The 72,089-nt window shown below is 38.0% G+C and overlaps 2 protein-coding genes and 2 non-coding genes across 4 annotated transcripts; 1 reads left to right on the top strand and 3 right to left on the bottom strand.

Moving 5' to 3' along the window:
- Window positions 1-37,988: 37,988 nt before the first annotated feature.
- On the bottom strand, window positions 37,989-38,105 carry Trnal-caa. Its single transcript has 2 exons — window positions 38,068-38,105; window positions 37,989-38,034 (listed from the first exon to the last, which is right to left on the bottom strand). It is a non-coding gene; the product is annotated as a tRNA-Leu (tRNA).
- A 2,707-nt stretch (window positions 38,106-40,812) lies between these two features.
- Window positions 40,813-40,929, bottom strand: Trnal-caa. Its single transcript has 2 exons — window positions 40,892-40,929; window positions 40,813-40,858 (listed from the first exon to the last, which is right to left on the bottom strand). It is a non-coding gene; the product is annotated as a tRNA-Leu (tRNA).
- Window positions 40,930-49,170: 8,241 nt separating this feature from the next.
- LOC117319173 (WD repeat-containing protein 38-like) lies at window positions 49,171-61,199 on the top strand. The gene is made up of 8 exons (XM_033874014.1): window positions 49,171-50,005; window positions 53,697-53,817; window positions 54,928-55,044; window positions 55,663-55,760; window positions 57,952-58,032; window positions 58,853-58,984; window positions 59,455-59,652; window positions 60,466-61,199. The coding sequence occupies exons 1-8, from the start codon at window positions 49,940-49,942 to the stop codon at window positions 60,556-60,558; spliced, it is 906 nt and encodes a 301-aa protein (XP_033729905.1). The 5' UTR covers window positions 49,171-49,939; the 3' UTR covers window positions 60,559-61,199.
- A 3,359-nt stretch (window positions 61,200-64,558) lies between these two features.
- LOC117319162 (PR domain zinc finger protein 12-like) lies at window positions 64,559-71,338 on the bottom strand. Its single transcript, XM_033874003.1, has 6 exons — window positions 70,370-71,338; window positions 68,176-68,357; window positions 67,456-67,611; window positions 66,953-67,067; window positions 66,497-66,709; window positions 64,559-66,227 (listed from the first exon to the last, which is right to left on the bottom strand). Exons 1-6 carry the CDS (start codon window positions 70,467-70,469, stop codon window positions 66,124-66,126), a joined length of 870 nt encoding a protein of 289 aa, XP_033729894.1. The 5' UTR covers window positions 70,470-71,338; the 3' UTR covers window positions 64,559-66,123.
- Window positions 71,339-72,089: the final 751 nt, after the last annotated feature.

The following is a 72,089-nucleotide window of genomic DNA, read 5'->3' as shown; positions in this document are numbered from 1 at the left end:
CTAACCACGGTGTTTAGATGTCCCCTCTCCTAACCACGGTGTTTAGATGTCCTCTCTCCTAACCACGGTGTTTAGATGTCCCCCTCTCCTAACCACGGTGTTTAGATGTCCTCTCTCCTAACCACGGTGTTTAGATGTCCCCCTCTCCTAACCACGGTGTTTAGATGTCCCCTCTCCTAACTACGGTGTTAAGATGTCCCCTCTCCTAACCATGGTGTTTAGATGTCCCCTCTCCTAACTACGGTGTTTAGATGTCCCCTCTCCTAACCATGGTGTTTAGATGTCCCCTCTCCTAACTACGGTGTTTAGATGTCCCCCTCTCCTAACCACGGTGTTTAGATGTCCTCTCTCCTAACCATGGTGTTTAGATGTCCTCTCTCCTAACCACGGTGTTTAGATGTCCTCTCTCCTAACCACGGTGTTAAGATGTCCCCTCTCCTAACCACGGTGTTTAGATGTCCCCTCTCCTAACCATGGTGTTTAGATGTCCCCTCTCCTAACTACGGTGTTTAGATGTCCCCTCTCTCCTAACCATGGTGTTTAGATGTCCCCTCTCCTAACTACGGTGTTTAGATGTCCCCTCTCCTAACCATGGTGTTTAGATGTCCCCTCTCCTAACCACGGTGTTTAGATGTCCCCTCTCCTAACCACGGTGTTAAGATGTCCCCTCTCCTAACTACGGTGTTTAGATGTCCCCTCTCTCCTAACCACGGTGTTAAGATGTCCCCTCTCCTAACCATGGTGTTTAGATGTCCCCTCTCTCCTAACCACGGTGTTAAGATGTCCCCTCTCCTAACCATGGTGTTTAGATGTCCCCTCTCCTAACCACGGTGTTTAGATGTCCCCTCTCCTAACCACGGTGTTTAGATGTCCCCTCTCCTAACCATGGTGTTTAGATGTCCCCTCTCCTAACCATGGTGTTTAGATGTCCCCTCTCCTAACCACGGTGTTTAGATGTCCTCTCTCCTAACCACGGTGTTAAGATGTCCCCTCTCCTAACCATGGTGTTTAGATGTCCCCTCTCCTAACCACGGTGTTTAGATGTCCCCCTCTCTCCTAACCACGGTGTTAAGATGTCCCCCTCTCCTAACCACGGTGTTAAGATGTCCCCTCTCTTAACCACGGTGTTTAGATGTCCTCTCTCCTAACCACGGTGTTTAGATGTCCCCTCTCCTAACCACGGTGTTAAGATGTCCCCTCTCTCCTAACCACGGTGTTAAGATGTCCCCTCTCTTAACCACGGTGTTTAGATGTCCTCTCTCCTAACCACGGTGTTTAGATGTCCCCTCTCCTAACCACGGTGTTTAGATGTCCCCTCTCTCCTAACCACGGTGTTTAGATGTCCCCCTCTCCTAACCACGGTGTTTAGATGTCCCCTCTCCTAACCACGGTGTTTAGATGTCCCCTCTCCTAACCACGGTGTTAAGATGTCCCCTCTCCTAACTACGGTGTTTAGATGTCCCCTCTCTCCTAACCACGGTGTTAAGATGTCCCCTCTCCTAACCATGGTGTTTAGATGTCCCCTCTCCTAACCACGGTGTTTAGATGTCCCCTCTCCTAACCACGGTGTTTAGATGTCCCCCTCTCCTAACCACGGTGTTTAGATGTCCCCCTCTCCTAACCACGGTGTTTAGATGTCCCCTCTCCTAACCACGGTGTTAAGATGTCCCCTCTCCTAACCACGGTGTTTAGATGTCCCCTCTCCTAACCACGGTGTTTAGATGTCCCCTCTCCTAACTACGGTGTTTAGATGTCCCCTCTCTCCTAACCATGGTGTTTAGATGTCCCCTCTCCTAACTACGGTGTTTAGATGTCCCCTCTCTCCTAACCACGGTGTTTAGATGTCCCCCTCTCCTAACCACGGTGTTTAGATGTCCCCTCTCTCCTAACCATGGTGTTTAGATGTCCTCTCTCCTAACCACGGTGTTTAGATGTCCCCTCTCCTAACCACGGTGTTTAGATGTCCCCCTCTCCTAACCACGGTGTTAAATGTCCTCTCTCCTAACCACGGTGTTAAGATGTCCCCTCTCTCCTAACCACGGTGTTAAGATGTCCCCTCTCCTAACCACGGTGTTTAGATGTCCTCTCTCCTAACCACGGTGTTTAGATGTCCTCTCTCCTAACCACGGTGTTTAGATGTCCCCCTCTCCTAACCACGGTGTTTAGATGTCCCCTCTCCTAACCACGGTGTTTAGATGTCCCCTCTCCTAACCACGGTGTTTAGATGTCCCCCTCTCCTAACTACGGTGTTTAGATGTCCCCTCTCCTAACCACGGTGTTTAGATGTCCCCCTCTCCTAACCACGGTGTTTAGATGTCCCCCTCTCCTAACCACGGTGTTTAGATGTCCCCTCTCCTAACCACGGTGTTTAGATGTCCCCCTCTCCTAACCACGGTGTTTAGATGTCCCCCTCTCCTAACCACGGTGTTTAGATGTCCCCCTCTCCTAACCACGGTGTTAAGATGTCCCCTCTCCTAACCACGGTGTTTAGATGTCCCCCTCTCCTAACCACGGTGTTTAGATGTCCCCCTCTCCTAACCACGGTGTTTAGATGTCCCCCTCTCCTAACCACGGTGTTAAATGTCCTCTCTCCTAACCACGGTGTTAAGATGTCCCCTCTCTCCTAACCACGGTGTTTAGATGTCCCCCTCTCCTAACCACGGTGTTTAGATGTCCCCTCTCCTAACCACGGTGTTTAGATGTCCTCTCTCCTAACCACGGTGTTTAGATGTCCCCCTCTCCTAACCACGGTGTTAAGATGTCCCCTCTCCTAACTACGGTGTTAAGATGTCCCCTCTCCTAACCACGGTGTTAAGATGTCCCCTCTCCTAACCACGGTGTTTAGATGTCCCCCTCTCCTAACCACGGTGTTTAGATGTCCCCCTCTCCTAACCACGGTGTTAAGATGTCCCCTCTCCTAACCACGGTGTTTAGATGTCCTCTCTCCTAACCACGGTGTTAAGATGTCCCCTCTCCTAACCACGGTGTTTAGATGTCCCCCTCTCCTAACCACGGTGTTTAGATGTCCCCCTCTCCTAACCACGGTGTTTAGATGTCCTCTCTCCTAATCACGGTGTTAAGATGTCCCCTCTCCTAACCACGGTGTTTAGATGTCCCCTCTCCTAACCACGGTGTTTAGATGTCCCGCTTTATTCAATATTCAAGGGCATGTTCCCATTATCACAATTTTCTTGACACATGCCGACTACTGAAGGAAAAAGTAACAGTGCAATGTTGATAAAAAAACCAGAGACAACTTTTATAGGCGACATTTTGATCACGTATGGAAATATTTTCTTTTCCCTATGATATGAAGTTAATATAATTCTGTATCCATTTTGCAATTGTTCCTTTCCTGTTGAAAACGCATTTCATTACTTTTTCGAGTGTAATCAATTTAATAACCAACGTGCAATTCTTTTGAGAAAATTATCAGTACACAATGTTAACATTGATTTGAAGTTGATACTTAATGGATCTGATGACCTAAGCGAAAAAGAAAATGAAAATATACGTTTAATAGTCCAAGAATACATAAAAAATACTGAACGTTTTCTGTAGTGGTTTAATTTCATGACTTATAGTACAGTGTATTTATATCTTCAGCTACATAATTATAGTATATATCTTATAATATGTATACAAAACGCCATGTAATGGAAAGCTTACTTTCTATATAGATTATTGGTACTGGTATGTCAAGTGTATTATTTCTTGTCACCTATAATAATTAATGTTGTGTTTCTTTTATATATACGTATATATGTCATCATCATTCATTATAATTGCTGCCATTGTATATATCATCTCATACTTGTATATGGAAAAGGACGATATATAAGTTGAATAACTTGTGTCCAATTCCTATTGAATTTTTCAATAAAAATATGTTTAAACTATGAAGTAAGGTATGTTAACTTTGATGCTTGTTGATATACCTAGTGGTAACTATCATTTGAGGTTGTGACTTCCTGGGTTTGACCTCAATTTGTATGGAGGGTGTCGCCGTGACCTAGGTTTGTATGGAGGGTGTCGCCGTGACCTAGATTTGTATCGATTGTGTCGCCGTGACCTAGATTTGTATAGAGGGTATCGCCGTGACCTAGATTTGTATAGAGGGTATCGCCGTGACCTAGATTTGTATAGAGGGTGTCGCCGTGACCTAGATTTGTATAGATTGTGTCGCCGTGACCTAGATTTGTATAGAGGGTGTCGCCGTGACCTAGATTTGTATGGAGGGTGACGCCGGGACCTAGATTTGTATGGAGGGTGTCGCCGTGACCTAGATTTTTATGGAAGGTGTCGCCGTGACCTAGATTTGTATGGAGGGTGTCGCCGTGACCTAGATTTGTATGGAAGGTGTCGCCGTGACCTACATTATGTGTGACGGGTGTCGTCGACGAAGCAGAAGACGCTTACTCTTTCTGTAACACCTGGTCTGATTCTCATTGTACTTTTCCATCCGAATTAAAAAAAAATTATCACCGTTTAATCGATTTTAAGTTTAAATCATAATTTCGTTATTATGTCAATAATTGTTGTTTTTGTCTGACCTCTGACCTATGACGTTCTTTTTGGCGGTGTCCTCATTACTGCAGTTTTGTTTTAGATGTCCCTACAGCGGGACGTGGACTTATTTACTGACGTACCACCGGACCACAGAGGAAACAAGATGGTGTGTACGTGGATGACAGAACCTTTAAAATAAGATCTTTGAACTAATTTGACGCCATGATTTAAAATCGCATTTAAGAAAAAAATGAATGGTGTATAGTAATGATGATAAACGGACACAAAAAAAAATAATAATAATAATAAAAAAATAAAAACTACAAAAAAAAAAACAACAACAAACTATGGCTGAAGGATGGAGAAAAACGGACATGAGCAGGTCATGTGGTCGACATTTCCATACAAGTTTGATGTAAACTCAGAAGGCTTTGGATAACAGAAGTAGGCTGGTATATTTGTGGGTGGGTGGGTGGGTAGGTAGGTAGGTAGGTAGCTAGTATATTCGTGGGTGGGTAGGTAGGTAGGTAGGTAGGTAGCTGGTATATTTGTGGGTGGGTGGGTGGGTGGGTAGGTAGGTAGGTAGCTGGTATATTTGTGGGTGGGTGGGTGGGTAGGTAGGTAGGTAGGTAGGTAGGTAGCTGGTATATTCGTGGGTGGGTGGGTGGGTGGGTGGGTAGGTAGGTAGGTAGCTGGTATATTTGTGGGTGGGTGGGTGGGTAGTTAGGTAGGTAGGTAGGTAGGTAGCTGGTATATTCGTGGGTGGGTGGGTAGGTAGGTAGGTAGGTAGCTGGTATATTCGTGGGTGGGTGGGTGGGTAGGTAGGTAGCTGGTATATTTGTGGGTGGGTGGGTGGGTAGGTAGGTAGGTAGGTAGCTGGTATATTCGTGGGTGGGTAGGTAGGTAAGTAAATACAAAGGTAGATACACTCAAACCTGTCTATAAAGGACACCAAAGGGACAGATCAAAAGTGTCCTTTATAGACAGGTGTACTTTATACAGAGGTTAATTGGATAGTAAATTGGAAGGGGTGGGTCTGATGAGTATGTCCTTTATAGAGAAGATGTGCCCTTTATATAGAGGTGTCCTTTACAACGGATTAACTGAAGGTACAAAGGGTTAATTCACACTCCGCGGGCGATCTTCAAACCTCCTCGGCTTTTAAGTTTTAAACTAAGCGTATTATAATTCAACACGGATATTTGTTCTCTGGTTTGCCAGAATGGTTACATTGTTGTAACATAATTAGCACAATATATTGATTTCGTCATGTTCTTGTAATATGATAGGGGATCGGCCCTCCCACAGAGACTAATATCAACCCCCAACAATAGGTTTTGCAATAGGACACATAATATTATTCGAATATGTAAATACGTTGTGCATTGTTCGGTATCTGGTGATTTGTTTAACACATATTTGTTTATTACATAACTCGAAAATCCTGAACTTCTCACATCGGCGGATTTTAATTCAAACGGTGTTTAGAACCAAACGAAACATATCGAGACATCATGTCACAAGGCACCTATCTATTGTCAATGCGTTACATGTAAAGCTTATCTTTCTTCCAACGTTCGGTGGAAATAAAGAGCTATCTAAAACTGTTTGCAGTATCTTAATGACATTTCTGATAGTCGAACCACACACTACAACTGTTTAGGTGAAGACATGTGTTATTGGTTCTACTTATTTTGTTTCATGCCTACAGAACGGGATGCTAAAAAGAATTCTAGTTGATTATTTGTTAGATGTATTACAGATATATAATCGGTAGTGGCGACATGGAACATCGTCATCATCATCACAATGTAAATACATGTAATTATCCAAGGTTAAATTATTAAACAGACCAACATTAAACAAATAGAATATCAGTATTTAAAATTCATTATAACATTGTTCTCGGTTTGTTTTCCTCTATAACGTATTTTCCTGTTTTATTCAATTCTATTATATAATTTGTAATCAGTAAATCTTATACTCTGGAAACAGATTGCTTATACCATTAATGTTTGTTAATAATTTTCTTCCTCAAATCTGAATGTCTAGAACATGTAAATAGAAATGAAATCAATTCCCAATCTTATTTAGTAACAGTTTTTACAATATATATAACTACGGGTAATAGTTCTGTTTATACCGATTTCCATATCAAGATTGCTGGTAAAGACAGTTTAGTAATTGAATTGAATTGATCGTCAATCCAACAGTCTTCAAAATGAACCAGTTTGCGCACGCGCACATGACATATTTTCCCGCGGCTCATTTACAAATAGCGAGTGACGCACCCCGCATTGCAGACTCCCCGTTATCAGTGAGTGATTTCCTGGTTTTAATTTCCAATTATGAAGAGCTATTGATTTTGCATTATATCATCATTAGGGTATATACTCTATAGTTCAAGATATTTATTCATTGATTCTATTTTATGTATTTATTTTATTTTTTTATTTATCTATTTTTTTGTATTTTTTTTTCATAATCTATATGTTTCGAAAACTTAGAAAGACTTAAAGTGAAAACTAAGGATACTCCAGGTAAAGGATAGCTTAAAGGTAGTGCCTTCATCTTCACTAACCATTCATTTAGTATAATCTCAATGTATAAGAAATGAACCCTTGGATAGCGAAGATGTCTCGTGTTAGGATTGATGTCTTTTCTGAAGACCGACACGATATCAAACCAACTATTGGCGATATTTCCTGGATGACGCTTAATTCCTTAGATCCGAAATCAAACAACATATACAAAACAACACTTGTGTTTTGGAAAGTTTTCTTTAAAGTATAACTTCGTTGACTGGATCAATAATGGCTGTTTGAATATCAAACTGTCGGTTTTTCAACATCCACGTCAGTAACACGAGTCGCGATATACACATGGAGTTGCATGCACAACTAAAGAAAAAGCTTTCAGTTGGGAAAATCATTAAATGTCTGCAGAGAAAAATGGAAGACCTCAGATCTACCAACAATCATTTCTTCCACCATGCTTAGCAACACATTTCCACCCTAACCATGCTTAGCAACACATTTCCACCCTAACTAGCATTTACATTGTACATGTTAATGACAATATATTTAAAATCATACCGCTCTTCCATGTGGGACCCCTATAACACAAACCAAATCCAACAGATTGAAAAAAAAACACACAACGCAGAGCCACACGATATGTCAACAACAAATACCGTAACACTAGTCCAGTCACATACATGATATACAAATTTCAATGGCCAACACTACAAACACGACGGCTACAATCCAGACTAATGCTATTCTACAAAATAATACACCAAATAGTAGCCGTCGACTACACATCAATTCTCATCCCAGTAGACACCAGAACTAGACATACACTCACTCATTCAGACATATCTCTGCTACGAATGACATATCCCCTACGTACCCCTTGAAGTTCTCTCTCCAACACACTAAATAAACGAATCTTTAAAATTTTATCGTATCTGCACTAATACATATATACATGTATATAAATCATTATATATAACCCTCCTCACGTCCTTTCGCCAATAGATTGCCAATGTAATCGTCATTTTTGATGGAATTGGAAAACGTTGAAAAAAAAAAAAAAAAAAAAATCCGTCAACAGTCCTTAAGGATTTTATGAATGGCATGTGAATTACCTAAAGTCTATCAATTGGGCGTTTCGTCTTTATAGATCAGAGCAATTCAGTTGGTAGACTCGTTCCGTGCGGCTTTGTATAAGTGTGGCCTTGGTTTTTTTTTTTCAAATTTAAGAAATATATCATTGAAAAGGGTATTATGTTAGAAATACCAGTGTGTACAAATTGGTAGAATTATTTTCTACGAACAGCTCCAAAAAATAACACGTTTGGGTGAATATGTCTTTACACGTAATAAAAAGGCTAGAATTATTACGTCGATGAAACAGTTCATGTGTGCACATATTTTTTATGACGTAGTTTAAGATTGTTGTGTATTAGCGATTCATGACTGAACCTAGATACTTGTTTATGAGGCTAGATCAGTGGGAATAATATTGATGAGAGAGTGCAGTCTAGTACTGGCTTACCTGTGTACAGAGATACCTTCTATATCGGTCTGATAATAGGGTGTGATATTAGACGTTTGACTATGGTTTGATGATGTATGCATGTCATTTAGTGGTCAATCACTAATGCTCTACAGTCAAAATGGAAATTTTTCTTTTTACACTGCGCAAGAGAGCCAGATCAAGTGACAGAACATTTCCGTTTGACGACTTCAAAATGCTTAGTTCTCGGAATGTAATCAAACATTGCCTTAAAAGGTTGATACGCCTAGCAGGTTATTGGGAATAGTTTGTCAATAGATAGCTTGTAACACGATACTGACACCCAAAGCCAAATCAGTGCCTCACACGCACGGGTATAGGCCTATCATTCATCAGAATACAATACTAATCCTTTATGTACAATGCACAGCATTCTGTAAAAATCATAACTGTACATAGCACACCGGCCGGCTGTAGATTTAGGTCAACGTTGTAGGAGAATGTGCTGACGTCATATGGCAACGGTATCATTTTAACACTCAGGCCTGACGTAGTCATGGCGTAACAATCAGTGCTGACGTCACATATTGACTGTAACATATATGACTGCTGTCACATAAGGAAATTGCTTTAGAAAACGACGGAAGTCCTTGTACATATGTTGGCGTTATAACTTTCATGGCTGTTGTTGTCATTAATTATAACTGACGTTTTGATTCAAATTCTAACGTCATATCATCAATTTCATTACTTTCTTGACCCACAAAAATTAACGGGCGACTCTTTTATATCCAGAAACTGAAAGTCACTTATATGTTATATATATATTAGATCTAGCAGGGAAAAGGAAACGGATGTTCGGTTTTTCTTATATATCTTTAGACACATAGTCTATATTCAATTATATTTTACACCGAGCTACCTCCGTGCACTTGACGGACGGACGGACAAATAGTTGACGGTGACCCCGCTCGACACTGCATACTTTCAGCAGATTTTTCAAGAAAACATGCATCTGGGTACTCTTGCACCATATGTGCTAGAAAATCATCACAAGTCGAACATTTTAACAGTGCAGATCGGTCAGTGTGTCCAAGAACGGTTAGGGATGGGTTGCGAGAGTTTCATGGTTATGACGTCCCTATGTAGGTCCGCCGTTGGTCCGCCACTTACGCTTAGGCGACGCCAACGTCAAATGCAGTGTCTGCTTGCACATGCACCTTAAAAGGTTTCGTTTGGCCTACTGGAGACGCGTGTTGGTCTGATGGACGACGATGAATGATGATGAAAGAAATGAGAAACACACACCATGAATATCAAAGAATCATGAAATAATAACTACCGAATTCCCTTTTGCGTTATGTACTTGATTGATATCATAAGTGAAAACTTACATGTACTACCTCGCTTCAAATTATTTCCAAAAAAAGTTCAATTTATAATACAGTTACATTGTAATACTAATGAAAAGATAGCAACAAGCAAAATAAAGAGCAGGTCCTAGTCCCGAAACGGCGGGCACAATAATGTCTTCTTCAGCCGGTCCTCGTCCCGAAACGGCGGACACAATAATGTCTTCTTCAGCCGATCCTAGTCCCGAAACGGCGGACACAATAATGTCTTCTTCAGCCGGTCCTAGTCCCGAAACGGCGGCCACAATAATGTCTTCTTCAGCCGGTTATTATCGAGAAGCGACGGACACAGGACGACGTACGTCGACGGACAACAAAAAAATACATATGGTCACCACGTGACACGCGCAGATTTTGTTGAGAGATGAAATGCAAGGACGTTATAACTTATAAAGGCCGACACTACGACGTTAACGCGTAGAGCGGACGACATGTATTGACATTTTAACATGACATATGGCTACGTCATACGGAAGACAGGAACAATATACCGATACAACACATAGGACTAAAGTCACATATCGACACAATTACAAGCTGAGTAACACCAGTAGTGTCTATCATGTTATTATGTTAACTTTTTTAGAGTTATGTCAGCAATACAGCATTGTATTTCGACCTGTATTCCGACCGTACGTACGTGTTTGTTGGGTTTATCACCCCGTGAGCAGCAAGGGTCGTAATAATGAGGAGTCTATGAATGCAAGTAAATATTTCTATCTGTATACGAAATATCAAAACATATAAAAACCTACTCACCAGATATAATGATCTCTCGTGGATTCTTCATAGTTTCTGATTTTGGAGTACCGAAGTCTATATCTAGTATACTAATATGAAAAAATGTAGTTTGTTTCATCTCAAATTACAACATGCACTGAAGTATTGCATTCCGTGTATTGTTTTCGTGGAATAGGAGGTTTCCTTACCTGACCAAACACGTCCTGATATGTATAGTTCCTACCTCCAGCCGCCGCCGGTACATGTCGAGAAACTCTCCACACGGCGTTAACTTTGACTTTGGCCAAAGTCAAACTGGCAACATGGCACCGAGAAATGTGTGGAGGTTTATACTTGTCCTGTTGTATATCGTCCACGTTACTGGTAAGTGTTTACTATTTTATCAATATCACATGCTGAGATTAATTGATATATGTGGTATCAACAGCTGTTGATTATGATAAATGTCCTCTATTGCTAGAAGTACTTGGCATTAGAAAGTCACAAGAGGAACCAGAGAAGCGGTGGATTTTGAGAAACTAATGAAAATGATTTATGTAGTAACGGTTATGAGCAAGCCCTTTTTGTTTTGTGTTTGTTTGTTTTTTGTTTGTTTTTTGTTTCGTTTTTGCTTTTTGTTTTTTTTGTTTTTTGTTTTGGTCTTTTGACTGGCACACAGACAAAATGCCACTAACTCAAAGTTTTCCGTCAATGTGTCCTCATAGAATTAAGCCAAATTACACATTAATTTGTGTTGAAAAACATACATCCTGAATGTAGCCGAAAAGAAAAAAATGTGTTTTCTTCCGATGGGGTCAACAATGAACACACTAACGACGTACATTGTATCTAAAGACGTTAAAGACAGCCGTTTCTACAAGTATAACCTTACAGTTTTCTATAACTATTTGTCCGGTGTATCTGAGATACTTCGATTGTGTTTAGTCTAAATTGGTTTTGTTCCCTTTTTCCGGGAGTGTCCTCAAAGTTTATGGTGACATTTCGACATCTCTTTGGATTGCGATAACATGTTTTTTTTGTGTCGAGAAGAAGAAAACATATAAAAAAGGAATATATCGAAAAGGAATAAAGTCGGAAAAAATGCAATGATATACCTATACAATTTTCTGAATCAATTTTGAAGTTGAAACAACCCCATTTTAATAAATATCTGATCTAAATGCATTTTCCAATTTAAAAGTTTGAGATTGTCACCCATAGTAACACGTGACCTTACCTGTCAAAGCTGTCGTTGCGCTATTAGACAATTACATAATCCTAATGAATAGGATCACGTTTCAGAATCCCGGTGTGTACAGCTGATTTGGCTAACCCGAACCGTATATAGTTCTCTCGTCGTTACGAATCCCCTCGACTGTGACTATCTTCAGTAATGTACTTTGCTTATTTTAAAAATATCAATGTAGTATATTTTCTTTTAATATTCATTTGCTTAAAAATGTATGTACAGTATATTTATTTCTTATTGATATCGTCATTGACAAGAAAGAAAGAAACAAGAGGCACTATGGGCATGAATCGCTCACCTACTTCTAAAGCAACTTTGCAGCTGATGTAGGTCATTTGTGTGTAGATACAATGTACTAACTAATGCTGATTACCACTTTATTAAATTATCAGAGAAGGCTAGCTAGGTTTATTCATGCAGGTAAATTTTGTAATTCAAGCTTATTATTGGCACAGTATTGGGTCTGGGGAGTCTCTTAGCTATAAAAAAAATCACAGTTTAAAATTGTAACATATTTAACCCCTGTGACCTTCAACGTATGTTAAGGTCATTTATACTGACCAGGGCAGTACAGGAACTTTGCAACACTTCAACGCTTCAGACTTAAACGCTGTTCAAAAGGCCTCATCTTTTAAACTCCACCATACAATGATTACCTGATCCCCATGTTTGAGGTGTGATTACCTGATCCCCAGGTTTGAGGTGTGATTACCTGATCCCCAGGTTTGAGGTGTGATTACCTGATCCCCAGGTTTGAGGTATGATTACCTGATCCCAAGGTTTGAGGTGTGATTACCTGATCCCCAGGTTTGAGGTGTGATTACCTGATCCCCAGGTTTGAGGTATGATTACCTGATCCCCAGGTTTGAGGTGTGATTACCTGATCCCCAGGTTTGAGATATGATTACCTGATCCCCAGGTTTGAGGTATGATTACCTGATCCCCAGGTTTGAGGTATGATTACATGATCCCCAGGTTTGAGGCGTGATTACCTGATCCCCAGGTTTGAGGTGTGATTACCTGATCCCCAGGTTTGAGGTATGATTACCTGATCCCCAGGTTTGAGGCGTGATTACCTGATCCCCAGGTTTGAGGCGTGATTACCTGATCCCAAGGTTTGAGGTGTGATTACCTGATCCCCAGGTTTGAGATGTGATTACCTGATCCTCCGGTTTGAGGTGTGATTACCTGATCCCCCGGTTTGAGGCGTGATAACCTGATCCCCAGGTTTGAGGTATGATTACCTGATCCCCAGGTTTGAGGTATGATTACATGATCCCCAGGATTGAGGCGTGATTACCTGATCCCCAGGTTTGAGGTGTGATTACCTGATCCCCAGGTTTGAGGTATGATTACCTGATCCCCAGGTTTGAGGCGTGATTACCTGATCCCCAGGTTTGAGGCGTGATTACCTGATCCCAAGGTTTGAGGTGTGATTACCTGATCCCCAGGTTTGAGATGTGATTACCTGATCCCCCGGTTTGAGGTGTGATTACCTGATCCCCCGGTTTGAGGCGTGATTACCTGATCCCCAGGTTTGAGGTATGATTACCTGATCCCCAGGTTTGAGGTATGATTACCTGATCCCCAGGTTTGAGGTATGATTACCTGATCCCCAGGTTTGAGGTGTGATTACCTGATCCCCAGGTTTGAGGTGTGATTACCTGATCCCCAGGTTTGAGGCGTGATTACCTGATCCCCAGGTTTGAGGCGTGATTACCTGATCCCCAGGTTTGAGGCGTGATTACCTGATCCCCAGGTTTGAGGTGTGATTACCTGATCCCCAGGTTTGAGGTGTGATTACCTGATCCCCAGGTTTGAGGTGTGATTACCTGATCCCCAGGTTTGAGGTGTGATTACCTGATCCCCAGGTTTGAGGTGTGATTACCTGATCCCCAGGTTTGAGGTGTGATTACCTGATCCCCAGGTTTGAGGTGTGATTACCTGATCCCCAGGTTTGAGGTGTGATTACCTGATCCCCCGGTTTGAGGTGTGATTACCTGATCCACAGGTTTGAGTTGTGATTACCTGATCCCAAGGTTTGAGTTGTGATTACCTGATCCCCAGGTTTGAGGCGTGATTACCTGATTCCCAGGTTTGAGGCGTGATTACCTGATCCCCCGGTTTGAGGTGTGATTACCTGATCCCCTGGTTTGAGGTGTGATTACCTGATCCCCAGGTTTGAGGTGTGATTACCTGATCCCCAGGTTTGAGGTATGATTACCTGATCCCCAGGTTTGAGGTGTGATTACCTGATCCCCAGGTTTGAGGTATGATTACCTGATCCCCAGGTTTGAGATGTGATTACCTGATCCCCAGGTTTGAGGTGTGATTACCTGATCCACAGGTTTGAGGTGTGATTACCTGATCCCCAGGTTTGAGGTGTGATTACCTGATCCAAAGGTTTGACGTATGATTACCTGAACCCCAGGTTTGTGATGTGATTACCTGATCCCCAGGTATGACGTATGATTTGAATACAATGACCAAATGATAGTCGGGTATTTTGTCTCCGTATACAAACAGACACGGATAAGTCGAACCATCGGATAAGTCGAATATTTGGCTTGGTCCCGTCGACTTCGACTTATCCGAGTTTTACTGTACATAAAAAATATAACCAATAGAAAATATGTCCCATTTTGTTCTTTGCACTTCATTTACAGTCTTAATCACCATTGTCATTCATCACTCTTACCTTCATAATCCCCATTGTCATTCATCACTCTTACCTTCATAATCCCCATTGTCATTCATCACTCTTACCTTCATAATCCCCATTGTCATTCATCACTCTTACCTTCATAATCACCATTGTCATTCATCACTCTTACCTTCATAATCACCATTGTCATTTATCATCCTCACCATCATAATCACCGTTTTCATTTCCAAACACCATTACATCTCGAAGGTAAGCTTCTTACCGTTTCGTAATTTTCGCAAAATCAAAACACATTCTTTAGGCCTCAAACTTTACGTAAAACTACGAATATCAATAAACAATTCGGGATCGTTTACATTGCTATCAAACTGGTTTCTAGATAATGCAATTATAAAAGAGGTCAATATGACTCTGACGGGATTCATTTACTCCTATGATCTAGTTAGTATTTATTACTTTTTTATAGAAAGTGTTGAAAATATTCGACTTTCGGGAGGGTCAAATGACTATGAAGGTCGAGTGGAGGTCAAAGTGGATGGAGTATGGGGCACAGTCTGCACAGATAGTTTCGGGGACGAGGACGCGAGGGTCATCTGCCGCCAACTAAATTTCACGTAAGTATATTAAGTTTAAATATCCAAAAACAAAATAGATGAGAATCGTGGTGCTTGCCTTTCGCACTTAACTGTGCTATGCTGACTTTCAGGACATGACATGGCGTCATTATTGTAGTGTAGAGGGAATAAAATTAAATCAAACTTACCTTGATCAGACAAGGGGGTATGGCGGACGATGACATCAACCTAAACAGGAATCAGACGAGGGGTATGGCGGACGATGACATCAACTTAAACAGGAATCAGACAAGGGGTATGGCGCACGATGACATCAACCTAAACAGGAATCAGACGAGGGGTATGGCGGACGATGACATCAACTTAAACAGGAATCAGACAAGGGGTATGGCGCACGATGACATCAACCTTAACAGGAATCAGACGAGGGGTATGGCGGACGATGACATCAACTTAAACAGGAATCAGACAAGGGGTATGGCGCACGATGACATCAACCTAAACAGGAATCAGACGAGGGGTATGGCGGACGATGACATCAACTTAAACAGGAATCAGACAAGGGGTATGGCGCACGATGACATCAACCTTAACAGGAATCAGACGAGGGGTATGGCGGACGATGACATCAACTTAAACAGGAATCAGACGAGGGGTATGGCGGACGATGACATCGACCTAAACAGGAATCAGACGAGGGGTATGGCGGACGATGACATCAACTTAAACAGGAATCAGACGAGGGGTATGGCGGACGATGACATCGACCTAAACAGGAATCAGACGAGGGGTATGGCGGACGATGACATCAACTTAAACAGGAATCAGACAAGGGGTATGGCGCACGATGACATAGACCTAAACAGGAATCAGACGAGGGGTATGGCGGACGATGACATCGACTTAAACAGGAATCAGACGAGGGGTATGGCGCACGATGACATCAACCTAAACAGGAATCAGACGAGGGGTATGGCGGACGATGACATCGACCTAAACAGGAATCAGACGAGGGGTATGGCGGACGATGACATCAACTTAAACAGGAATCAGACAAGGGGTATGGCGCACGATGACATCAACCTAAACAGGAATCAGACGAGGGGTATGGCGGACGATGACATCAACTTAAACAGGAATCAGACGAGGGGTATGGCGCACGATGACATCAACCTAAACAGGAATCAGACGAGGGGTATGGCGCACGATGACATCAACCTAAACAGGAATCAGACCAGGGGTATGGCGGACGATGACATCGACCTAAACAGGAATCAGACGAGGGGTATGGCGCACGATGACATCAACCTTAACAGGAATCAGACGAGGGGTATGGCGCACGATGACATCGACCTAAACAGGAATCAGACAAGGGGCATGGCGGACGATGACATCAACTTAAACAGGAATCAGACGAGGGATATGGCGCACGATGACATCGACCTAAACAGGAATCAGACGAGGGGTATGGCGGACGATGACATCAACCTAAACAGGAATCAGACAAGGGGTATGGCGCACGATGACATCGACCTAAACAGGAATCAGACGAGGGGTATGGCGCACGATGACATCAACCTAAACAGGAATCAGACGAGGGGTATGGCGCACGATGACATCAACCTAAACAGGACAGGGAATAAACACATTTTGTATTTTGGCAAATATAGCAACCTTATCAAATCAAGGAATTGACAATCTCCATATTAATGAAATATGGAAATGTGATGTTACATACACAATTTTAATGTTAATAGCATTCTTGTACCATATTACGTATAAACTCGATCTTTCATAGTCGAAGAAACTACGAAGTTTAGATATGCGCACATCATGGAATTTCATACTATAATCAAAATCAAGGAATAACATATTGTCATCAAATTCAAACCAAGTGGTTATAGGGAATGTTTGTTGTTCGCAAGAAAGATGACCGCATCCGAGTTGTTAGAGCAAAAACAAAACTCTACAAAGTCACTCTTTGACAGGTAACCTGCAACAATCACAGGTAATAAAGCATATACTGCCCTGTTTTAGTTCTCCTTAACAGTAACAATAATACATACAGACTTGAAAATTTCATTTTCCACAAAATGCAAAGTTTAGATAAAAAAATTAAACATTTTTAAACAGAAAAAATCTGAAGAGGAAATCTACGTATCACTCGTGACCGTAATAAGAATATAGAAATGACTGTAACAACTACGACTAAGGACTCATCACCTAGGAGCTGAAGTGGGTACTGCAAAAAAAAAAAAAAAAAAAACCAGCTGTTCTACAAGAGCAGTTTTTTCTTGAAAATATATAGAATAAACCTAGAACCGACTAGCTGTAATAACTATATGCTGTCTGATAATGCCCCCCAACTTTTGTTTTACATGTGACTATTGATCAAACTTTCAGATTTAAGAGATTAATCGTACAAGTAACTAATATTTTATGTGATTTTCAATAAAGCGGCGGAGAAGCAGAAACTGATGGAAAGTTTGGACCAGGCGTAGGCCCCATTTGGTTTGATAATCTGCGATGTGATGGCAGTGAAAACTCCCTGACTCTTTGTCAGGCCAACAACCTCGGTGTGCACAACTGTGATCATACTAGTGATGCTGGAGTCAAGTGCGACCAACCGACGGCACAGACGCAGGCGACATCTATTTCTAGAGCACCCGGTGTACCACAGCCCAACATATGTAAGCATCACACATATTCGGGATTTTGTTGTTATTTTCTGATCTGTTTGCAGATACTTTACATTTATGACCGAAATATTAATTTGTTAAGCACCAGATTAAAGTTTTACATTGATACGGCAGTACTTGTGACTCACACAACTGTACAATTCAAAAATATATAACTGTCATAGTCTTGCTTGTAACAGGCATTTTCATTGGCTAAAAATGACGCCGCCGTTTGTAACGTCGCCTTTGATTTGCTGATACAGTGCCGTAATAATTCCTAAGAGAAAAAAGTTCATCAATAAAATTGAATTTCCACAGGGGTTATGTACATAGTAAATTTCTTTTATAAGGATTGACTTCAATACTATTTGCTATGTCAAAAAAAAAAAATCAAAAAACCACCGCGTACTCTGTTTTTGTTTAAATCAATTTTATTGCATAATGGCAAATGGATTGGACAAAAGTTATGCAACTTACCAACGTCCTTTCCGTAACAAATGTGTATATACAATGTTTCACGTGACATAATTATTAAACTTTTTTTAAACAAAAGGTTGGAAAATGTAAAGCAGCGAAATAGATTGTGAACACCAAGTATGATATAATGTTTATCGTTTATACATGCAAGAGGTTTCAGTGGCCCTGACGGCGCAAGTAAAACACTACTGTTCATACACTCCGATCCTTCTACTTTCTAAGAGTTCGTCACATCCTGTGCTTAGAAGCTTTCTCCAGTCTGACGTTGTCCATCTTTGATCACTCCATGGAATACCTAATTACTTAACCTTACTTCGCCGGCAGGACCACTGAAACACGATGCAGTCTATATATGTAATTTCATGATAAAATAATATGATTTAAATGATACTTTAGGATACTTATGATATACTTATGGTGTTCGAAAAAGAGGTTTAGATTTATTAAAAAAAAAAAAAAATTGGAAAGGGAGAAAACAGTAAGGAGAAAAAAGAAAGGAAGAAACATAAGAATAGCACTAACAACCCGGCTTTTGATACAAATGGTAGATATCTTATTAGTAGAAACAAGCAAGTAGATACTATATGTTGAATCTTTTGGAATCTAGAATAAACGTTTGTACAGACCTACAGATAAGAATATTATGGTTAGTGTCTAGATTTGGGTCCCCAGACAAAAGATGTTCTACGGTGATTCTGTTATACCAGTTCAAGGAATCAATCATTTTGTTACGGGACTGTTCATGGTTTTTACAGTGTAGGAAGAAGTGGGAAGAATTTTCGCAATAGTGTCCACAGTCACAGATAGCGTTTTCTGAAAGATGGGCTTTATGAAGGTCGTGCTTTAAAGGACTACAGCGATTACGTAATTGACAATGTAAAATATTGGCTTTTCTTGAACCATATTCAAGGAATTGTTGAATTTGTGGTGGATTAGTATCTTGGTGAGTTAGAAAGGTCTTAAATTGTCTGATGGATTGCGATGATTTTGCTTCAGTTGGTAGGTTGTTCCAAGAATTAGTTGTGTTTGGGATAAAAGATGATTTTGTAATTTGCAGTCTATAGTAAGGATTTTGATAGTCATCTCTGTTTCTTAGGTTGTAGTTAGTATAGTTAGACACTGTGTGTGGGAGTAGGGACTTTAGGAAAGAAGGAGAGTTATCATTACGAATATTATAAAACATACACAATTTTCTATTTTTCCGTCTATCAGCTAATGACTGCCACCCTAGTTCACTATATATAAACTCTTTCTTAGTAAAGATAGGTAAATCGGTTATGATTCGACCAGCTTCGAACTGCATATTCTCAAGTTTGTTAGTTAAAGTGGCATTACAGTTGTCCCATACTTCAGAGGCATACTCAAAAAGTGGTCTAATAAAAACAAGGTATATTTTTTCTAAATTTTTCCTTTTTAAAATGTATTTTAATTTTCGTAAAGTTGCTATGTATTTTATGGTTCTGTTTATAATGTCTTCGATATGGGTATTCCATGTACCGTCACTGTTAAGGACTACACCTAGATGTTTGTGACTGGTTACAATAGGGATCGGCGTGTTATCGAAAAGAAATTTAGGGTTTGAAGGAATTGCGGTATTAGAAATCATGATTATTTCCGTTTTAGTGGGATTGAAAGTCATTAACCATTTTTTCGACCAGAGATTCATTTGTTCCATGTCAAAGTTTATTACCTGTTCAACATCGAGTAAATTTTTGGAAGAGTGTGTTAGTGCGGTGTCGTCGGCAAATAGTCTTGTAACAGAAAGTAGTGTGTTGGAGATATCATTAATATAAACCAGGAAGAGAAGTGGCCCTAATACTGATCCCTGAGGAACTCCAACTTTTATGGATAATTGTGAAGAAATAGAATTTTGCAGTACAACTGATTGACGCCTGTTTGTTAAGTAATTTTTTATCCAATCCAGAAGTTTGTCTTTTATCCCATATTTTTCTAGTTTTATTAAGAGACCCTTATGCCAAACTCTGTCGAAAGCTTTAGAAAAGTCACAAAAAACAATAGCAGTATATTCATGATTCTCCAGGGCAAGAAGTATGTTGTGATATAATTCGATTAGTTGGTGAGTAGTAGAGTGGTTAGGTAGGAAGCCAGACTGTAAGTTATAGATAAGTTCATTACTAAAAAGATAGTTGTAGATGTGCTTGTGGACAATGCGTTCAAATAGTTTTCCAAGACAGCTAAGAAGTGAGATGGGTCTATAGTTATTAGCAAGTTCAGGTTCACCTTTTTTGAAAATGGGAGTGACATAGGCAAGCTTCCATGATTCGGGAAATACAGAAATACGAAGAGATTCGTTGAATATAAGAGTAAGCGGCGCAACTATTTCCGGGGTAAGTATTTTTAACATCTTATGGCTAATACCGTCGGGACCAGCGGCTTTGTTAGTATCTAGAGTATTGATAGTATCAGACACTTCTTGTTCAGTTATAATTATTTCGGAAAGGGATGTGTCAGTCTGGGTTTCAAAGTAGGGTGTATCATCATCACCGCGTACTCTCATCTCCAATACACTTATATATATATATATATATATATATATATGCATACCATAACATAACAAATTGTATTTCAGTATATCACACATTTTATATTTCAAGATTTATAGTCCATCGTTGCTATTTTGATAGGTCCAGGAAGTAGTGACCCACAGATACGACTGGTCGGCCCAAACAACACGGTAGGTGTAGGATTCGTGGAAGTAAAGAGTAACGGCCAGTGGGGCGCAGTATGTGATGACCATTGGGATATCGCCGCTGCCAGGGTTGTGTGTGGTTCCCTTTGCTTCAAGTAAGTTATTATCTAATTACAACAGAATCTCGCGTTTGATATTCATTTCTGTTTCCAAAACATAGTCTGGGAAATATTTGATTTTAACAGACAGATGAAACATAATGTTTTTTTAGTTTTTTGTTTTGTTTTGTTTTTTGTTTTGTTTTGTTTTATTTTCTTTTGTTTGTTTTTGTTTTTGTTAAGTTTTTGTTTTGTTTTTGCAATAAATAAGAAACGTCGTTTTAAATATCAAGTTTTTAGGACCGCAGCTCTAACAAAACTCTGTTTTTTCTCTTCTAGCGTGAACGTTCATCAAATCTTTATAGAAAAATAGCATTCTTCTTACAGACGTTTTGATACGTTCATGTATAACAGCTCGTGCGATTGTAACGTAATTAATGATGTACGATTTTGACATATTTGTCTACCCTGGATTATAATGCTGAATGTTCCATCTGTTTTAGTAAGTCCCTTGCCCTGACTGGAACCACTCACGACATCGATTACGTAAAAGATAACGTCAGTAGCACGTTCTTCCTGGATGATGTTCAGTGTGGCGGTAATGAGTTGGACCTCTTTTCGTGTAATCATGGTGGCATTGGGGTCCACGACTGTGTCCCGGGGGAGTACGCCAGTGTCACGTGTACACCAATCCAACACATCACAGAAACTCGTAGGTTTCCCCAGGAAACGTAGAATCTTGTAATCGCTTTGATTCCTTTTTATTATTGCCTCTATAGATTTTACCTTGTCCTTAAGATTGTTCTGTTTCGGGATTTATGAATAAGCGAAATGGTAAAAAAAGGTTCTTAATGGACTGTAAGCTGCAACCAATATCGGCTCTTATATAATTTAATATGTATACATAATACATGCGGTCAAGGTATTCGTGTATTCACATCGAAATGCCTCTTTGGAGCCAATGGACTTGGAACAGTGGTTTAGGTTAAGGTTTAATTTGTCTGGACGATTAGATGTAGATCGGTAGTTCAAATTCTGGCCACGAGTCGTTAAATTATTTCTCTTGGTCCTTTGTTTTACGATGGTAAATCTGTGTTATCATGTCAGACATTTAAGTATGGACAACTCTCTAAACTTTCTAAACTCCATTGTATGTTCCAGCGCCGGAGCCTGAACTGAGCTGTGATAACGAACGGTTCACTGTGAGTTTTAGTCGTGTGTATGACCCCGGCCTAACGTATGACGGGTTGACAATTGACCGGCCCACGGATTCTACGTCACAGTGTAACCCTATATACTCGACCACTACAACTCTCGTCATAATGGAAATCCCATTTACTGATTGTGACACAGCAATAAGCGTGAGTATTTGTCCTGCAGCGAGTAATGATTACATGTAAAAATAGACATATTAAATTCAATAGGATGCTTCAGAAACACCCACGTAAAAACGGCTGTTCTCTCTCAGACGTCACAACGTCATAATAACATTGGCTTTAAATTTCTGGACAACGCGATTCATGGTAAATATGTCCATCAATTTAATAAAAATTAGACTTGTAATTTCCGCTCCTCTACAATACTCTTCGATACACTTCAGTACAAACTATACTCTGCAGGAGGTAGATAATAAGAGTTTAGATAATATGGAGTTAATGATAAAGTCAATATTCGGATAGAAAGTTAACTATCAGACAGAAAACAGTATGTGCTTGTGAGTGGCCAAAAATCTGAACCCATCAAAGTAACATCATGGGTGCCCCAAGGTTCTGTCATCGGTCCATTTCTTTTCCTTCTCTATATAAACGACATCCCCAAAAACATCAACTTTACTGTTAGGCTTTTAGCTGATGATACCATCATGTATCTGACAGTGAGTTCTCAGCCAGATACCATACAGCAAGACCTAGACAGGTTGGCACTCTGTGAAAGTCGTTGGGATATGTCTTTCTATCCCGATAAATGTTCCATCCTATCCTATCCATCTCCAACAACCTAGTGCAGCTCTCTCACAAATACATGGAAAGGAACTCAAGTCAAATCTCAAGTGGGAAGCCCATATTTAACCCTGGGCTGTTAAAAAAGGAGCTCCAAAAAAGTCAAAACGCACGCAAACGTTTCCTTAGTAAGACCAACCCTGTATATTTTATCATTTTTAACCGGCGTTTTAGCTCCCTTCTTTGCCAGATATCTTCAATTTGTTGAAGTTGGGCAATATCCTATAGATATAGACATCTTAACACTTTTAAAAGTCAATAGAAAATTAATATCTGTATTTGATATATACGTTGTATATCAAATTAATATCTACATTTAATATCCAAACTCAATCGAGATCTATTTGCTATTCATTTGTATTTTTGTACGATTCTTAGATATTGTTGAAAACATTTGAATTCATGGTACAAACTAAACTATACAATGACCTTATTTAACAGACGATTGCCATAATCTAACCCGTATACTTACAGTCCAACGCCTCTCACATAATCTAACCCGTATACTTACAGTCCAACGCCTCTCACATAATCTAACCCGTATACTTACAGTCCAACGCCTCTCACATAATCTAACCCGTATACTTACAGTCAACGCCTCTCACATAATCTAACCCGTATACTTACAGTCCAACGCCTCTCACATATTCTACAATATAACTCTGGAGTACACCCACAATGCTGCTGGTGTGATCACGAGGAAGAGCATGTACTATGTGACGCTTACCTGTGAATTTCCAAAAAACAAAACTAGTGAGGCTGGCTACACTGCCGAGCCGAGCCAGGTTGACATCAATTCCAGAGGGGAGTTCATCTTGAGCATGATTTTGTATGCAGACGACTACTTCAACGCAGCATTTACGAACAGTCCCGTGCTGGGGATGAATGTCCCTTTGTCAGCCTCCCTTCATCTGAACACAACGTTGCCACACCTGAAGTTGGTGGTGCGGTCCTGCTTCGCCACGCCCACAGGGTCATGGGCGGATACTATATATTATCATCTCTTCGTTGACAAGTAAGTTACTCCTTAGCCATTGATCAAATATCTCATTTCAATGTAAGTTTTATTTAAATAATATGATTCCTTAAATGTTAGTCATATGTCACATACTTATGCAAATCATACCTGTCGTGTATGCCACAGCCTTGTACAAATCATACCTGTCGTGTATGTCACAGCCTTGTACAAGTCACACCTGTCGTGTATGTTAGGACCGTGTACAAGTCATATCTGTCGTGAATGTCACAGCCTTGTACAAGTCACACCTGTCGTGTACATAATGTATGTCACAGCCTTGTACAAGTAACATCTGTCGTGTATGTCACAGTCTTGTACACATCACACCTGTCGTGTATGTCATAGCCTTGTACAAGTCACACCTGTTGTGTATGACACGGCCTTGTACAAGTCACACCTGTCATGTATGTTAGGGCCGTGTACAAGTCATATCTGTCGTGTATGACACGGCCTTGCACAAGTCACACCTGTCGTGTATGTTAGGGCCGTGTACAAGTCATACCTGTCGTGTATGTTAGGGCCGTGTACAAGTCACACCTGTCGTGTATGTTAGGGCCGTGTACAAGTCACACCTGTCGTGTATGACACGGCCTTGTACAAGTCACACCTGTCGTGTATGTTAGGGCCGTGTACAAGTCATATCTGTCGTGTATGACACGGCCTTGTACAAGTCACACCTGTCGTGTATGTTAGGGCCGTGTACAAGTCATACCTGTCGTGTATGTTAGGGCCGTGTACAAGTCACACCTGTCGTGTATGTTAGGGCCGTGTACAAGTCACACCTGTCGTGTATGGCACGGCCTTGTACAAGTCACACCTGTCGTGTATGTTAGGGCCGTGTACAAGTAACATTTGTCGTGTATGTCACAGCCTTGTACAAGTAACATCTGTCGTGTATGTCACAGCCTTGTACATGTTACACATATCGAGCTCGTGTTTTAGTTGATGTTTCACAAAGTGCTTGATGTATATTTGGGGTGTATGGGGGAGGGAGTGCCTGGATGGATGAAGGATGTTAAATATTGAATGTAATGCTAACAATTTTCCTTGCAGCTGTCCCAAAGATCCCACCGTATCCCTCGTCCCAATAAGCGACATCAGCAGTGGCTTCCGATTCAACTCATTTAAATTTATCTCTTCCTCGAATATTTTTCTGCACTGTTCCTGTCTGGTATGCGAGTTAGATGACAAAGATGAACTCTGTGACCGCAGTTGTCGTAATGATGAGTTAAGTCGCCGCCGCCGCGAAAGTGACGACGAGGCCCAAAGTGACCGCAAGGCTCGAGAGGCCCAAAGTGACGACGAGGTCCAAAGTGACCGCAAGGTCCGAGAGGCCCGAAGTGACCGCAAGGCCCGAAGTGACAGAGAGGCCCGAAGTGACCGCGAGGCCCGGATCCGAGCGGCCCGAAGTGACCGCAAGGCCCGAAGCGTCACGTACACGTGGCTACACACCACTAGTCAACAATTGGTCATCAGAGATGAGGTACCAGGTCCTATCATAGAGAGGTATCCAACTACAGGTGAGATTTTGTCACGCGCGTTTTGCAACAGACATGGTGGTTACAAACATGTAGTGCGCTATTACGGATAACATATCACATTCATTTGACCACAATAACTCCACGTTATTCTCAATAGATACAAACATGTAGTGCGCTATTACGGATAACATATCACATTCATTTGACCACATGTAGTAGGCCATTACATATAACATATCGCATTCATCTCAATACTACCAACATACCAGGAACCTGCAGGAAGGCATCTTCTTCCGAACTTACCTTTTTACAACCATGACTCAAGGATGTCAAAATAATGAGTAATGTAAAGCGTGCTATTGTGTACATGTTGCGTTTATTGTCACTTATCCGATTTGAAATGGGCTCTTATAAGGGGGGGGGGGGGGGGGGGGGGGGGGGGGGGGAATAAACCTTTTGAATTGATCCCCATGGTTTTATTTTGCACGGTTGTACAAACAACGAACGATTTTTGCAAGCAACAATTACTATATGATTGCATATTGCATTTAAACACAGAGAAAGTTGTCACCAGGACGATCACTTCTACGTCATCAACTGCTCCTCCAAGCGTCAGCATGACCCAGACTAACACCCACAAATCAACTACTCCGGTTCCGGCGACCACTACTAAAGTTTTTCCCACTCGTCAACCAAGCAGCAGTTCCGTCAAGGTTGTTTCAGCTGTCACCATGTCGACTGTAAGTACTATTGTAGCATATCATTGAATCTGTATGTTCCATTCCATTGTTTGAACTTAAAAAAATCATGTGTTTGGTTGTTTTGAAAATACTTGCTTTCTCCTTACAGAGTCCACCAACAGGAATGCCGCTCAAGACAAATGAGAGGAAGGAGGTTTTGATTGAGGAAACGTTCGTAGATGAGATCACTGTGAAAGACGTGTCGGCTGCCACCTACACGAGGACGTCTTTGGTCACCATGGTGACAATGACACTGTTGTCTCTGGTCTCGTTTGGATACAATTGAACAATTTTTTCCTATTTCATGATTGTTTTGTCTAAATTGTGGTTTACTACGTCTGCATTTGATTTATGTGTAATAAAACAACCAGGAAGCTAGGATGATAAATAACCTGAAATGATAAAAAATAAGGGTGATACAATAAAATTAGGCTGATAAAATGAACAAGGACGATACAATAAAGCAGGGTGATTAAATTAACTAGGATAAAACAGACTAGGGTGATGAAATAAACTAGGATAAAACAGACTAGGGTGATACATTAAACAAGGATGATAAAACAGGCTAGTATGGTAAAATAAACTAGGATAAAACAGACTAGGGTGATACATTAAACAAGGATGATAAAACAGGCTAGTATGGTAAAATAAACTAGGATAAAACAGACTAGGGTGATAAATTAAACTAGGATGATAAAACAGACTAGGGTGATGAAATAAACTAGGATAAAACAGACTAGGGTGATACATTAAACAAGGATGATAAAACAGACTAGGATGATAAAACAGACTAGGGTGATACATTAAACAAGGATGATAAAACAGACTAGGGTGATACATTAAACAAGGATGATAAAACAGACTAGGGTGATACATTAAACAAGGATGATAAAACAGACTAGGGTGATACATTAAACAAGGATGATAAAACAGACTAGGGTGATGAAATAAACTAGGATGATAAATTAAACTAGGATGATAAAACAGACTAGGGTGATGAAATAAACTTGGATGATAAATTAAACTAGGATGATAAAACAGACTAGGGTGATAAAACAGACTAGGGTGATACATTAAACAAGGATGATAAAACAGACTAGGGTGATACATTAAACAAGGATGATAAAACAGACTAGTATGGTAAAATAAACTAGGATAAAACAGACTAGGGTGATACATTAAACAAGGATGATAAAACAGGCTAGTATGGTAAAATAAACTAGGATAAAACAGACTAGGGTGATAAATTAAACAAGGATGATAAAACAGGCTAGTATGGTAAAATAAACTAGGATAAAACAGACTAGGGTGATAAATTAAACTAGGATGATAAAACAGACTAGGGTGATACATTAAACAAGGATGATAAAACAGACTAGGGTGATACATTAAACAAGGATGATAAAACAGACTAGGGTGATGAAATAAACTAGGATAAAACAGACTAGGGTGATACATTAAACAAGGATGATAAAACAGACTAGGGTGATACATTAAACAAGGATGATAAAACAGACTAGGGTGATACATTAAACAAGGATGATAAAACAGACTAGGGTGATACATTAAACAAGGATGATAAAACAGACTAGGGTGATGAAATAAACTTGGATGATAAATTAAACTAGGATGATAAAACAGACTAGGGTGATAAAACAGACTAGGGTGATACATTAAACAAGGATGATAAAACAGACTAGGGTGATACATTAAACAAGGATGATAAAACAGACTAGTATGGTAAAATAAACTAGGATAAAACAGACTAGGGTGATACATTAAACAAGGATGATAAAACAGGCTAGTATGGTAAAATAAACTAGGATAAAACAGACTAGGGTGATAAATTAAACAAGGATGATAAAACAGGCTAGTATGGTAAAATAAACTAGGATAAAACAGACTAGGGTGATAAATTAAACTAGGATGGTAAAACAGACTAGGGTGATAAATTAAACTAGGATGATAAAACAGACTAGGGTGATACATTAAACAAGGATGATAAAACAGGCTAGTATGGTAAAATAAACTAGGATAAAACAGACTAGGGTGATACATTAAACAAGGATGATAAAACAGGCTAGTATGGTAAAATAAACTAGGATAAAACAGACTAGGGTGATAAATTAAACTAGGATGATAAAACAGACTAGGGTGATTAAATAAACTTGGATGATAAAACAGACTAGGGTGATAAAACAGACTAGGATGATAAATTTAACTACGATGATAAAGCAAAGTAGGTTGATAGAATGAGCTAGGGTGATAAAATGAACTATGATTAGAAAACAAACTAAGGTGATAAAATCAACTATTTTGATAAAACAAACTAGGGTGATAAAATTCACTTTTCAGTTTATCATGGAAATAAGTCTAATTTAGAAATTGTGAATATGCTTAGAATGCAGTAGCTCATTCAAATGTCGATTGCTTGATTAGATCAATTTAATTTTATATAAAATGCTTAAAAATGCAGAAATACAGATCGAGGAGATTCACATGGGAGCCCTCAAAGCGGATCAAGGGAGCTCTCATGGGGACCGTCATGGTGGATCAAAGGAGATCTCATGGTGACTGTCATTGTTTATCAAGGGAGCTCCCATGGGAACCGTCATGGCGGATCTAGTGAGCTCCCAAGGGAACCGCCATGGCGAATCAAGGGAGCTCTCCTGGGGACTGTCATGGCGAACCAATGGAGCTCTCATGGGAATCGTCATGGTGGATCTAAGGAGCTCTCATAGGAACTGTCATGGTGGATCTAGGGAGCTCTCATGGGACTGTTATGTCGGACCAATGGAGCTCTCATGAGAACCGTTATGGCGGATCGAGTGAGCTCGCGTGGAGACCGAATGGCGGATCTAGGGAGCTCGCATGGAGACCGCATGTCGGATATAGGGAGCTCTCATGGGGACTGTCATGTCGGACCAATGGAGCTCTCATGGGAACCGTTATGGCGGATCAAGTGAGCTCGCGTGGAGACCGAATGGTGGATCAAGGGAGCTCGCTTGAGAACCGTCATGGCAGATCTAGGGAGCTCTCATGGGAACTGTCATGGCGGATCAAGGGAGCTCGCATGAGAACCGTCATGACGGATCTAGGGAGCTTTCATAGGGACCATCATTGCGGATATAGGGAGTTCTCTTGGAGACTGTCATGGCGGATCTAGAGAGCTCGCATGGGAATCATCATGGCGGACCAAGGGAGCTTTCATGGGGACCGTCATGGCGGTTCATCGTAAAAAGAGACAAAATCATAATTAAACCATAAATTATTTGACAATTGCATTACATCAGCTGAATGTTAATGACCTATAATACACCATTACCTATGATACACCATGACAATGACCTATAATACACTATGACAATGACCTATAATACACCATGACAATGACCTATAATACACCATGACAATGACCTATAATACACCATGACAATGACCTATAATACACCATGACAATGACCTATAATACACCATGACAATGACATATGATACACCATGACAATGACCTATAATACACCATGACAATGCCCTATAATACACCATGACAATGACCTATAATACACCATGACAATGACCTATAATACACCATGACCTATAATACACTATGACAATGACCTATAATACACCATGACCTATAATACACCGTGACAATGACCTATAATACACCGTGACAATGACCTATAATACACCGTGACAATGCCCTATAATACACCATGACAATGACCTATAATACACCATGACAATGACCTATAATACACCGTGACAATGACCTATAATACACCATGACCTATAATACACCGTGACCTATAATACACCATGACCTATAATACACCATGACAATGACCTATAATACACTATGACCTATAATAAACCATGACAATGACCTATAATACACCATTACCTATGATACACCATGACAATGACCTATGATACACCATGACAATGACATGATACACCATGACAATGTCCTCTGATACACCAATGACCTATAATACACCATAACAATGACCTAGAATACACCATGACAATGACCTATAATACACCATGACCTAGAATACACCATGACAGTGACCTATAATACACCGTGACAATGACTATAATACACCATTACCTATAATACACCATGACAATGACCTATAATACACCATGACAATGACCTATAATACACCATGACAATGACCTATAATACACCATGACAATGACCTATAATACACCATGACAATGACCTATAATACACCGTGACAATGACCTATAATACACCGTGACAATGACTATAATACACCATTACCTATAATACACCGTGACAATGACCTATAATACACCATGACAATGACCTATAATACACCATGACAATGACCTATAATACACCGTGACAATGACCTATAATACACCGTGACAATGACCTATAATACACCATGACAATGACCTATAATACACCATGACAATGACCTATAATACACCGTGACAATGACCTATAATACACCATAACAATGACCTTCGACCTTTCGATATGTTTTGCATCTTCAAAATGAAGAAAAAAAGTCTAATGTTTGATACTCCTATGTATATCATTGTTTATATCACTTGACCAAGGACGTACATAGATATACGTCCCTGATTTGACCAATACAGTGTGTATACCATGGCATCATTCCACGTGGTCTGAAGTGTCCGTGTAGTGCTTATCAAGAAAACTAAGGATATGCTTGAACTTATATTAAAAAAAACCCAACATTTTCATGAAACTTAATGAAGATGACTAAAAGATATAAATTTTCGGGATTTCTTTTACATACAGACGTCGAGACAGACGGAATTGGGACCTCATTAATTGCGCTCACGTTGCTACGAAATGTTCGAGTCGCATACTGGTAGCAGCAAAAAAAGCATGTGAATGTCAATAATGTACAAATGCATAATGAAATTCAATGGGAAGGCCTGTTTTTATATAAGACACGTGTATAATGCTTATTTATACATACTTTTTGTAAATATATCAACATGAATACCGTTTATCTATATTACAAAGACAACATTTGACTTTATACATGTAATTAGAAAGATGCTTATTTATGACAGTTTGTTAATATTCTCATCACATCGCTCTGAAATGTAAAAGGAAAGTATCACATTCATCCACTGTCAACGGAGAGGTAAATTAAGTGTGAATACCACAGGTCTAACGGAGATGTAAACTCGCCGTGTATTATATACCAAAGGTCTAACGGAGAGGTAAACTCGGCGTGTAGTATATACCACAGGTCTAACGGAGAGGTAAACTCACCGTGTAGTATATACCACAGGTCTAACGGAGAGGTAAACTCGGCGTGTATTATATACCACAGGTCTAACGGAGAGGTAAACTCGGCGTGTATTATATACCACAGGTCTAACGGAGAGGTAAACTCACCGTGTAGTATATACCACAGGTCTAACGGAGAGGTAAACTCGGCGTGTATTATATACCACAGGTCTAACGGAGAGGTAAACTCACCGTGTAGTATATACCACAGGTCTAACGGAGAGGTAAACTCGGCGTGTATTATATACCACAGGTCTAACGGAGAGGTAAACTCGGCGTGTAGTATATACCACAGGTCTAACGGAGAGGTAAACTCGGCGTGTATTATATACCACAGGTCTAACGGAGAGGTAAACTCGCCGTGTAGTATATACCACAGGTCTAACGGAGAGGTAAACTCGGCGTGTAGTATATACCACAGGTCTAACGGAGAGGTAAACTCGGCGTGTATTATATACCACAGGTCTAACGGAGAGGTAAACTCGGCGTGTAGTATATACCACAGGTCTAACGGAGAGGTAAACTCGGCGTGTAGTATATACCACAGGTCTAACGGAGAGGTAAACTCGGCGTGTATTATATACCACAGGTCTAACGGAGATGTAAACTCGGCGTGTATTATATACCACAGGTCTAACGGAGAGGTAAACTCGCCGTGTAGTATATACCACAGGTCTAACGGAGAGGTAAACTCGCCGTGTATTATATACCACAGGTCTAACGGAGAGGTAAACTCACCGTGTAGTATATACCACAGGTCTAACGGAGAGGTAAACTCGGCGTGTATAATATACCACAGGTCTAACGGAGAGGTAAACTCGGCGTGTAGTATATACCACAGGTCTAACGGAGAGGTAAACTCGGCGTGTAGTATATACCACAGGTCTAACGGAGAGGTAAACTCGGCGTGTAGTATATACCACAGGTCTAACGGAGAGGTAAACTCACCGTGTAGTATATACCACAGGTCTAACGGAGAGGTAAACTCGGCGTGTAGTATATACCACAGGTCTAACGGAGAGGTAAACTCACCGTGTAGTATATACCACAGGTCTAACGGAGAGGTAAACTCGGCGTGTAGTATATACCACAGGTCTAACGGAGAGGTAAACTCACCGTGTAGTATATACCACAGGTCTAACGGAGAGGTAAACTCGGCGTGTATTATATACCACAGGTCTAACGGAGAGGTAAACTCGGCGTGTAGTATATACCACAGGTCTAACGGAGAGGTAAACTCGCCGTGTATTATATACCACAGGTCTAACGGAGAGGTAAACTCGGCGTGTATTATATACCACAGGTCTAACGGAGAGGTAAACTCGGCGTGTATTATATACCACAGGTCTAACGGAGAGGTAAACTCGGCGTGTATTATATACCACAGGTCTAACGGAGAGGTAAACTCGGCGTGTATTATATACCACAGGTCTAACGGAGAGGTAAACTCGCCGTGTAGTATATACCACAGGTCTAACGGAGAGGTAAACTCGGCGTGTAGTATATACCACAGGTCTAACGGAGAGGTAAACTCAGCGTGTAGTATATACCACAGGTCTAACGGAGAGGTAAACTCGGCGTGTAGTATATACCACAGGTCTAACGGAGAGGTAAACTCGCCGTGTAGTATATACCACAGGTCTAACGGAGAGGTAAACTCGGCGTGTATTATATACCACAGGTCTAACGGAGAGGTAAACTCGGCGTGTATTATATACCACAGGTCTAACGGAGAGGTAAACTCGCCGTGTAGTATATACCACAGGTCTAACGGAGAGGTAAACTCGGCGTGTAGTATATACCACAGGTCTAACGGAGAGGTAAACTCGCCGTGTATTATATACCACAGGTCTAACGGAGAGGTAAACTCACCGTGTAGTATATACCACAGGTCTAACGGAGAGGTAAACTCGGCGTGTATTATATACCACAGGTCTAACGGAGAGGTAAACTCGGCGTGTAGTATATACCACAGGTCTAACGGAGAGGTAAACTCGGCGTGTAGTATATACCACAGGTCTAACGGAGAGGTAAACTCGGCGTGTAGTATATACCACAGGTCTAACGGAGAGGTAAACTCACCGTGTAGTATATACCACAGGTCTAACGGAGAGGTAAACTCGGCGTGTAGTATATACCACAGGTCTAACGGAGAGGTAAACTCACCGTGTAGTATATACCACAGGTCTAACGGAGAGGTAAACTCGGCGTGTAGTATATACCACAGGTCTAACGGAGAGGTAAACTCACCGTGTAGTATATACCACAGGTCTAACGGAGAGGTAAACTCGGCGTGTATTATATACCACAGGTCTAACGGAGAGGTAAACTCGGCGTGTAGTATATACCACAGGTCTAACGGAGAGGTAAACTCGCCGTGTATTATATACCACAGGTCTAACGGAGAGGTAAACTCGGCGTGTATTATATACCACAGGTCTAACGGAGAGGTAAACTCGGCGTGTAGTATATACCACAGGTCTAACGGAGAGGTAAACTCGCCGTGTAGTATATACCACAGGTCTAACGGAGAGGTAAACTCGGCGTGTATTATATACCACAGGTCTAACGGAGAGGTAAACTCGGCGTGTATTATATACCACAGGTCTAACGGAGAGGTAAACTCGCCGTGTAGTATATACCACAGGTCTAACGGAGAGGTAAACTCGGCGTGTAGTATATACCACAGGTCTAACGGAGAGGTAAACTCAGCGTGTAGTATATACCACAGGTCTAACGGAGAGGTAAACTCGGCGTGTAGTATATACCACAGGTCTAACGGAGAGGTAAACTCGCCGTGTAGTTTATACCACAGGTCTAACGGAGAGGTAAACTCGGCGTGTATTATATACCACAGGTCTAACGGAGAGGTAAACTCGCCGTGTAGTATATACCACAGGTCTAACGGAGAGGTAAACTCGGCGTGTAGTATATACCACAGGTCTAACGGAGAGGTAAACTCGGCGTGTAGTATATACCACAGGTCTAACGGAGAGGTAAACTCGGCGTGTAGTATATACCACAGGTCTAACGGAGAGGTAAACTCGGCGTGTATTATATACCACAGGTCTAACGGAGAGGTAAATTCGCCGTGTAGTATATACCACAGGTCTAACGGAGAGGTAAACTCGGCGTGTAGTATATACCACAGGTCTAACGGAGAGGTAAACTCGGCGTGTAGTATATACCACAGGTCTAACGGAGAGGTAAACTCGGCGTGTAGTATATACCACAGGTCTAACGGAGAGGTAAACTCGGCGTGTAGTATATACCACAGGTCTAACGGAGAGGTAAACTCGGCGTGTATTATATACCACAGGTCTAACGGAGAGGTAAACTCGGCGTGTATTATATACCACAGGTCTAACGGAGAGGTAAACTCGGCGTGTAGTATATACCACAGGTCTAACGGAGAGGTAAACTCGGCGTGTATTATATACCACAGGTCTAACGGAGAGGTAAACTCGGCGTGTATTATATACCACAGGTCTAACGGAGAGGTAAACTCGGCGTGTAGTATATACCACAGGTCTAACGGAGAGGTAAACTCGGCGTGTAGTATATACCACAGGTCTAACGGAGAGGTAAACTCGCCGTGTATTATATACCACAGGTCTAACGGAGATGTAAACTCGCCGTGTATTATATACCACAGGTCTAACGGAGAGGTAAACTCGGCTTTTAGTCCCTCATGTTTAGTTTACTTTTCCCTAAAACATCTAGGTTTCCACATGTCACATAATGGTTGTTTGGACATTTATCCCATGTAGAGAATTCTAATTTATCCATGATTTCCAGGACTCAAAACGTTAATAAGGAAAGATTAAGGAACAGATTCGTGTTATAAGATCGCGTTGGATCAAATTCATGAAAAACAGCCATAATAAGTAAGTCCCTCATTTTGTTCTTTAGTAATTTTTTTATTGTTTCTCCCAATTTGTTTTTGTATTTACAGTCTATATACAGTCAAACCTGCTCTAACGACCCCCTGTATATAACGACTGCCTGTCTATAACGACCGGTTTTAAGATTCCCCGTGAGATTTTACTATATAACGACCCTCTGTATAGCGACTACCTGTCTAATGTGGCTAACGACCGGTGATTTCGGAACGGCGGTCGCTAATTTGTTTTCTATAGCGACCGATTTCTGTCAGCCATTTTCTGCTCTCGGCAGTTATCCCTCATAAAATCTACGGAAAATTCAGACACATCGACCCTGGCTTGATTATACAAACAAAGGAGCACCACAACCCTGGCCTGAGTATATAAACAAAAGACCCCTACCACCTGTTAGCCTATAATTACTGTAGCTGCCCTGGCCTGGGGCTCAGTAAGAGAGGAGTCGGGTCACCATGCGTGTCGGTATTACATTGCAACTGTGCACAGGCCTAGGTGGCTTCATTTGACACGGTCAGTTAATTTTGTGATTACAACTAGGATACATCACTTCAATAACAAACACTGGCCATATCTGTCAACAAGATTTACTCACATGAAAGCCAATAATGCCTTTCTTAATCGTAGCTGTCGGTACTAGCGTTTGTACTGCCGCCATCTTTAATTAGTCAATACTAATAAAAAGTCGTAAACTGACACAAATATCCGGATTTCAATTTGGGTCAGAAAAAAATATTTTGGTTTTAAGAAGTAAGACTAAAACATAAAATAATTAGTAGTAACACAAATATAATTAATTATTGTGTATTCTTTTTCTTTATTTATGAAAGAAAGGGAGATAATTTGATAGATACATATAGCATTATTTCAGAACAAAATTTAAAAAAAATAAATCTATAAGACCATTTTGAGTTATATTTTGTGTGTGGGTCCACAAATCATTAAATATTAAACCCTTCAGATTTATAAAGTTTATGCATTTATTTAACTTCTGACTGGTCTTCTGAATGCCCTGTTCAAAGACAATTTATTTATGGCAGTTTTAGTAAATTGGTTGGTGCAATAATTTTGACCTGTCTATAAAGGCAACCTGTCTATAGTGACCGTTTTTCTGCCTCCCCTTCGGCGGTCGCTATAGACAGGTTTGACTGTATAAGCTTTAAAGGTCAGTAGTAGATGTTATTTTCTTAAACACATTAATTTAATTGGAGTTTATGATGCTTTCCTTATTGTTTATGTGTTTCCTGTTCGTGTTTATTAGTTTTGCTGAGGTTGCGGTTTATTTGTACGTCACACCAATATCAATGATACTATAGTTTATATTTATGTTACGTTGTACGTCACACCAATATCAATGATACTATAGTTTACTCTTTGTTATGTTGTACGTCACACCAATTTGATGTACCTCCCCTTACGTGTGCCTTTCGTTTCTCAATCTGTGATATTTTATACCATGCTTGTTTATAATTATTAAGTTTGATTATTATTTTTGTGGACGTTTTTGAATGTATTAAAGACGCTTATATTAAGTCGGTCTTCGTTTTTCCCATATTGGGTTGCTTTGACAGGAATGAGAATATAAAGGCAACAATTCAATGATCGAGAACATCTAAAAGTAAGCCTAACACAAAAAGTATGCCTAACACCAAAAGTAGGCCTCACACCAAAATAGGCCTAACACCAAAATAGTTTAACACCAAAAGTAGGCCTTTCACCAAAAGTAAGCCTCACACCAAAAGTATGTCTATCTCCAAAAGTAGGCCTTTTACCCAAAATAGGCTCACACCAAAAGTAGGCCTATCTCCAAATGTAGGCCTAACACCAGAAGTAGGCCTGACACCAAAAGTAGGCCTTTTACCAAAAGTAGGCTCACACCAAAAGTAGGCCTTTCACCAGAAGTAGGCCTCAAACCAAAAGTAGGCCTTTCACCAGAAGTAGGCCTAACACCAAAGTAGGCCTTTCACCAGAAGCAGGCCTCACACAAAAAGTAGGCCTTTCACCAGAAGTAGGCCTACCACCAAAAGTAGGCCTTTCACCAGAAGTAGGCCTACCACCAAAAGTAGGCCTTTCACCAGTAGTACGAGAAGAAAGTGAATCACAGTGCATTAATGGAACTGTACAATGATCGTGCACAAAGGTGGATGCGATCTTACAGGACTCCACTGGAAAGTTTTTCGCAATGAAAAACGGGGAAAATAATGATTATTGAGAAAACTATTGACCCGATTCGTCTATCTCTATAATCTCAAACAATTTTAAGAGTTTTTTTGTCATTTTTATGATCCTGGATCCTGAAAAGTAGTGCGTAATTTTGTTAAGGTATTCAGAGGTGAAACTTATCAGGCGGGTAACATCGTATAAAGATTGTTCGAAATAATACAGTAACTTCGACAACAACAAAATTTCGCCAGTCATAAATCTGACATGTGGTAGAATTTAGAAAAATTATAGTTTCCGGTGTGATATCTGGTAAATATGGAAAAAAAAACTAGTGTCAGAAGTGGGATTCGAACCCACGCCCACATACGTGGACCAGAACACTCATATCCCGCATTACGGGAAGGTATACACCTTGAGTCTGGCGCCTTAGACCGCTCGGCCATCCTGACTGTGTTGGTAGTATATTGGAAAACATACTATAAATTCTTTGTACCTGGTATTAATATACTATTTATAGATAGCCTGGTTACCTCTTTCAGAATATACGTGATAAGGGACGTAACTCTAATAATGGAAAAAGAAACCAAATCGTATTCAGTCTGAACTGTTCTACTATGTATGTTTCCAATGGATAGGCGATAGAGCCTCTCAGTAAAATGTGAACTAATATCTATATTCTAATGTTGGATGCAAATATGAAAGAAATTCAATATCTGAAATAGATACGATTGCACACCACAATTTGTCACGAATAGATTCTGTTAGTGAACACTTTGAAATTACATGGTTCACAATATCAGTATAAAAATATCCACAATAATGACATAATGATTTTGAATTTACGTTTTTAATGTAAATGATAGTTTTGATAATATGAGTTATATTGTCGAGACAGTTTGGGTAATACAGTGCTAGTTTACATAGATAGTGTGGATTTAGTAAGTCGTGCAGTAATGAAAATCTTGAATTCTCTGAGACCAAGCCATTATTTCATAATTAGTAACAGATTGATAAACAACTTTCTTCCAAAATACTTTGTTAGGAAATATACCATCATCTTATAACAATTTTAAAAACTCAGATAATTGATACTTTTTAAGTATTCTAATTATATCTGGTATACAACTATTTGAACACATTCATTTATTTCATACAAAAAAAAACATCTTAAAATGAAGATTTTACTGGTTAAATTACTTCTTTTTATTCTACACAACCTACCTAGAAACAAAAGTTTTTTGATATCTGTGTAGGCTTCAATAGATGTCCATCCAAGTAAGGAGGTACACATATCTGTTCTTGTTCTTTTATCAAGACCTTGGATTGACTTTACAATAAAAAGTTGGGTTCTTTCTAACATAAATATCTCAGTATTTAGAAATATCCAGATTTCGAATCCGTAGAGTACCCAAGGGTAGATTTTGATTTTTTATAATCTTAGCAACAGTTAATGGGTTAAGAGCACAGAGATGGGCGTCAGAGCGTAACAGGGCCATAGTACCACTTTTTAACTTATAGCAAGACTGTTTTGTCCTTTCAATGGAATTATGTCTAGAATTTAACAGGATACCAAGATGAATAATACCAGTGACATCTGGTAATACATTATTATACAGATAAACACTACAATTTATCTCTACAATTCTTTTGTTTGAAAATACGATAATTTTGCTTTTTGAAGCTAAATATATGAATTTCCATTTTCGACTGTACGATTCACAAATGTGTAACAAATTTCATTGATATCAAAAGACTAATTGTAGGTTGCCGAGGGATATCAAAACACTTATTCTTGGTGGCCCAGGGATGTTAGCTCTCAATGTTGGAATGTTAGAATGATTGTTTGATTATATGTAGCTGATATAAGTATGTATTAATAGAAAGTCATAATTTGTTAACAAATGGAATATTAAATAAGGCGATCTGGATGACTCGGACCAACACAAATGTATACATGTATCTCCCCTTCCGTGTGCCTTTCGTTTCTCAATCTGTGATATTTTATACCATGCTTGTTTATAATCATTAAGCTTGATTATTATTTTTGTGGACGTTCTTGAATGTATTAAAGACGCTTATATAAAGTCCGTCTTCGTTTTTTCCCATATTGGTTTGCTTTGACAGGAATGAGAATATAAAGGCAACAATTCAATGATCGAGAACATCTAAAAGTATACCTCACACAAAAATAGGCCTAACACCAAAAGTAGGCCTAACACCAAAAATAGGCCTTTCACCAAAAATAGGCCAAGCACCAAAAGTAGGCCTAACCCCAAAAGTAGGCCTAACACCAAACGTAGGCCTAACACCAAAAGTAGGCGTAACACCAAAAGTAGGCGTAACACCAAAAGTAGGCCTTACACCAAAAGTAGGCCTTACACCAAAAGTAGGCGTAACACCAAAAGTAGGCCTTACACCAAAAGTAGGCCTTACACCAAAAGTAGGCGTAACACCAAAAGTAGGCCTTACACCAAAAGTAGGCCTTACACCAAAAGTAGGCGTAACACCAAAAGTAGGCGTAACACCAAAAGTAGGCCTTACACCAAAATTAGGCGTAACACCAAAAGTAGGCGTAACACCAAAAGTAGGCGTAACACCAAAAGTAGGCGTAACACCAAAAGTAGGCCTTACACCAAAAGTAGGCCTTACACCAAAAGTAGGCGTAACACCAAAAGTAGGCCTTACACCAAAATTAGGCGTAACACCAAAAGTAGGCGTAACACCAAAAGTAGGCGTAACACCAAAAGTAGGCCTTACACCAAAAGTAGGCGTAGTACAAGAAGAAAGTGAATTACGGTGTATAGTTCAGTTTATCGAAGCGAGAGTGCAGTCGGAGATACACAACGGTGAATGTGATCTTACAGGACTCCACTGGAAAGTTGTTCGCAATAAAAAAAAACATGGGAAAATTATGATTATTGAGAAAGATATTGACCCGATTCGCCTATCTCTATAATCTGAAACAATTTGAAGACAAAGAGTTTGTTATTGTCATATTGATGATCCTGGGGGCTTAATTGGGCTGAAAAGCAGTGCGTAATTGTGTTAAAGTATTACGAAGTGAAACTTCAATAACTTCAACAAAAAAATGAACCCATCATAACACTGGTATCTGGTAAAAATGAAAAAAGAAAGAAAAAAGAAAAAAAACACTAGTGTCAGAAGTGGGATTCGAACCCACGCCCACATACGTGGACCAGAACACTCGTATCCCGCATTACGGGAAGGTATACACCTTGAGTCTGGCGCCTTAGACCGCTCGGCCATCCTGACTGTGTATTTATCAGCGTTGAAAATATACTCTACATTCGTTGTATCCGTTATTAATATACTATTTATAGATATTCTGGTTCGCCTCTTTACTTGTACGTGATAAGGGACGTAACTCTAACAATGGAAAAAGAAACCCAATGCACTCCTTTTACATTAGTGCTTTTAACACCACAAACTGGATAAATTAAATCATTTAACACGTATTCATAACTTATGACACGATCTATAAATAAATATATGTAAATAGACTGTATGGAGTGTATAACATCGTATGCGGCCGGAGGCATTGAGGGAGAAAATATAGTCTACTGCAGTACTTTATAGCCTGTGAAGGTTGATCTTAGTTAGATACGATATATGCCTATAGCCTGCATACATTACATATGTATAGAGTCTCATTTAGTTCAATCTTTTTTCCTTGTTGAATGGATATCGCGAGTGAGTACTGTATGTACATCATGTGCTACTATTGTAAGAAATGATTATGTATATTTGCACTGAAATGCAACATTAATTGAGCTTTTAGTAATATTTTAAGTTGAATATGTAGTGTCTCATAATTATACACTGAGGACAGGGCACCAGAGGGGTATCAGTAGGTGTTACCTAGGACAGGGCACCAGAAGGGTGTCAGTAGGTGTTACCTAGGACAGGGCACCAGAAGGGTGTCAGTAGGTGTTACCTAGGACAGGGCACCAGAGGGGTATCAGTAGGTGTTACCTAGGACAGGGCACCAGACGGGTATCAGTAGGTGTTACCTAGGACTGGGCACCAGAGGGGTATCAGTAGGTGTTACCTAGGACTGGGCACCAGAAGGGTATCAGTAGGTTTTACCTAGGACAGGGCACCAGAGGGGTATCAGTAGGTGTTACCTAGGACAGGGCACCAGAGGGGTATCAGTAGGCGTTACCTAGGACAGGGCACCAGAAGGGTATCAGTAGGTGTTACCTAGGACAGGGCACCAGAGGGGTATCAGTAGGTGTTACCTAGGACAGGGCACCAGAAGGGTATCAGTAGGTGTTACCTAGGACAGGGCACCAGAAGGGTATCAGTAGGTGTTACCTAGCTATATAGGACAGGGCACCAGAAGGGTATCAGTAGGTGTTACCTAGGACAGGGTACCAGAAGGGTGTCAGTAGGTGTTACCTAGGACAGGGCACCAGAGGGGTATCAGTAGGTGTTACCAAGGACAGGGCACCAGAAGGGTGTCAGTAGGTGTTACCTAGGACTGGGCACCAGAGGGGTGTCAGTAGGTGTTACCTAGGACAGGGCACCAGAAGGGTATCAGTAGGTGTTACCTAGGACAGGGCACCAGAGGGGTATCAGTAGGCGTTACCTAGGACAGGGCACCAGAGGGGTGTCAGTAGGTGTTACCTAGGACTGGGCACCAGAGGGGTGTCAGTAGGTGTTACCTAGGACAGGGCACCAGAAGGGTGTCAGTAGGCGTTACCTAGGACAGGGCACCAGAGGGGTGTCAGTAGGTGTTACCTAGGACTGGGCACCAGAGGGGTGTCAGTAGGTGTTACCTAGGACAGGGCACCAGAAGGGTGTCAGTAGGCGTTACCTAGGACAGGGCACCAGAAGGGTGTCAGTAGGTGTTACCTAGGACAGGGCACCAGAAGGGTGTCAGTAGGTGTTACCTAGGACAGGGCACCAGAAGGGTGTCAGTAGGCGTTACCTAGGACAGGGCACCAGAAGGGTATCAGTAGGTGTTACCTAGGACAGGGCACCAGAGGGGTATCAGTAGGTGTTACCTAGGACAGGGCACCAGAAGGGTATCAGTAGGTGTTACCTAGGACAGGGCACCAGATGGGTATCAGTAGGTGTTACCTAGGACAGGGCACCAGAAGGGAATCAGTAGGTGTTACCTAGGACAGGGCACCAGAAGGGTGTCAGTAGGTGTTACCTAGGACAGGGCACCAGAGGGGTATCAGTAGGTGTTACCTAGGACTGGGCACCAGAAGGGTATCAGTAGGTGTTACCTAGGACAGGGCACCAGAGGGGGCAGTAGGCGTTACCTAGGACAGGGCACCAGAAGGGTATCAGTAGGTGTTACCTAGGACAGGGCACCAGAGGGGTGTCAGTAGGTGTTACATAGGACAGGGGACCAGATGGGTATCAGTAGGTGTTACCTAGGACAGGGCACCAGAAGGGTATCAGTAGGTGTTACCTAGGACAGGGGACCAGATGGGTATCAGTAGGTGTTACCTAGCTATATAGGACAGGGCACCAGAGGGGTATCAGTAGGTGTTATCTAATTACCATGTTTTATTACATGAAAATTTTTTGTATCTTATATTATCCGTATTATATAATATGTGACACTTTTTAAACATATTTGAATTGGATATACCAAGAGACTTATTCATCACAAACCATATGATGGTTACAAGGATGTGCATAAATTAGTTTATACTACAAAAAGTTAATAAGAGTCTTTTTCGAAGCAGGGAAAACTCAGTTTTCAGGTGAGACATTTAAGATCATGTGTCCAGGATTAGACATTTTATATACCGTGTCCAGGGTGAGACATGTTATATACCGTGTCCAGGGTGAGACATATTATATACCGTGTCCAGGGTGAGACATTTAAGATCATGTGTCCAGGATTATACATTTTATATACCCTGTGTAGGATGAGACATTTTATATAATGTGGCTAGGGCGAAACATTTTATATACCGTGTCCGGGTGAAACATGTTATATACCGTGTCCAGGGTGAGACATTTTATATACCGTGTCCAGGGTGAGACATTTTATATACCGTGTCCAGGGTGAGCCATTTTATACCGTGTCAAGCGTGAGACATTTTATATACCGTGTCCAGGGTGAGACATTTTATATACCGTGTCCAGGGTGAGACATGTTATATACCGTGTCCAGGGTGAGACATATTATATACCGTGTCAAGCGTGAGACATAATATATACCGTGTCAAGCGTGAGACATTTTATATACCGTGTCAAGCGTGAGACATATTATATACCGTGTCAAGCGTGAGACATTTTATATACCGTGTCAAGCGTGAGACATATTTTTTATACCGTGTCAAGCGTGAGACATTTTATGTATAGTTAGTACTGCGTCCCGGTTGAGACATTTTCACACTCGTATCAGTCGTGAAGGTGTTGGACACGCGTGCCAAAAATATTAATGATGATATCTTTATCAAAACAATGAAATGCCTCTTGCGTCTGATTACGCCGACACGTATGGTTCGTAAGGAGATTGTTTTATTAGATAGGGACAGGCAGGACAATGGCGTAGTATCGCTGCCGATTAATTAGCGGACACACGCAAACCTTATACACATACAGTACTACTTCTGATAGTGTACGTAAAACTACACACACATATTAGCACGACAAAATAATAACAACGTCATCAATATGATAGCTTGTAAGACTGAATTAAAGTTACATACATTAAATAATTGGCGGACTACGATAGAATCTCTGTGAGTTACGATTAATTACTTTTGCACTTTAAACTGAAAGGATAACAGGACATACTCAAACTAACAACAGTTTCAATGATTGTCTGAGAGGTAGTACAGTAGTCTACAGTTTCAATCATTGTCGGAGAGGTAGTACCGTAGTCTACAGTTTCAATCATGGTCGGAGAGGTAGTACCGCAGTCTACAGTTTCAATAATTGTCGGAGAGGTATTACAGTAGTCTACAGTTTCAATCATTGTCGGAGAGGTAGTACCGTAGTCTACAGTTTCAATCATTGTCGGAGAGGTAGTATAGTAGTCTACAGTTTCAATCATTGTCGGGGAGGTTGTACCGTAGTCTACAGTTTCAATCATTGTCGGAGAGGTAGTACAGTAGTCTACAGTTTCAATCATTGTCGGAGAGGTAGTATAGTAGTCTACAGTTTCAATCATTGTCGGGGAGGTTGTACCGTAGTCTACAGTTTCAATCATTGTCGGAGAGGTAGTACAGTAGTCTACAGTTTCAATCATTGTCGGAGAGGTATTACAGTAGTCTACAGTTTCAATCATTGTCGGGGAGGTTGTACCGTAGTCTACAGTTTCAATCATTGTCGGAGAGGTAGTATAGTAGTCTACAGTTTCAATCATTGTCGGGGAGGTTGTACAGTAGTCTACAGTTTCAATCATTGTCGGAGAGGTAGTATAGTAGTCTACAGTTTCAATCATTGTCGGGGAGGTTGTACCGTAGTCTACAGTTTCAATCATTGTCGGAGAGGTAGTACAGTAGTCTACAGTTTCAATGATTGTCGGAGAGGTAGTACCGTAGTCTACAGTTTCAATCATTGTCGGAGAGGTATTACAGTAGTCTACAGTTTCCATCATTTTCGGAGAGGTAGTACAGTAGTCTACAGTTTCAATAATTGTCGGAGAAGTAGTACCGTAGTCTACAGTTTCAATCATTGTCGGAGAGGTAGTACAGTTGTCTACAGTTTCAATGATTGTCGGAGAGGTAGTACAGTAGTCTACAGTTTCAATAATTGTCGGAGAGGTAGTACAGTAGTCTACAGTTTCAATCATTATCGGAGACGTAGTACAGTTGTCTACAGTTTCAACCATTGTCGGAGACGTAGTATAGTAGTCTACAGTTTCAATCATTGTCGGAGAGGTAGTACAGTAGTCTACAGTTTCAATGATTGTCGGAGAGGTAGTATAGTAGTCTACAGTTTCAATCATTGTCGGGGAGGTTGTACCGTAGTCTACAGTTTCAATCATTGTCGGAGAGGTAGTACAGTAGTCTACAGTTTCAATCATTGTCGGAGAGGTAGTACCGTAGTCTACAGTTTCAATCATTGTCGGAGAGGTAGTACCGTAGTCTACAGTTTCAATCATTGTCGGAGAGGTATTACAGTAGTCTACAGTTTCCATCATTTTCGGAGAGGTAGTACAGTAGTCTACAGTTTCAATAATTGTCGGAGAAGTAGTACCGTAGTCTACAGTTTCAATCATTGTCGGAGAGGTAGTACAGTTGTCTACAGTTTCAATGATTGTCGGAGAGGTAGTACAGTAGTCTACAGTTTCAATAATTGTCGGAGAGGTAGTACAGTAGTCTACAGTTTCAATCATTATCGGAGACGTAGTACAGTTGTCTACAGTTTCAATCATTGTCGGAGACGTAGTATAGTAGTCTACAGTTTCAATCATTGTCGGAGAGGTAGTACAGTAGTCTACAGTTTCAATGATTGTCGGAGAGGTAGTATAGTAGTCTACAGTTTCAATCATTGTCGGGGAGGTTGTACCGTAGTCTACAGTTTCAATCATTGTCGGAGAGGTAGTACAGTAGTCTACAGTTTCAATCATTGTCGGAGAGGTAGTACCGTAGTCTACAGTTTCAATCATTGTCGGAGAGGTAGTACCGTAGTCTACAGTTTCAATCATTGTCGGAGAGGTATTACAGTAGTCTACAGTTTCAATCATTTTCGGAGAGGTAGTACAGTAGTCTACAGTTTCAATAATTGTCGGAGAAGTAGTACCGTAGTCTACAGTTTCAATCATTGTCGGAGAGGTAGTACAGTTGTCTACAGTTTCAATGATTGTCGGAGAGGTAGTACAGTAGTCTACAGTTTCAATAATTGTCGGAGAGGTAGTACAGTAGTCTACAGTTTCAATCATTATCGGAGACGTAGTACATTTGTCTACAGTTTCAATCATTGTCGGAGACGTAGTATAGTAGTCTACAGTTTCAATCATTGTCGGAGAGGTAGTACAGTAGTCTACAGTTTCAATGATTGTCGGAGAGGTAGTACAGTAGTCTACAGTTTCAATCATTGTCGGAGAGGTTGTACAGTAGTCTACAGTTTCAATCATTGTCGGAGAGGTACATGTAGTATAGTAGTCTACAGTTTCAATTATTGTCGGAGAGGTAGTACAGTAGTCTACAGTTTCAATAATTGTCGGAGAGGTAGTGACGTAGTCTACAGTTTCAATCATTGTCGGAGAGGTATTACAGTAGTCTACAGTTTCAATCATTGTCGGAGAAGTAGTACCGTAGTCTACAGTTTCAATCATTGTCGGAGAGGTAGTACCGTAGTCTACAGTTTCAATCATTGTCGGAGAGGTAGTACAGTAGTCTACAGTTTCAATAATTGTCGGAGAGGTAGTACCGTAGTCTACAGTTTCAATGATTGTCGGAGAGGTAGTACAGTAGTCTACAGTTTCAATGATTGTCGGAGAGGTAGTACCGTAGTCTACAGTTTCAATGATTGTCGGAGAGGTAGTACCGTAGTCTACAGTTTCAATCATTGTCGGAGAGGTTGTACAGTAGTCTACAGTTTCAATGATTGTCAGAGAGGTAGTATAGTAGTCTACAGTTTCAATCATTTTCGGAGAGGTAGTACCGTAGTCTACAGTTTCAATCATTGTCGGAGAGGTAGTAAAGTAGTCTAAAGTTTCAATCATTGTCGGAGAGGTAGTACCGTTGTCTACAGTTTCAATCATTTTGGGAGAGGTAGTACCGTAATCTACAGTTTCAATCATTTTCGGAGAGGTAGTACCGTAATTTACAGTTTCAATGATTGTCGGAGAGGTAGTACCGTAGTCTACAGTTTCAATCATTTTCGGAGAGGTAGTACCGTAATCTACAGTTTCAATCATTGCCGGAGAGGTAGTACCTTAGTCTACAGTTTCAATCATTATCGGAGAGGTAGTACAGTAGTCTACAGTTTCAATCATTGTCGGAGAGGTAGTATAGTAGTCTACAGTTTCAATCATTGTCGGAGAGATAGTATAGTAGTCTACAGTTTCAATCATTGTCGGAGAGGTAGTACCGCAGTCTACAGTTTCAATCATTGTCGGAGAGGTAGTGCCGTAGTCTACAGTTTCAATCATTGTCGGAGAGGTAGTACAGTAGTCTACAGTTTCAATCATTGTCGGAGAGGTAGTACCGTAGTCTACAGTTTCAATCATTGTCGGAGAGGTAGTACAGTAGTCTACAGTTTCAATGATTGTCGGAGAGGTTGTACAGTAGTCTACAGTTTCAATGATTGTCGGAGAGGTTGTACAGTAGTCTACAGTTTCAATCATTGTCGGAGAGGTACCGCAGTCTACAGTTTCAATCATTGTCGAAGAGGTAGTGCCGTAGTCTACAGTTTCAATCATTGTCGGAGAGGTAGTACAGTTGTCTACAGTTTCAATCATTGTCGGAGAGGTAGTACCGTAGTCTACAGTTTCAATCATTGTCGGAGAGGTAGTACCGTAGTCTACACTTTCAATCATTGTCGTTTCCGTTTCTGTGTTTTTATCACTGCTAGAGCTTAAGGTATTTTGGAACGATATGTTATCACAGTCAACATTTTTGAACACATACAGATACAATGGTTTTTATATATGTTGTAATGGAAACATACAGTAGCTCTTTAGAGCTATTTAAAAAAAAAAGACAAATAAAGGTGAAAAACAAGATATAGATATGATAATGTTTAATAAACTGGCATTAAACAAGGTAATACACATGAAAAATAAAAATGATATCACAGCATTAAGTAAGTATAACAGCTACATGAAGGTACATAAGGACAATCTATATATTAAAAAAAAAACTATAATAAAAATTGATGCAGCAAAAAAAAAAAAAGCCAAAAAAACCCCCAAAATTCATACTGTACACACAATTAAATACAGCTAAGAATCAATAAATTATTCAGTTATACATGAAAAATTAAAATTCGGTAAAAATGTCACCCCCGGTGTTCATTATAACCTGATAATAATCACCGGGGTGTCATTTTTACCGAATTTTAATCTGGCCCCTAAAAACGTCTGAAAATGTGCTCTACTAGGGGAGGTCCAAATACATCTGTATCTAATTCCCAAGTCCCTGTGGCTTAATGGTGCTTTCTTGTCAAAATTATGTTCAACATTTTTTTTAACAATCAGATAATTAAAATATTCTGGAGCTGATCATGACCTATTGAAATATTAGAGGCTTCTGACCTGAAACATATTTTATTGTCAGTGACATTGAGACAAAGGATTAGGCGTTAGTTTTATATTTATTGACTTAACAACGTATCGAACGTGTAAAAATGTGATATTTGTTTCTGCGTGAAATATCTATCACAGTTGAGTTAAAATAGTTTTCAATAAAACGCAGAGTTCTTTACATATATTACAGCATTCGGTTAAATGTAAAAAAAAATAGATTTTTTTTTTAAATCGAGCAATATTTCTTTTACGCGCACCTGGGTGTAGAGGGCGATAACTCTTTCAATTTTATTTGAAATCTCGCTAAAGACGAGACCTAACGTTTCCACCGTAAACAACATGGCTACTGTTCATCTCCGGGGCTCCACTCATCTCTTCTCCCTTCAAGCGGGGTTCTTCTATGAGACAATATTTTAAACTCTTCATTTTTTATATTTGTGTCGGAATATAAACACTATTTCCACACTGACATATTGTGTACGTGGATTTACAGACTAGAGAACGTAACCGCATTGGTACTAGTATATCGATACTGTAACACTGTTGATCTAATATCCAATATTGACATATTTATAATATATTGTCTGAAATTTTATTTTGTTTGCATATAAGTTTATCCGTCTGGAACCTATCATTCGCGGCTGTTAAAGCAGATAAATATGTGTGGTAGTTATTCGTTCTTATAAATGTCGATGGGATAGAAGATTTATATCAATAATATTGGGCCATGTGCAAAATTTATGACAAGGTTGATAACTAAAATTGGACGCCGCCCAAAGATAAGTCGCCAATTTGCATAAGAAATATTTGCAGTGACGTGAACAAGGTGCTGAATCCAGAATATATGACATTGCCAAGCTATTACCTGTGTCACCAAAAGGATTTATAATCCCTTTATATGTCAATAGGTACTGTTCTTGTCCATGTGTCCCCTACACTGTGTACATGTGTGACTAGGTAAACAATTATTTCCATAAAGTCCTCAACTGACATGAGACTCACTGGATATAACCAGTGTACATTGTTATCTGATCATGTCGAGTGAAGTTACAAATACTGTTTTTGTGGCACCATAAGTGTTGGCACGAACAAATCATGTTGCGAGGACCAAGGGATTTTTCTAGCCTGGATTTGAAGCAGTTTGGCGGTCACAAAGATGAGGTAAAGTATACATGCTTTACATATTTGTTACATATTTTATTGAAAACCATAGGGGATCAAATTAGTTCCCTTAAAATGTATTAATACCAAAGTTTGACATAGGTAAAAAAAGAAGGTGGAATACCACAGATGGTACAAATGAATCTAAGAACATATATAATAGGAAGGGAAGATAGCATATACCCCTGCCAGCACTTCGTATGATAGTGTCTTAGATAATGGTCGTCAGTGTATTTCATATGTATTTCAGTGTTATAAATGGTTGACATCATGTTTCATATGACAATGTCTTATAAATGGTGGACATCTTATTTCATATGACAATGTCTTATAAATGGTTGACATCTTATTTCATATGACAATGTCTTATAAACGGTTGACATCCTGTTTCATATGACAGCTAGTGTCTTATATAAACGGTTGACATCCTTTTTCATATGACAGTGTCTAATAAATGGTTGACATCATGTTTCGTATGACACTGTTTTTTATAAACGGTTGACATCCTTTTTTCATATGACAATGTCTTATAAATGGTTGACAACTTGACATCATGTTTCATATGACATTGTCTAATAAATGGTTGACATCATGTTTCGTATGACATTGTCTTTTATAAACAGTTGACATCCTTTTTCATATGACAGTCTTATATAAAGGGTTGACATCCTTTTTCATATGACACTGTCTTATGTAAACGGTTGACATCCTTTTTCATATGACAATGTCTTATAAATGGTTGAAAAATAACACTCAAACAAAGTTAATTCAAACAAAGGTAATTTCACATACAGAATATTGTATCAGTGATGAAGTCAATTGAATGCACTACTTAACTGAGCTTCTTCATTTAGCAATGTATTGTTAACAGCTAATAGGAAATGGGAGTGCTGAAGGCTGTCTGTAGACACCCAGAGGTGTATATCTGATATACAGGTGACAAATCAAACAGTCTAGTTCACCATTACTTGTGTGTATATATGCATTCAATTTACTGATGATTGAAATGGCCTTAATTTTATCTTCCATTGATCTTTGTGACAAAATATACTTCAAACAAAACATGTAACATTTTTTGAAACATGTTGAATCCAACACATGCTTACTTATCATTTACATAATCTTTTTTATGTCTGTACATTTGTGATGAATATCAAAATATCTACCCACAGGAACTTATCAAAATTAGATATACCTAATCATTAGTTAGTTTATACACTGTATAGTGATGTGATACGAAATAGTGTGTTCTTCAAACCTATATCTCAGACTCTTTTTTCCAGTTTTTATCAAGTAGCTGCTAAAACTTGTAAGTCGCAGTTAATCCGTATCATATTCAATAATTTTTTTTTTGTAACTAAATGTAAAAAGACTAAAATGGTTTAGATCAGACTGATTTAGCTATACATGCATTGGTTTGTGTGTCGACTTGTGACCCAATTATTATTGTTCATTGTTAAATAAACTAAAGGCATGAACTGGTAGTTTTAATAAAATTAGACCTAACTTAACAAGGCTTTGATATTGAGCCAAGGAAGTATATGACTAACATCAAATTACAAACCACCATGTTTGAACTGCAGTAATATCGACTTGTGTATATATACAATAACATTATAAAAAGGCTACACTTTGTGAACAATGAAACATTTGATAAAGACAATTGCTGATTTAGCTCAAATTTTGTTTTAAAGTTGTGAATATTATTCAAGGTTACAGTTTTAGATACTGTTGTACATATATTTACTTTAAAGCTTTTTATTTTGTTATTTCCTTTGATAAATTTCTTGAGGCTCTCCCATTGATTCTGAGGACAAAAACCTTAAGATTTAAACATATTGAATCTAACATAAACAGCAAAAGCCTCAAATGCTAATTTTACTACACGTGAAATGTGCATTTAGACAATATTTACATATTTGTTTTGTTTTATATGTTATCTCTATTCTGAGGGTGTGACAAAATAGATTGGAATTTGAATTTAAATCACACAATTAACTATCAACTGAAAAGAATAAAGTATTGATTAAGTGTGATCTATATGATTAATACAGGTACATGTATAGGAAAATCACAATAGAAAATCAGAGATATAGTTACAGGTAATGGCTTCCCAACCTCCTCTCTCTGGTATGCAATTATATAATGGTGTACAATATATCTACACATATTATACACTGTCCTATTGAAAGCTTGTTGTTATCTTTTTAGCCCACCATCATCAGATGGTGGGCTATTCAAATCGCCCTGTGTCCGTGGTCCGTCCGTCCGTCCCTCCGTCCGTAAACAATACTTGTTATCGCTATTTCTGAGAAAGTACTGAAGGGATCTTTCTCAAATTTCATATGTAGGTTCCCCTTGGTGCCTAGTTATGCATATTGTATTTTGAGACCAATCGGAAAACAACATGGCCGACAGGCAGCCATCTTGGATTTTGACAATTGAAGTTTGTTATCACTATTTCTGAGAAAGTACTGAAGGGATCTTTCTCAAATTTCATATGAAGGTTCCCCTTGGTGCCTAGTTATGCATATTGCGTTTTGAGACCAATCGGAAAACAACATGGCCGACAGGCAGCCATCTTGGATTTTGACAATTGAAGTTTGTTATCGCTATTTCTGAGAAAGTACTGAAGGGATCTTTCTCAAATTTCATATGAAGGTTCCCCTTGGTGCCTAGTTATGCATATTGCGTTTTGAGACCAATCGGAAAACAACATGGCCGACAGGCAGCCATCTTGGATTTTGACAATTGAAGTTTGTTATCGCTATTTCTGAGAAAGTACTGAAGGGATATTTCTCAAATTTCATATGTAGGTTTCCCTTGGTGCCTAGTTATGGATTTTGCGATTTGAGACCAATCAGAAAACAACATGGCCGACAGACCGCCATCTTGGATTTTGACAATTGAAGTTTGTTATCGCTATTTCTGAGAAAGTACTGAAGGGATCTTTATGAAATTTCATATATAAGTTTCCCTTGGTGCCTAGTCATGCATATTGCATTTTGAGACCAATCGGAAAACTTCATATGGGATTTCGACAATTGAAGTTTGTTATCGCTATTTCTGAGAAAGTACTGAAGGGATCTTTCTCAAATTTCATATGGAGGTTCCCCTTGGTGCCTAGTTATGCTTATTGCATTTTGAGATCAATTGGAAAACAATATGGCCGACAGACCGCCATCTTGGATTTTGACAATTGAAGTTTGTTATCTCTATTTCTCAAAGTACTGAATGGATCTTTCTCAAATTTCAAGTAGGTTCCCCTTTGTCCCTTGTATTGCATTTGTGGACCAGTCTGTCCTGAAAACAACCTGCAAACAAACAGCCATTATCGTTAAATCTCAAATTTCTTATATAGCTAGGATTCCCTTGATTGAAAAGTACTGGAGGGATGTCTCAATTTGCACAGATTAGTAAAATGAAGGGAAAAGTAGAGAAAAGATCAATCTGACATGGAACCTATGAAGATCATTCAATGGTGGGCGCCAAGATCCCTCTGGGATCTCTTGTTTTTATTAAGATTGATAATAGTTCCACATTTTATGTACATATATTCTACAGACATGTATATTTGATACAGTGTATATAAAAACAACATTGTATTGTATTGTGTAATTGCCTTTTAATGTATTGATTACCTAGTTAATTAAGGTTATTGAAAGTACAAATATTTGTAATTTTCTTCTAGGTAAACAGCGTAGCCTTCTCCTTGGACTTTCAGATAATGATAACTGGATGTGATGACCAGAGAGTGCGATTATTCAATGCTAAGACAGGATGTATGGTGTGCAAGGTCAAAGGTCATACAGGTACGTAATTCATTGAAACAGATATCTATATCATGTGAAATGTTAGGATTTCATTTTAAGCACCATTCATTAAATATTTTCTTATAATTGGTTTTTTAAACCGTCTCCACTAAATGCTCCATACTTTGCATTTAAATTTTACTGAGCTGGAACTGATTCAGTTCCTACAGGCTTTGGTACTATAAGTCCAACAGTGAACACCTGCCAGCTACATGTAGCTGTAGTGATACCAGTACATGCTTAATTCACTGTAATGAATTTGATAACCAGGATGACAAATGTTTATATGCTGGCTTATGTTTAATATTTCTAAAAAGATTTTATGTGGAAGTTGAAATCTGCTTCTTTCACTGAAAAGTTTAAGGTAATAAAAAGAATTAAGTCCTTATTAAGACTTCAAATTTAAAGGTTGAACATGTTTCCTAATTCATATACATGTAGATATAATATTTCATAACAAATTAAGACATTTCTAAATATGATCATAAAAATTAAATGACTTAAAATAAATTCGTAAATAACTAAATGAGTATATTATCCTGTAAATAAGATGTAAATGCTTTGTTAATGTTGTACTGTCAATATTTCCGAACTTATTCAATGTTTTGAACTTTATTTGTTGCCAAATTTAGAAACGTTTTCACTGTAAAAGTTAAGATATACAATAGAAATTAAAACAAAGCTAGTTACATATGTAGATTCTAGACTGTAAATAAAAGTGTGCCTTTCACTCACTTGGATATAGAGTACTTGCTCCATTGCAAAGTTACAGAAAGAAAAACTAAAAATCTCTTGAGATCTTTTCCTGTGAATATATATGTATGTGGGATATTGGTGAAAAGAAACATATAATTCTCAAATCAACATAAAACAATTAGGATAATACCTCATGTTCATATCTTACACTGACTGTATACATTTGTATATGTAATATATCAAAAATGAAGATATGATTTATGAATATGGTATACTGAATGTCAATTTTTATCCTGAATATTTCTGAATTTGTGAACATTATTGGCCAGTGATATGCTCAAATCAATGGATACACTATTGATAATATTATTTTAAAACAGCTGTGTGTATTAGTATGTAACTCCATTTGACCAGGTGCTATAAAAAGTGTGGCCATTAGTCCTGACAGTAGGACATTTGCCAGTGGATCTTACGATAAAACGGTCCGACTGTGGAAAACAAGGGATGCTGAGTTGCTTCATGTGTTGTTTGGTAAGTCATGTGTTGTTTGGTAAGTCCTGTGTTTTGTAATTAAGTCATATGTGTTTTTTGGTAAGTCATTTGTTGTTTGGTAAGTCATTTGTTGTTTGGTAAGTCATTTGTTGTTTGATAGTCATGTGTTAATTTATTAGTCATGTGTTGTTTGGTAAGTCATATATATGTTGTTTGATAAGTCACATATGTGTTGTTTTGTAAGTCATGTGTTGTTTTGTAAGTCATGTGTTGTTTGGTAAGTCATGTGTTGTTTGGTAAGTCATGTGTTGTTTGGTAAGCCATGTGTTGTTTGGTAAGTCATGTGTTGTTTGATAAGCCTACATCAGTATATGAGTATATGTTACATAAAAAACATTGTTTAATGTAGAAAAACTAACAGGAACCCAGTGGATCGTATATATAGATCTATTTATTTCCTTCATTAACTTGAAGACTATTTTTATGTGACAGTCATTGTTGATCAAAAGAGTGTATTAAATATATATATATTTTTTGTGAATTAAAAAAAAAACTACAGACAGTTAGAAGTGTTGCAGGTTCATCCTTGCAAGTGTTAATGTGATCAATCATGTGTTACAACAGTAAAGATATACATTTACAATGTTTGATTGACAGGACACACTAAGAGTGTAGAAGTGGTAGTATTCTCTCCGGACTCCTCCCAGGTCGCCTCTGGATCCTGGGATAGGAGTGCGATACTCTGGGACGTTGAGGTAGGTCTAAAAATAGTGGTTTTATTTCACACATTTGTGTAAGTCTTGTAATGGTGAAACCAGGAAGATATAGGTTTCCTCTCTTTCTGTTTATCTGATAAAAAATTAAATAAAATCATTGATATGAGAAGAATTTTCATATGTATAATGACTGATTTATTACTTACTGTATTTGTAACACAAATAATCATCATATGTTATTAACAAGACTTTATTATAACTTTTTATAAAATGGACAGCAGAACCAAACAGCATTTGTTGACTTTGATCCCAGTACAATTACTGTACAAATAGTAGCCTCTCAATGTTAAATGATTATTTGAATGTAATAAACCAAAAAAATGACAGATACTGCAAATACATTTATTTTGAAAAAGTGTTCAAGACAAGGGCAGATTTTGTTTTATTAAAAAAAAAAAAAAAAAACCTAAAAGAATACCAACATTAAAATGAAACCATTGGCTATAACTCAAAATTGAGGAAACAAATTAAGGAAAAAAATACAGACAAAAATATAGATTTGTATGGAAACTCCTAAAAAATATGAGGGGAATAAAACCAGGTGTTCCGGAAGGGTAATTGTCTTATGCTTCATCAACCATAACCGCCATGAAAATATAGGTTATGTCACATTCTTAAAATGAGAACTTGTCTAGGGTGGTGACAACAGAATCACTATTTATATCAACAAGGATGATAACTAGTATAGGGTGGTGACAACAGGATCACTATTTATATCAACAAGGATGATAACTAGTCTAGAGTGGTGACAACAGGATCACTATTTATATCAACAAGGATGATAACTAGTCTAGAGTGGTGACAACAGGATCACTATTTATATCAACAAGGATGATAACTAGTCTAGGGTGGTGACAACAGGATCACTGTTTATATCAACTAGGATGATAACTAGTCTAGGGTGGTGACAACAGAATCACTGTTTATATCAACAAGCATAACTAGTCTAGGGTGGTGACAACAGGATCACTATTTATATCAACAAGGATGATAACTTGTCTAGGGTGGTGACAACAGGATCACTATTTATATCAACGAGGATGATAACTAGTCTAGGGTGGTGACAACAGGATCACTATTTATATCAACAAGGATGATAACTAGTCTAGGGTGGTGACAACAGAATCACTATTTATATCAACAAGCATAACTAGTCTAGGGTGGTGACAACAGAATCACTGTTTATATCAACAAGCATAACTAGTCTAGGGTGGTGACAACAGAATCACTATTCATATCAACAAGCGTGATAACTAGTCTAGGGTGGTGACAACAGAATCACTATTTATATCAACAAGGATGATAACTAGTCTAGGGTGGTGACAACAGGATCACTATTTATATCAACAAGGATGATAACTAGTCTAGGGTGGTGACAACAGGATCACTATTTATATCAACAAGGATGATAACTAGTCTAGGGTGGTGACAACAGGATCACTATTTATATCAACAAGGATGATAACTAGCCTAGGGTGGTGACAACAGGATCACTATTCATATCAACAAGGATGATAACTAGTCTAGGGTGGTGACAACAGGATCACTATTTATATCAACAAGGATGATAACTAGCCTAGGGTGGTGACAACAGGATCACTATTTATATCAACAAGGATGATAACTAGTCTAGGGTGGTGACAACAGGATCACTATTTATATCAACAAGCATGATAACTAGTCTAGGGTGGTGACAACAGAATCGCTATTTATATCAACTAGGATGATAACTAGTCTAGGGTGGTGACAACAGAATCACTATTTATATCAACAAGCATGATAACTAGTCTAGGGTGGTGACAACAGGATCACTATTTATATCAACAAGCATGATAACTAGTCTAGGGTGGTGACAACAGAATCACTATTTATATCAACAAGGATGATAACTAGTCTAGAGTGGTGACAACAGAATCACTATTTATATCAACAAGGATGATAACTAGTCTAGGGTGGTGACAACAGAATCACTATTTATATCAACAAGCATAACTAGTCTAGGGTGGTGACAACAGAATCACTATTCATATCAACAAGCATGGTAACTAGTCTAGGGTGGTGACAACAGGATCACTATTTATATCAACAAGGATCAAACATGATCTGATTTCATATTGCACAAGGAAATGATTTGTCCAGATATATAATAGTTTTACCATTAAATTTACAGAAAGGATTTCCTGTAAGGATATTTGCTGGCCATGAGAGCTTAGTGCAATCAATTGCATTCTCACAGAATGGTAAATGGCTGGTAAGTTTTATCTTAAACCCATATAGTGTGCACCTGTGTAATTTGCACCTACTGGTCAGGTACTAATTGGAACTGAAAAATATACTTATATGGGACTATATACATAAAATGTATGTATGCAGGTGTCCATTCTTGATAAATAATAAAATCAGTAAACAGTGTTCTTTTCAAATATACACATGTAGATCTGTCTGGCATGCCCAGGCTTGAATATACATGTACCAGGATATTTGAGGCAAAGTTTTGAGATAGAGTATATTCCATTTTTGGGCAGCAAACCGTATGTTGTTCCAGTGTGTATCTAACACATTTACCTGTGAGTCAATCTGTAAACTTTCCCCTAAGTACAGATTTGATAGGGGGTAAATTGACACAATTAAACCAGAGTTAGCAACACATGTACTTGTTGTTTGCATCATTTTATTATTTGACATGTTTAACACTAATAAATTGTTGATGCATGTCCATCTTTTTGAAAATAGTAGACATTAATAACTGATATTTCTTTCCTTAAAAACCCCTGAAAACATCTCTACTTATGTAACCTAGGCACCCCCAAATTCAACCTTTATTTCAGCACCAAAGACTACTGGGAAGTCTTAACACTCATTGAAAAATATAAATAGTGGATGACAGACTCTTTCTGAATAGAAACATTAGTTTATTTATCTGAATTTTAAGCATAGTTCACAACAGCAATTTCTTTAAATTTTGTTATTATTAAACCGTTTTATCAATATTATAGAACAGTTTAATAACAGATGATTTTAATGATGATGTTTTTACTGTCTTTATTTCTATGTAACAATTTTATGTTTAGGCAACAGGGTCGTGGGATTTTACTGTTCGAGTGTGGACTTTGTCTGACTCTGATGGAACAGAGGATGTCAAGGTGTTGAAAGGTCACCATGGTAACGTGCATGCTGTGGCATTCTCCAAAGATGGCATGCTGGTATGTCACTCAATCCAAGTATTGTATTAAAGTTTAATGCTGACACAGAATATATGATGCAGTTTCTATAATTAGATGAGACATATTGGAAAAACATCAAGTCATGTTAATTAACTATTTTTGTATGTAATTCAAATTAACATTTTTCTTTCTCCAGAGAATTTTTCTGTTTGTAAATTACTCAGTATTTATAATAGGAAACATTTCATCACAATTATAATTTTTATTTTTTGAGGATTTTTGAGTATTTAGTGCCAGTTTTTCCATCTGTAAATTGTAAATTGAAGAATACAATTATGGTACAGTTCAGACCCGTTCATAAATCCACTAAGTTGGAGAGATCAAAAACAATCTTAAGACAGGTGATGTTTATAACCAGGTAATAGTTGTAGTCTTTAACAGATTTTATTTTAACTATAGTGCCTAAGTAGTAATGAAATAAACAGTGACATGACAATTTCCCTCTCCAGGCATCTGGCTCCTGGGATAAGACTGTACGTATGTGGAACCCTCACAGTGGTAAAGACATACACGTGTGTGAAGGACATAATGGCTGGGTCCAAGCCATCTCGTTCTCCAACGACGGTCTGTATGTTGCCAGTGCCAGCGATGATGACACTGTCCGTATCTGGGACGTTTACAGTGGAAAGTGCATTAAAACACTTGAGGTAAGGGACATCACAGGTTGAACATTTACATCATACATTCAGCAGAAAAGTATAAAAGACTGAATTATGTCATTCATTCAGCTGAAAAGTATCACAGAGGACTGTATATATTAAATTAAATCATACAAAATGTAGATTCAACAGGGAAGCATCACAGACTATATATTTCATAATACATTCTGCAGAAAATAATCAGATACTACATATGTATATATTACATCATACATTCCGCAGAAAATAATCACAGACTACATATTACATCATACATTCCACAGAAAAGCATCAGATACTATATATTACATCATACATTCCACAGAAAAGCATCACATACTATATATTACATCATACATTCCACAGACAAATTAGCATCACAGACTGTATATATTACATCATACATTCCGCAGAAAAGCATCACAGACTGTATTACATCATACATTCCGCAGAAAAGCATCAGGCTGTATATATTACATCATACATTCCACAAGAAAGCTTCACAGACTGTATATTACATCATACATTCCACAGAAATAGAAACATCTGATACATTTCAGTTATCCTGTATGTAATTAACAATTCCAATCCTTATTGATATATATCGTGATTGTATAAGTTAGTTTAATTGTCCTTGTTATAAAAGGAAAGGACGGGCTAATTAAGCATTAAGTGTTATGCAATATTGTATTCCGATAAGTTTAATATTTTTTAAAACAGCTTTTCTTGTTTTTAACAATATAATTTCTGTATCTCCTTAAGGTGACATTGTCCAGGACTTTGATGACATACATTTATTAACAGCCTCGTTTATATTTACAGGGCAAGACAGATGTGGCACATCAGTGTGCCTTCACACCAGGGGGAGCCCTGGTAGCGTCTGGTGCTGCATCAGTAACATTATCTCTGACATGATATTTCCTGTTCTTTTTCTCTGAAATAGTTCTCTGTCTGAAGAATAAGTGACACATGTCCATGTATGTTGTTAACTTGTATGTTTCTAGACACTCGTTTATAAAATACGTTACATTTTTGGTATTTTTATTAGACGACAACATGTGAACTGATTGCTGCAATATTTTATTTGAAATTGAAATAAGAAACTATATCTGATCATGATGATGATCCAAAGAAAAATAAATACTGATAATATTACCTTTCCACTTCTATCAGATAATTTTATTATGTACCTTTTACTGTACACCAGCATTATGGAGTGATTGAACAGAGAGGAGGGGGTATAGTGGGAGGGGAGGGGAATAATGTTTGTATTGTTTAAGTTGTAGTACGAGTACATTGTATTACCATAAAACTAAAACTTTGAAAGGAAAATGAATGATTTAGAATTAGATTGTGTCACTGTGTGTGCCAAACTGTAACATACATAAATTCTCTATATGGATGTCTACACGTCCAGTGATCATAGACCTGTTCTAGGAAATGGTGCTTCTATACTCTTCCGCCTACACAGGCAATATTCCTTCACGTGAAATTCACGTGAAATTCATGTGAAATTCATGTGAAATTAACATGAAATTCACGTAATTTCACGTGAATTTTTTTCACGTGAAATTCACATGATTTTTTTCATGTGAATTTCACGTGAATATTTTTTTCACATGAAATTCACATGAAAAAAATTACCTGAAATTCACACGAATTTCATGTGAATTTCACGTGAAATATTTCATGTGAATTTCACTTTTTGCCCTTTTCACGTGGAATTCATGTTAAAATTTTCATGTGAATTTCACGTGAAGGAATATTGCCTGTGTAATTAACCAACACACCAAAAAGCCATCGTGTTATACAGAGTTCAGTAATCCAAACCTCCTTAAACCTGTGAAGATTACTGAGATACTGTTGTTTTCAGTATAACACATTTGGGCCAAGTCCATGTCTGGACACTAAAGCCTTTTCACGTGATTTATCATGATTATGAAATGACGCATTCTTAAACAAAACTATCTGTTAGAGGTGCCAACATCTGGGTTTAAATTTTGTTTTTAGATTTGTTTAAGAAATAAAGCACAATAATACGTTTTGATCAAGTGCTAAAAACCTTGCCAACAATATAAAATTTTGGGGCCTGTTTTCATGGCTTCATAAAGTTTCATGTATTTTTATGTATTTTTGCTGCTTGTGGTTTTATAAGAAATCGAGAAAAAAATCAATTGTAACACGATTATATGATTGAAAATATTTTGTTTTTATGTGTAATAAGTTGAATCTGTAATAGACTACTAAGTATATGTTCTTTAACTGCGCCAAAATAAATGTATTGTGTTGAAATCCTTACTGGGTGAGGGGATGTGTGTTTCAATGATAGAGTATAGTGTTGCCAGGTTTTATAGATCAGAGACATTTATTGCTACAAAGTATGCTATTTAGTTCCCTGTTATAGCTATTTGCAGATTTCTTTTCAGAGTTTTGAATGAACTTCTTACATATGTCGATTATATTCCAATGATTTCAGTTCAATGGGTTAAGGGACTTTGAAGTTTTTGATGATCTATATTGCTGTCTTTTCTGATATATATTTCCCTATGACTCGCACCAGAGACCTACTTTAAATAGGTGTCTGTTCACGCGGTGTAGTATACCTAGTCAGTTGTTACAGTTCGTAGTATTCTTATCTAATCATATAATTTATTTCATTGGAGTTTTGATAACATTTTTTCCTCATTTTTGTACATCAACATAACAAATATTTACAGTAGGAAACCTGAAAACAGAATCTTGCAGAAATTTACAAATCAGTTGTCTAAGAATATGTGCTATTTTTCTCTATTAATGATAATGTAATTGGTATTACAGCATATAATGAAAATGTGGATTATTTTAAAGGAAATTAATGATAAACAGTGAGTACCATACTCATTTACTAGATTAAAATTTTAATTTATATTTGGAAACTTATTCGTCAATGATTTACCATTATTGAATCCATATTAGTGTAATTGTTCTTTTCCTTGAGAGGATGGAATCGTAAATTTGTTTCGAAGATAAAGCTTGTTAATGTAACGGTTTACATGTACATCGTTCTGTGTTCATCCCATTTATAAATTTTCGATGTCCCTGACTTATAAAGAAATACTGCTATTGTTAACCGTGTCATGTCACATATAGCTACAACACGCCAATGACACACGGTAACTTTGATGTATGTATGTGAAAGGACGGCCTCTCCTAATTAAGTATTTAATGATCACGTTAATTTGTGATATGTTTGATATCGTACATACTAAGGTCAGGATCACCTGTCTATTGACTTGGGTTTCCTGGGGTATTCCGGTTTGTCCCCTCAGTAAGACCCCTCGTGTGCTTCCATCCGGGCCAACAAGAGTGATTAATATAAGTTGTGATCCAACTTGTTTCGCAATTCTTAAATAAAGCGATAGTTTATACCGATCTACACGCAGTAAAAATAATTATCATTCAAAATCATTTTAAATATATGAAATCGCTTTCGAATATATCTATAGTACTGACTTTTCTGAGATAATTTCATTATCTCTCAAATGATATTAAAAAGGGAATTGTGTTGTTTTGTTAGATAAGTTTTTGATTGAACAGAGCTTGCTGCTTGTTAGGTGGCTTTTAATGAGAAAACACAATATGTTATTATATTTACGAAGAAGTGGAAAAAAGGGAAATATGATTTGCATATCAATAAACAGAAGATAAGCAATATTTGCGAGAAAAAAATGATATACGTTAAAATATCTTTTTGAGCTTTGACGACAATTTGTTTAAGCAATACAGCTATATTTTGTTTGTAAATAAGCGGTCAATTTATTAATCCATGTCGGTATGAATACTGCTCAACTTGTTTGCATTGTCCTCACATTGGTATTGCGTTCGATAAACGTTCTTGGCGAGACCGTCGATTTTTAGTTTTCTTATTTTGTACATGTATCTGCACTCACTTCAAGTCTAGTCATTGGCACGTTGTTTGTTTTCCATGTCTTTTCTCCTGTATTAAGAATATATATATAATTTTATTTGCTATTGTAGAAAGTTCAATTTATAATTAATTCATCATTTGTCAAAACCCTATTGCAGAGATTGCTCAGTTTTTTCTAGGTTGATAAATGTACGGGAAATATAGGTATCTTTTCTTATTTGATACTTTTTTTTTCTGCCGGAATTATTTTTGACGTTATTTTGAATTTGTATGAGTCGTTATGTGCACCTAATATCAGTATATTTAGATTATGAATTGTTTTAGTTGCATAGATTTATATGTGAGGCTTTGAATCATATTAAGCCTTTCGTCTAACACACACTTAATAATATTTCATTTGACATTTAGTGGTTAAACACAATTGTAATATTTCATAACGATAATCAAAATTGATCCCATGTCGATAATTGGTATTTGTTTTAAACCCTTGCCAAAAGCATATAAAATCCTATTAAGCATATCATAAGTGGCAAGGTAGCGATAGGTGAAGTCAATACTTTTAACTAGGTAATTGTGGTACGGAAATGAACGGTTTTGTTTTAAGAGTTCTTGTTTTTAGAAATTCTATATTATGAATAAACAAAAACCTTGAAAAAGGCAAGTATTTTGAATCAAAGTAAAAACTGATTCTCGGTTTGTACCATTGAGTTCTATGTTGAGATGCTTACCTCACAGTAATAAGGGAGGAGTAACCATTCTTATTGGAAATACATTGATGCTGTTTTTAAATAGAAGTAAAGAAAAATATTTGGCTTACAATAATGATCATGATATACTTTTTATTATACCATACCACCATGCTATATATATATTTTCATAATCTATTTATTTCCAAATAAACATGTTTCAATTCTCAAAGATTTAGTTATTGTTTTCACTGGGATACCAATTTCGATGCTGTCACCTATTCGGAATGGTGATATCATTTACTTAAAAAAAAGGAAAAAATATCATATTTGAAAAAAATAGTACGGACAGACAATGCCATATAAACATGGCCTTTTGATGAGGTCGGTTCATGATTATATCGACCCAAGAAAAATACATTAACTGATGACGAATTTTCAAGAATCATTTATGATTAACATCGAATACTAAATATAAACATTTTTTACACTGTCAAAGACGTCTGCAGGTAATTTCAATCAAAAATAAATACTTTAACGAATATTTTGTGAGCAAGGTTGTTTATATCATTACATTAACAATTGTGCCTTTACAGAAAAGAGTGTTGGCTTTTCTTAATCTAGCTATTTATTGACACGTGTACTGTATCCACGAGGATTTGTATATGGTATACATAAGGATAAATTTGGTAACCTTAGATGTAAAACAGTTATTAGATATGTCAACAACAACATACATCTTTTGTATATTGTGAATTGTTACATCTTAAAAAATGAATGATCAAAGTTCACCGATGTTCAGCAAGCATATTTCATGACGGGTTTAGCTTTTTGATGTAACTGAAATAAGGAATTCCGTAAAATCACAATCTAAATATATATTGTTGTTAATTGGGGGTTACATTAATAAAGAAGATTGGATTCAAGTTGCATCGTAATTTATTACAAAACATGTACAATTGAAAACAAAATTAAATAACAATTCATCGTAAAACATACTTAATATGCAAACATATATATATATATATATTTCTCTGCAGGCTTGAGCATTGTCTCTTAAAATGCAGACTTGTATAATGTTCTTTGGTGATCGATATATTCGATTTACATTTTGTATTAAGATAGCTATAACACAGTAAACCTGGTCCAGTTTGACAGTAGTATAAGATGACAATGACACAGCACATGGTCCAATACTTAATTAAATGCCAAATATACGCGAAATTGATCCTTTAATGAAAATACAGACGTAAGTACTGCATTATCATATATGATTTCACAACCGAGTTGTACACAACGAAGAAATGTGCTGCCTTTGAATCTAGTACTGCTGAAGCACTAACATATGTGTACACTATCGTGTTGGTATACCGGCTGTCTTACCTTGAGAATCTTCAAAATAACACTACCCAGAAATACCACACAGTGTCAAGATTGGTGTACATCAAATCCTAATACAAATGTATATTGTTTATGTAACAATCCTTCGGGTGAAGCGGCACAAAAAGGCTGTAAGATATATTTGTTCACTTGGTCTCCTACAAAGCTAGTGGGTGCTTTGTCAGTTGCTCTGCTATATTCCAATACTTTGGGGTAATATATGTACATTACATTTGGTCTTTTTGGGAAAATCGACCGAAGAACCAAACCTTATGTCATGAAATCATATTTGTTTTCTCGAAGGTTTGAAATTCTTTCGAGTGTGATTGATTTCACATGTTTATATATTATGTACATATGTTTGTTTGCACTCACAATTCATTATTCAGACACATAGCTTTCCTGCACAATATGCATTTAAATAAATGTCCACTTATCGAACATGGTATCGTTTATATTGCATATAGATTTGTCGATTTTGACCATGGTGAATCCCAAGTCGATGCTTTATGATGTGTTTGGCCTGTGTCTTGCGCTCCGTTGGTGCGCACGTAGACCGGCCAACTGGGAGTAGGAATTCGTACATATCTGACATCGGTATGGCTTCTCACCTGTAAATATAGAATTCAAAATAGCGATGTTTACTACGCGTGTTTACGTAAATATGATATTAATTATGCTATAAATTTATTAGGCGCATTCAAAATTTAGCGCATAACTCAACTTGAACAGATTGGCGCACTGATGAACTGGCGCACCCACAATAGTTCTCGTAGAAAACAATAGTATTTTAGCTTTATGCATAAATAAATAAAATTATCACATTATCAATTTGAATGTCACAGAACAACATCAAAATTTAATTCAATCGTTTACAAACCTGTATGTAATCGAACATGATTCCGTAGAGTCGATGATTGACTGAAACGTCTGTTACAAAATCTGCAAGTGAATGGTTTTTCGAGAGTGTGAATGCGCATGTGTGACCGAAGATTACTTCTAGAATTAAATCCACGTCTGCATAGTACACAGCGAAGTTTTCCTGTCGTGGTGTCACTTTCTTCTCCCTCAGATCGTCTCTCTAGCTCCACCACTAAAATGAGATACACGTTTGTAACTTTTAAATATTTGTCTTGCAATTTGACGGTCATGGATTAGCTCAGATTTGAATGCAGTATATTTTTGAATTAACGACTGCGTGTTTTTGCACAAGTTTATACATGGCCAATCAGCTTTTATTGATGTAGATGATTCATACAGAAATATAATTATCAAAGTATTTACACCTCTTGATCTAAATAATTATTACGACATTGATTTACTAAAAGAAGCTTACATTTGTTGTTGCCTTTCATGCTACTGATCTCCTCCATATCTGGGTCTGGTATACCCATATAGAGGTTCTGTGACCGACCGTACCAAACCAGAAGCTCCTCCTCTGGTTCAATGTCCTACAAAACACAAATAAGGTTACGTGTCGTTCACTGTTTACATACTCGATACATATTTTGATTGATGAACTTTTCATTTATATAATGTATATTTTTGCTTCCGAACTGAAGTCAAGTTGTCACGAATATTAACAAAGTAAAAGTAAACGAGGAATGCAAATAGTTATCGATTAGCCATTCGTGGACTTTGACTCTCGAAAATGTCACTGAAAGAATATTAAGTGAAATGTTAAGGTTAGAGTCTGTTTATACCGCAAAGATGTTGGAAAAATGGAAGAATGAAAAACCTGCTAGCTTAAAGAAAATCTAATATTTGATATATCGGTTCGGTATCGTTATGGAAGGTTCATTATGTATAGTGATAATGTGTACACTTTTGTATACATACTCGTAAAGCTCGGTAATATATGTCCTTTCCGGCTTGGACTACCTCTAGGTTCTGTTCGAGTTCTGATCGGGCACACTGGACAAAGGTCAGCCAGCTGGCAGGATTCCTAGTTCCACCGTCCAGGAAGTACAACACACGCCCGTCCTTGTCAAATACCTGTTAATGTCAGTATGCTGATGGAATAATTGTTCATACTAAGATTATAAAAAAAACATCTTTAATGAAATATTGTTGACACATTACCTGATGGCCCGATAAGCAGATAAATACTATAGTTAAGACAATGAGTAGGTGTGAACCGATTGATGAATATTGTAAACCAATAATTACATATGTTGTTTTTTTACCCTCCAAACATTTGAGCTGCTTTTTTCATCCTTTGAATTAAAGTGGATGGATGATTAATTGCATCCAGAACAAATTCAATCGCGAGCCTCCCCTATGTTTTGTGTGTAACTTTGGTCTGCTAGGCGGTCATTTTTAGGATGCTGCCATTACTTTTTCATTAGTTGAAGTTAGTTATGTATGTTTTTGTACCATATGTGCCATTTTATGCATATTTTTTTTTTAAATAAAAAGCAGCGCAAATGTTGTCGACGATGAAGCAACTTTAAGAATAAGCTAGGGAATGAGCGAAGTGTTACTACATGTTAACATCATATCTTTCGACTACGTTTAGAAGTAAACATAAAAGGTAGAATATATGTAGGAATGCCTTACCTCCCATGTTTTTGTGTTATCTCCTAAACCGTCGAGATCCCCATGATGTAATATCGTCCCCACATATGGTCCCATCTCTGTTCCAGGTTTAATCTGCGATGTGGCGAACACTCCAAACCCCGCTCCTGGTAGGGTTGAACGAGCAATAGCTACTTGGTGTGGGAGTGGTAGGTAAGGAGGATCTGTGGGTATAACACATTTGAATTATCGGTTACGGTTATTTTCAAATAATGAAATTGATATCAGTTGTTGATATTATTTTAAAATACACATATTTAATTGTTTATGCATTTATGTCTAAATTTTACTAAATCAATTTGCGTCACATCTAGAAAATAATGTCTTCGTAAAGTACTTATGCATACTATATAACATATTCTACGAAGCCATTAATCATTCTCTAGGCAAAATGCAAATTTATTTGGTAATATGTTAAGCCATGTTTTACATATTTCGTATCAATACGGTTGGTAAGTACATGGTTATTTCTGTTAAATCAAAAAAAAAAAAAAAAAAAAAAACATTAATTAGGAACATTGAAATTAATGGCTTAAGGGCGGAAAATGAATAAAATTAGGAAAACAGACCATATGATCTTGATAGTAATTTCCCCCTTTTAACTGTGGTTTGTATAAAAAAACGATTTCCTTTCGTATAATAATTAGTCTGTCTACTGCTACAAGGCGACGGAACTTGCCGACATATGCCGAACACTACTGCAATGCGGGTTCCCTATTCATACATCTGTTCACCCGACAAACGTCTTGTTCTGAAAGTCATGAATTTTAATGTTCTCGCCAATGCACTTAAATCGTAGGGGAGAGAGGTGAGGGTATGGCTTTGAAAACACATGATGTATGACCGTTGATATGTTATCACATTGGCTTATTTGACATGTAAAGATGCCACCCCTCGTCATATCACTATCGTGACGGGTGATTAACTGAGCGTGACGAGCACTATACAACATAAGGGGAGTCATGTTTGATCGTAAAGTCATTGTTGTCTCCTACACATACACACATAACCTAGTAAAGTATCAGTTAAATGAGATTCCACAGCTGTAATATAAAACGGACAAATGTATCGTTTGTGTACTTGAGTACGTTTTCTCCTTCTCTTTTTTCTCTTAAGCGTAAATAAAAATCCTATGTCTTGTTTACAGCTATATCGATAGAAATAACTAACCTTTCAAATATTGCAAATTCCATGAATAAAGAACTGAATGTGAAACACGATTACACCCCTAACTATTTATATTTAGAGTGTGTGATAATCCTATCCTCCTAGTCGCATTTGGTCTCCAAGAAAAAGAGAAGGACCAGGAAGCTTTACGATACCGTTATCTTATTAGATGTGTACAACAATTCAAAATAAAACGTTCATGATGGCATGTTGTCGTCATTGGCTTATTATAATTGATTTATCAAATGATGTCTTTTCTATGATAATGTCGATTACATATATATCGTTTAAGGTTTTTTTGATATATATATATTACGGAATTTCGTAATTGTAAGCGTGCTAAATGTAGCTTTTAACGCTATCTTTAAACGTTTCAATGACAGTAACGTTTCGGAGTTAACAGTAAGTTAAACTTTGACCTTAAGATAATGACTATTTATATATGAATATGAATATATTGTTGTTTATAGGGATAATTTGTTAGGCGAAGATTTTAATATTTTTGTTGAACCTTGTGATCCATTTCATGTCAAAACATAAATAATTTCATGTTATAAGCTACTGCTATTAACGTAACGATAAATTGAGTTTTTGTAAGATGAATATTCAATATAAGGCTAAGCAAAACAATCGGTTTTGTAGTAGTAATTATTGTGTTTTCATAAAAAGTGTAACTGCAAATCCCAATACATGTAACTTGTAGCCGTTGTAAATATATTTGTTTTAGTCTAATCTGAGAATTCTTATACAGTTGTAATATTTTAGAGAAAAGAATTGTATATCAATTTTTAACATCTATACAACGAAAAGGTCTTTTGAATAGTGAAAAGGTCTAATATTTAAAATAAATAAGTTGTATATTTGAAATATTAAAAACATATTCTGAATAATACTCATATGTTTACATTGATTACATTACAAATAATCAAAATACGAAAATCAATCCTAAAATCATATTCATTTGAAAATAATATCTATTTGTCCAGTGAACTATATTATACCTACTTACACAAAACATCCTTATGGCCGTTTCCACTGCTCAGGTGTTGTCCATACAGAACAAACCTCAGATCGTTCTCTGTGAAGGTGAATATGGTGCTGTTTTCCATGATATATGGACGCTGTCCTCCTCCGTGTTCTTGTGTTGGAAGATTTGATATGAACTAAGAACAAACTGTACCTCAACAATATTTATTTTGAAAAAAATACAAACTACCCGGATGCCAGAATCTGTCGATCCTTTTAGAAGGAGTGATCGTCTGATCTGATTGGTTATTAGTTTGAGATAATGGGAGGGCCCCACAAATACATCTACCCGCATGTCGACATCGTCGCCACAAAAACAACGCTGAGTTGATTTTTTTTTTATATCGGATTGTAATGAGACCGATCCATTGTTATAAAATGGTTCGTTGTTGAGTTTTGCTGTACATTTATTAAGCGTGTTCTGGTAGTGAATAGTTACGTAATATGTATATCTGTTCTTGTCACAAGTTTACTTTATTGATAAATACTTATTCAAATATGTATCAATTATCAGAATTATGTGGCGCAGTTTTTTATACCTCAAATTTTAATTGGCTGTGGTTAAATATAAAATGTCATCTCCAATATCGAACCACATAGGTAAGAGATCGACAGAAAATGCGTCATACATGCAAGTGCGTGTGCACTTTTAAGGAATGTGTTTTTGTGTACAATGCATAAGTGATGTGTATTAGATGTGTAGCTAGAATGTGTCGTGTATTAGTTTTTAATTAGTTTTAATTAAGCGTATTTAAAGATGTATATATATATTGTGTGCATTGTTTATGAACCCTAATTTGTAGTATATATATCCTAATGTAGCAACATTCTTCTTACTCTTAGATCTCTAGATCTGTCTTTCTACCTGTCATTCTTTTTAGCTTTTCTTTATTTATAATCATTATAAGTATAACGTGTCGCTTTCACAATCTTTGTAATATATTTTTGTGGAGAGGGCTTTTATAAGTTAATAAAAACTTGTGCCCAATCCAATTGTGTCTAAAAAATGAAATACGTTTAAATCAAACTATTTAAAGATTTTATTAAATTTTCTGGTATTGTTCAATCGATAAATTAAACACAAAATTTTATGGCATCAAATAAAATCGTGTTTGAAAATTGTATAATTTTTATTTTTATTTAAATGAAATATCACTATGTTTTATTGTAAACAGGTGATTATAAGAGGATGCTAATTTGTGAAAAAAACCTTTACTTTACCACATTGATAAAATGAAATGAAATGAAATGAAATAATGGTAGAAGGTTAAAAACAAATAATAATCAATAAACGAGCGACATGACTGTAACTGTGAGTATAAATAGGAATCTGGATATAAAATGTATTGATGAAATATTATCATTTGACAGAATGTCCCCAAACGGAGGAAAATAACTGTCTTCTTAGTTGACCCGGGCCATTTGTTATTTGGAAATGGTTATCTTTTGTGGAGCCTTTTGGGAGATCCCTGATCATTATCTGATATTTATTCATATCCTCAGAGAATTTATTTTTAAATATGTAATGGCATATGGTTACACTCCTATCCCGCATCTTATTGTATTTAATGAATTTTTATCAATTTCTGCAAATAGGCTTCCCCGGACAACTTGCGGGTGTATTGAATTGACACATTATATTAAAATGTTTTTTCACAGCTCGGTGTATTCATTAAGGACAAACATAGCTATAAATTCGCCAG

Source organism: Pecten maximus, chromosome 2 (assembly GCF_902652985.1).
Source record: "Pecten maximus chromosome 2, xPecMax1.1, whole genome shotgun sequence".
In the NCBI taxonomy this organism is placed as follows: Eukaryota; Metazoa; Mollusca; class Bivalvia; order Pectinida; family Pectinidae; genus Pecten; species Pecten maximus.
Note: the sequence above shows the minus strand (reverse complement) of the source record. Positions and strands in the feature narration are given on the sequence as shown.

Coding starts and splice junctions, on each gene's coding strand:
- LOC117319173 (XM_033874014.1), top strand. CDS start 49,940: ATGTTGCGAGGACCAAGGGATTTTTCTAGCCTGGATTTGAAGCAGTTT. Junction 55,761..57,951: donor CGATACTCTGGGACGTTGAG/GTAGGTCTAAAA, acceptor TTAAATTTACAG/AAAGGATTTCCTGTAAGGAT. Junction 58,033..58,852: donor CACAGAATGGTAAATGGCTG/GTAAGTTTTATC, acceptor TTTTATGTTTAG/GCAACAGGGTCGTGGGATTT.
- LOC117319162 (XM_033874003.1), bottom strand. CDS start 70,469: ATGGAAAACAGCACCATATTCACCTTCACAGAGAACGATCTGAGGTTT. Junction 68,358..70,369: donor CGGCCATAAGGATGTTTTGT/GTAAGTAGGTAT, acceptor TTATACCCACAG/ATCCTCCTTACCTACCACTC. Junction 66,228..66,496: donor TCATGTTCGATTACATACAG/GTTTGTAAACGA, acceptor CTATATTTACAG/GTGAGAAGCCATACCGATGT.